The 69,525-nt window shown below is 41.2% G+C and overlaps 4 protein-coding genes and 1 long non-coding RNA gene across 13 annotated transcripts in view; 1 reads left to right on the top strand and 4 right to left on the bottom strand.

Moving 5' to 3' along the window:
- LOC121065261 (ovalbumin-related protein X-like) overlaps positions 1-5,255 on the bottom strand; it is a 5,433-nt gene extending 178 nt beyond the window's left edge. The window contains exons 1-7 of the mRNA XM_040547979.1: positions 5,079-5,255; positions 4,435-4,485; positions 3,325-3,453; positions 2,334-2,451; positions 1,326-1,468; positions 950-1,105; positions 1-252 (exon numbers count right to left, since the gene is read on the bottom strand). The exon at positions 1-252 is cut by the window's left edge and continues 178 nt beyond it. Coding sequence (XP_040403913.1) covers positions 1-252; positions 950-1,105; positions 1,326-1,468; positions 2,334-2,451; positions 3,325-3,453; positions 4,435-4,485; positions 5,079-5,246 — 1,017 coding nt within the window. The 5' untranslated portion in view covers positions 5,247-5,255. The remainder of the gene's footprint in view (positions 253-949; positions 1,106-1,325; positions 1,469-2,333; positions 2,452-3,324; positions 3,454-4,434; positions 4,486-5,078) is intronic.
- Positions 5,256-9,464: 4,209 nt separating this feature from the next.
- On the bottom strand, positions 9,465-20,577 carry LOC121065260 (serpin B4-like). Of its 6 annotated transcripts, XM_040547978.1 has the most exons (13): positions 19,209-19,387; positions 18,754-18,834; positions 18,139-18,220; positions 17,394-17,601; positions 16,915-17,046; positions 16,630-16,687; positions 15,488-15,672; positions 14,892-14,954; positions 13,423-13,540; positions 12,919-13,061; positions 11,956-12,123; positions 11,513-11,791; positions 9,465-9,715 (listed from the first exon to the last, which is right to left on the bottom strand). In XM_040547978.1, exons 7-13 carry the CDS (start codon positions 15,653-15,655, stop codon positions 9,677-9,679), a joined length of 978 nt encoding a protein of 325 aa, XP_040403912.1. In that variant the 5' UTR covers positions 15,656-15,672; positions 16,630-16,687; positions 16,915-17,046; positions 17,394-17,601; positions 18,139-18,220; positions 18,754-18,834; positions 19,209-19,387; the 3' UTR covers positions 9,465-9,676. The 6 variants fall into 6 exon arrangements, with proteins under 6 accessions (XP_040403912.1, XP_040403910.1, XP_040403906.1 ...); XM_040547976.1 differs by adding an exon at positions 14,187-14,315 and having other exon boundaries at positions 16,630-17,601; positions 19,209-19,386; XM_040547972.1 differs by lacking the exon at positions 9,465-9,715 and adding exons at positions 14,187-14,315; positions 20,443-20,577 and having other exon boundaries at positions 10,842-11,791; positions 16,630-17,601; positions 19,209-19,344.
- Positions 20,578-27,811: 7,234 nt separating this feature from the next.
- On the bottom strand, positions 27,812-39,974 carry LOC121065257 (serpin B12-like). 3 transcript variants are annotated; one of them, XM_040547967.1, is made up of 8 exons: positions 38,923-39,974; positions 34,032-34,217; positions 32,863-32,979; positions 32,366-32,497; positions 31,522-31,639; positions 30,963-31,105; positions 29,047-29,217; positions 27,812-28,921 (listed from the first exon to the last, which is right to left on the bottom strand). In XM_040547967.1, the coding sequence occupies exons 1-8, from the start codon at positions 39,235-39,237 to the stop codon at positions 28,520-28,522; spliced, it is 1,584 nt and encodes a 527-aa protein (XP_040403901.1). In that variant the 5' UTR covers positions 39,238-39,974; the 3' UTR covers positions 27,812-28,519. The 3 variants fall into 3 exon arrangements, with proteins under 3 accessions (XP_040403901.1, XP_040403902.1, XP_040403903.1); XM_040547968.1 differs by lacking the exon at positions 38,923-39,974 and adding an exon at positions 35,271-37,344; XM_040547969.1 differs by lacking the exons at positions 32,863-32,979; positions 34,032-34,217; positions 38,923-39,974 and adding an exon at positions 32,595-32,716.
- LOC121065259 lies at positions 32,493-48,468 on the top strand. Its single transcript, XR_005816962.1, has 4 exons — positions 32,493-32,665; positions 32,755-32,765; positions 40,690-40,692; positions 48,458-48,468. It is a non-coding gene; the product is annotated as an uncharacterized LOC121065259 (long non-coding RNA).
- On the bottom strand, positions 42,998-58,826 carry SERPINB5 (serpin family B member 5). Of its 2 annotated transcripts, none has more exons than XM_040547971.1 (7): positions 57,928-58,826; positions 52,224-52,398; positions 49,702-49,839; positions 48,575-48,692; positions 47,348-47,490; positions 45,713-45,880; positions 42,998-44,446 (listed from the first exon to the last, which is right to left on the bottom strand). In XM_040547971.1, exons 2-7 carry the CDS (start codon positions 52,395-52,397, stop codon positions 44,054-44,056), a joined length of 1,134 nt encoding a protein of 377 aa, XP_040403905.1. In that variant the 5' UTR covers position 52,398; positions 57,928-58,826; the 3' UTR covers positions 42,998-44,053. The 2 variants fall into 2 exon arrangements, with proteins under 2 accessions (XP_040403905.1, XP_040403904.1); XM_040547970.1 differs by lacking the exon at positions 57,928-58,826 and adding an exon at positions 52,691-53,003.
- Between the last annotated feature and the right edge of the window lie 10,699 nt (positions 58,827-69,525).

Here is a 69,525-nt window from a genome sequence, read left to right as displayed (position 1 = left end):
GCCCTCTTCATTGACTACCATGTACGCCCCATGCACAGCCTCAGACATCTTCAGGTTCTCTGCGGAAGAGATACCAGACAGATTGGCGGAAGGGCTGAACAGGTCGGTCATTCCCAAGGCCACTAAGACAGATGTGAGGTTATATTTTTCTTCAATCTTCATGCGAGGGAGGTACACTTTCACTACCCTCCTTTCCATCACACTGGGACTGGTCCACTGTGTCAGTTTTTCAAAGCTGATTTTGTTCTCAATCTGTAAAGAGAGGTAGCGCATGAAATACCTGGGATGACAATGCAATTTATTCCCAACATTCATTTTAATCTAGTGTATCAACACCCTTCTGGTTTATCACTTGCTTCTCTAATACTACCTGTGTCACCTTCCCTTTTTCAGTTCCTTACCCATCTGACACATCCCCTTCTGTACAACTAGACTTGTGTCTGAGGTGGCACAACATAGCAGTCAGCTTGTGAAAACGATTGCAAAAAATGCCATGAAAATTTATACACAGTCGATAGTACCAAACAAAAAAGAACACTTATTCTACAGTGTTCTGAGAGCATCTTATTTATAATGTTTGATGAGGATTTTTCAAATAAATCATAAGGGATTCCCAAACCTCACCAGTTCTAACAACATATACTCAACAGCTTATACAGGGGGATGGGTGAAATTACCTCTCAATAAAAAAATTCTCCCCATACATACATCACCTCCTGCAAGGTTACAAATGAACTACACTCCTTTACCTTTGTTTTGTTAGCTACGCTCTTTGTTCTCTCAGACTGAGTGTCAGGCCCTCCTAAGAGGCCAGTCTCTACCAGAGCACCTGCTAGCACCTGGGCAGCTGGTGTGCTCCCCTCATGGTGTAAGAGGACAGCACAAGCTCTGATGGAAGCCAGGTGCCACTGCACTGATAACTCCTGTGCTTCCCCTGCCAGGGCCATACCTGCTCCAGGCCAGAAACCTCATCAGGCAACAGCACCAACATGCTCAGCTCTCCGCTGGCGTACGGAAGCTCCAGGATCTTCATTTTCTCCGCAGCCACCGTGGCCACCTTAAACGTGCTGTTCTGAATCATCATTTGCACAGGCTTGCTGTCTTGCTGCAAAACAGAAGCATGAGATGATGTGAGCAGGGAGCAATTTTTGCTTTAATTGAGTATATGTGCAAGCCTTCAAAGGAAGTGGGCTCGATCCTCAGGCCGTGTCTCCATTTCCTCTCTTGATGGCCAATGGCCACAGCGCGTGGGGCCTGTGGCACCCAGCCTGCTGGCCGTGCGAGCGGACAGCTGTCCTTGCCACAAGCTGTGCCTGTGCCCCTACCTTTGTCATGCTGAAGGGCATTTCCTGAGTGTCTTCTTCCTTAAAGGCTCTCTTCCACGTGCCTTTGAAGTAAATGGCATTAATGAGGACCAGGGCAGTATTGAGATCAACGGAGCTTGATACCAGGAAGTCTTGGATGTGTCCTGTAAGAAGGAAGCAAGGCAGAGAGTGCTGAGACACACCTCCTCTGGTTTTCATGGGTGCCTGCATGGGGTTGGAGCGTGCTTCTTTGAGGGGTTTTGTTTTTGTAGCTGTAGTCTTGCATTTTAGAGGTTAACCAACATGCTGTTACTTGACTTGACTTTCTCCTCTTCAAATGACAGTGTGTGGAATTCAGATTCATGAGGATGATTTAATACAGAACAACTAACACTTGGTCAGACATTTCTGCAAGAAGACAGGAAGGTTTGAGGATTCATACGCATCCCAGGAATATCTCAAATAAGTGCTTGGAAAAAGATTTGCACAGATAAGAAGGAACAGGAGAGGGAAGTAGGGAGACAGAAAATCTTATCCCACTGTACTTCCTTCTCATGTGTCATTCTTGTTTTTCCTCTCATCTGAGCCCTGATAAATATATGCACGTGCCTTAATCATTCTTCTCCTGCCACCACCCTAATGGCTCCATTACTTTTCTTCATGGAAGCCCATTTTTTACCCAACCAGCATGTACTTGTAAAATGATGTCAATAGGTTGGGGAAGCTGGGGCTAATCTTGCAAGAGTTACACTCTGCAGACACAGAAATTGTGCAAGCCGAGGCACCTCTGCTTTTGCCAGATATATTTAAAATGCACTGCCACACAGGTGCAATATAGTCATATATTTTTCCATATTAATAGAAATATTAATTTTCCATATTAATCCATAGTAATGGATATTTTCACAGGAAATATCCATTAATAGGGATGGAAAGAAGAAATTTCTCCTCTACTGTTTAGTCTTTCCAGAAGTTGTTCAAGTACAGTTGTAATGAGAAATTATATTTCAAACTCTTCTCTGACCTTACCCTCTGTCTGTTTTTCCACCCAGGAATTAATGAGCTGTCTGGCTTGATCTGATGCTTTTTTGAAGTTCACTGTTTCCAGACCTACTCTGTACAGTTTCTTCACACATTTTAAGTATATCTGTAAAGACAGCAGTTGTAGCCACCAAACCAGTCAGTTTGTAAAAAGACTATGATGGTGAAATAAAACACAGATAAAAAGACTCAGTTTTTATAGTGATGCCATGGCATTGCTTGTTTTCTGGACAAAATAGTTAAAACTGGGCCAGAAAAAAATATTCTGATGCATGATATTTTCAGGTCTGACATTTTTATTACTTGACCAGTTAAGAGTATGTACTAGAAATGCAGAAATATTTTCTTGAAGAAAGCCTGATCCAAAATCAGCTTCAGGTCCATTGGAGAGTGCTTTGTTATCATTATGTCCACTCTTCCTTTTGAAGTATTTTTCCTTATTTTTAAGGATAATAAATTTATTTGATTTAGAATATTTGTATGCTTTATTTTGAAAATGTCAAATGAATGATTTAGACACTTCAAAAAGTTGTTTTTGAGGTGGGGTTTTCAAATGAAGAAACATGCTGAAATCAAATTATTTCTTGCAGGGAAAAAAATGAGAGGAAGGAAGAGGAAGGAAGGAAGGAAGGAAGGGAGGGAGGGAGGGAGGGAGGGAGGGAGGAAGGAAGGAAGGAAGGAAGGAAGGAAGGAAGGAAGGAAGGAGAGAAAGCTGTTACAATGAAAGGAATTTGTGGGGCAGGGAGAGGGAAATATTCCATTCCCAAATAGTTTTCTTTATTAACTCCATTCATTTTTGAAAAGGGTCATCTTTTTCCCTGGAATTGCTTTCCATGCAGGCTATTTTCAGGGGCAAAGGGAAAAGCTGGGGGAGTCCAGTGAGGAGTGCTGGATTAACACATCCCCTATTCCAGGCAGTATGCCTGGATTACAGGTTTATGCAAGTCTTAGAAAGAAATCACTCTGAAGTACAACTTACCGGTAGGATTGGACATGACTTTTCGGCATAGAGTCTGTTGGCAAGGTAGACCGAATAATTGGCTTTTGATGCAGTGATATCAGAGAGGAGTTCTTTGAATAGTATGTGGATGTTCATAGACTTGCCACACTGAGTTGTTGATGAGAAGGGAAAAAAAAAGAAAGTATAGTTGTTAGCTTACTTCACTAGGCAGACAGCTACTTATAATCACACATGAAAACACACAGTATTAGGACATTTGCAGACAAATGTATTAGAGTTTAAAAGCTCCATGGGAGGGATGTTCTTTTAAGTAATTAATGATGTATAATTCATAGCATCTAGTGATACTCAGTGTAGTTTATAGCAAGCAGAAAACCTCAGTGATTAATCTGAAACCACATGCCTGAGGATCAAAATGATAATTGAAGAAAAATTCAGGTGTCTGATTACATTTGGTGAGTTGTCCTGCATACAGTGTCTAGTTCCCTGCTTCTGCTTGCATTTTCATGGCAGCTTTGTGCTGAAGCTGCAGCTAGGAGAAGAGTGATAGGTGACAAGGGAATCAGGAAGTATCTTATAGTATAGTCTTGTAGTATAGTCATATAGTCTTCTAGTCCTTTCCAAGTCCGACCTTGTTCTTGGAGATCCAAAGTGGATGGGGACAGGCCTAGGAGAATGTCTTGTGTTATCTTTGCAGCTGCACCAAATGAACATGGAGAAAAGCACACAGGTGTTTCATGTGCTGTCCCCCAGCAGCACCTGAAGGTGTGCAAGCTCTTATTAATCCAGGAAGGTATCCTGGTGCCCAATGCATTCTTCCCTGTTCCATCGCTTTTTCTGGTGCAACATGTGCAACCTGCCTTCTTTTTATGATTTTTTTTCTTTCTTTTTGTTTGTTTAGTTTTTGGTTTTGTTTGCTTGCTGTTTTTGTTGTTGTTGTTGTTGTTTTGGGAGGGGGGGATTTTTTGAGCAAATTTGAGTTTTCCACTTGCATGTCTTGAACTGAGAGAACTAGCTAAAGTTTGGGAAGGGGATTGACCTATTTGAAGCACAGCCAGAACAGTTTTATTTTCTATTCTCAGGAGAAAAAATGTGAGAGAGAAATAAATGTACCTTAGATTTCTGTACCTTGGTCTGAACATTTCCTCCAAGTCCTGCAATGCTGTCAAAGTGAAGAACCTGCAATGGGAAGTAACAGTAGAAGAAATGAAGTATGCGAAGTCCACTGAGAGTTACTGATATTTGTGTTTATGCTATGGGCTTGGAATAACTGGGTCTGACTGAGTCTCATGTGAGCTTGAAATAGTTATTTTTTACTGGATGTGCTACTACGAAAATTTGTGAGTATGATCTTCAGCTTGGATCACTTATTTTCCAGTCTAGAAACCAGCTACAAACATACTGTACTCTATAACTGTGACTCTTGCTTTCATCTTATATATTACAAATTGTTCATTCTATCTGGAAGGGGGTTAGTTTGTGAGATAATATAAACTGAAGAGATCTGTCTTAACCATTCTTCAAGACTTCTCCTTAATGGAAGCCATTCTTGCCCTTCACAGTGAAAAGCAATGGTAAGTGAAATTAGTTCCTGATCCAAACATGGTTTGGCTGAATAGTTGAATGTCATTCTTCTATCCAAGTTTGAATCCAGTGGTAAATGTAACTGAGGCTGGCCCCTCAACTGGAGAAGTCTCAAAGACATTGATGGGTAATCTGTTGCTGTGTTGAACAGTATCAAAAGGAACTTGTATCTGTTTTATGTAACTTACCTTTTCCATCTGGTACTCAGTGTTGCCTCTGGCTCCCAGATAGACCATGGCCAAGGCTGCAATGATGCTCAGGGGGGAGTACAAGATGTTCTCGTTGACATGGTGAACTTTCAGCTCATTGAATACATCAAAACAAAATTCTGCATTTGCTGCACTGATGGACCCCATTGTGAAATCGGTGTTATCTGAAACAAACAGAAATATGACTGTGTGCTGCTGACAGGTGGCTTCAGAAAGAGACTGGCTCATCATTCAAATAGTATCTTGTTCTTGCCCATCTTGTTCATTTAATCTCTGCTGGTTTTTTGGTTGGTTGTTTTTTTTTTGTTTGTTTGTTTGTTTTTGAGAGAGAGAAAAAGCACATGTATGTATGGCATAAATACAGGGTTTGGCAGTAATGCTTGATGGACTATACAGCTGCATTAGTTCAATCAGGTGAATGTCCTGCACGTGCAAGTTAAGGTCACGCCTTACGAGTATTTATTGAAATCTACAGTCATTATCTTTCTTGAGTCTGAGACCAAGAAAGCTGTATACTGTTCTTCTCTAAAATAGTTAAAGTTGGAGGAATAGCATATCCATGGTTTAGGGCATGTGTTCCACTATGTGACCTGAGAGGTGTCTTGTGCTAATGACTGTGGAACCACAGGTTGTGTGAATCATCTTACTCTACCTCAACTGAGTTCTCCAGAGAGTGAGACTGAGAAAACAAATGCTTTAATTCCAAAAAAAACACAATTCTTAAAAAGATAAAAGAAGAACAGTTTTAATGTGACACCAGATTTTTGAACAAAAAATAGAGGTATCCCTACTTAAACTATGGTGTACAAACACTGATTTTGCACACCTAAAACTATTTGACAGTCAGACAATATAAGACATATTGATAAGACAATGTAAAATTACTGTATAGACTTTAGTGGATTTTTTTTCCATATCTGTCTTATACTTACCTTAAAGTTCTTAAACATAATATTCCTCTTTTTTTTTTTTCCATATAAAAGAATACAAATTAGAAGTTAAGTTTTACTTGGAGAAATACTTACCCCACAATCTTCAAAGAGGCACGTAATAATCCAGCTTGCCAGCTGAATCTACACAGATTCTCTGAGCTCTTGGTGATATATACAGTACCATTTGGGACACTCCCCCTGTTAGCCTTCAAAGAGTCATCCTTTGAGTTACTACCCTTCGTCATTGCTTTTTGATTCATTGCCCTTCAAACTATTGAGCAGACCAACATTAGACTGGTGCTATATTTGCAGCAAGCCAAACTTTGGTGAAGTATATTAGTGGAGTAAAACCTGATAAAATAAAGGAATGATTCAAGCTTTTTCTGTATCTTACAAGGCTGTATCAAGGCAAGTGGAGTTCAAGTCTACAAGCATGTTTTGTGTTATTCCTTTGAAGTTAAACATTAATTTGATTGAGACATAGAGGTAAGTAGAGCCAAATGAATAACGAAAGAGAAGAGAAGAGAAGAGAAGAGAAGAGAAGAGAAGAGAAGAGAAGAGAAGAGAAGAGAAGAGAAGAGAAGAGAAGAGAAGAGAAAAGAGGAAAAACAGCGTTGCAAAGTTGTTTAGCAAACCATAATACATTTTTAATAAACTTAGCTATAACATCAGAGTGAGTGATTCTCACAGTCAGGTGAATCTAAGAATCCTAAAAAATTATGAGAAAATAAGATGTAGTTATCACAGAATCATAGAATGGCTTGGGTTGGAAGGGACCCCTAAGGATCAGTTCCAACTCTCTGCCATGGGGGCAGGGACACCACAGTTCATCATTAATGAACACTCGCAGCTATAGCTGAGAATAGACTGTTCTTCACTCAGTTTTTCACTTGAAGTAAAACTGTATCAGATATAAGCCCAAGGCTATACAGCATACATGTGTAAGGAGAAAGCACATTTTGCTGAAAATTCATTCTGATGAAAAAAATCAGAGCAGCAGTGTTGAGATGAATTAGCGTGTGGGCATGGCAGAGGAAGAGATTTGAGGAACAGTCAAAAAGTGTTTGCTGCTTTATGAAGTTAGATCCCAGAGTATTCAGATATTCAGAAATGGATGTTAACCAGCCATTAGAATTTAAAGGATGATTGGAGGTGCTTTTAATTTTCATTCTCCACCGGTCACAGAAACAAGGCCCGTTGTACATGCACGGGCCATTCTCATAGATCTTCTATACCTACCTTTTAACTACGACAGGTAAATAAACTACTGAATCTATCTGAAGGAACATTCATGGTCTGTTAGACAATCATAATGCACAATATCAAATATAACTCAATTGTAAAAGGTTATTGCTCTTTATTGAAAAATAGACTTGATGAGCACTAAAGAAATGAATCCAGCCTCTGTAAAAGCCATGGGAGGGAATAATAGAAAACCCTAATTTTTACATATTAAGGCAGAGAACACACAGTGGTAGTTGCACCCACTGGTGAAGGGGAAAACAAGTTACTTTACCCTTTGTGGTGTGTTTTGTTTTGCTGGAGTTCAGGCATGTTTGTGCAGACCCTGATAACTGGGGTAGCTTTCAGTTTCTGAGCTCAGAATGAGCTTTTCATCTGAGGATGTTATAGCAATCATGGGATGGGAAAATCTACAGACAGTAAGCAGCTTTCCTCCCATCTTGTTCAATGGTCTGTATTGTATGGATTTAACTTTATCCTGTCAAACTTTTCCTGCCTGAGGACTCAGGTTTTGTGTGGAAAGAGCTGTAGTGTGTAGTGTGTCTTTTCTTATGCTCCCATATTCACATTAGAGTTCCAGCCACAGGTCAGGCAGTTATTCAAACACGCCTTCAAGGCTTCCTTGAAGAGCTTTTCTGGGTACCCACGCTCCTTTGTATGCTTGGTTTCAGTGTGTGTGTGTCCTCTGTGGGCATCTGTGGAGCACGCACCTGAAGGACACAACCAGCCCTGCACAGATGACCAGTGTTTTCACCTCTGACTGATGTCCAAGATTTTCTCCACAAACACTTTTTTGCACTGTCTCCTCTAGCATAGAGCATGAAGGTGTTTTTGACGTGTTCTCCCAGCCAGTATATTTGCCTTCTTTGCAAACTCTACCTCTGCAACAGAACAACCACTACAACAGTTTTGCACACAGGTAGGCTGAACATCTGATAACGTACCATTTCCCTGCTCAGTTTGTGAATGACACTAGGTTTCTTGATGTGAAAAACTATTTCATCAAGGCAGGCAAGGTAGCTTAAAACACCCAAAGTAAATGAGCAGTTGGATGAGATGAAGTTTGGTTTTGCAAGTGGTCAGAGATGGGACAGAATACCTTCTCCAGAGAGTAGTCTGCCACTACGCAGGCTTGGATTTGTTTTGCATTTTTTTCTACACTGAATGTTAGTGCAAAACTGGTTGCAGAAGCAGCCTGTGAGTAGCCAAAAATTTTGACCAGAATGGGCTATCCATGTGTAGTCATCAATGGACAAGCGCTTTTTTGTAACTTTATTAACTTTATTTATTAACTACAGGGGAAGTCAGAGGTGCCTCCTGAAATGGAAAAGCTATGAGTGTAAGCAAGACAAACAGGTTAAACTCCGTTCCAGATCTGTTTTTGTCCCAGGAAAGAGGTCAGCAAGGACTCTGATGCCCTTTCCTCTGTCAGGCAGTCCATCGTGGAGCTGCTCCTAAACCGGTTCATGGGGTTTGCCTTTCTTTCCCAATGTTGGCTTAATCAAGGAGATATTAAGCAGTAGAAAAAGCATCTCTTTGTAACATTTCTCCATTCAGATTTTCACATTTCATTTCCTGTGGTTGCTCAGCAGATACTGTGATGGGCTTGAGAGTAATGTTTGCTTACGCTTTGTACTTGTTCATGCCATAGCTTGTTCATCTATGTCACACTTAGCAGAGGCTATTCTGGCATCTCTCAGTGGCCTTTAATGAGCCAAGATGTGGCCAGAACAGCCCCATTTACAGGATTTCAGATGCTTTTTACTCTGTCATGGTATTTGTTGTGCTGGAGATGATCAGTTCTCTGTTGCACACACACAGTCTGAGGCAGCTGGTATTGGTGCTAGCACTTTGAGGTCAACCAGCCCCTTGTATTAAACCTCTCAGACAGTCAGTGTGTCTGGCCTGGGGTAAAATTAATGTGTAAGCTGCCCTTCAGAGCTCATAGTAGCTGGTATGTCAATGTGTATTGTGTTTGCACAGCAACCTGAGGCAAGAGGAGGCCAAGCACATCTACCAGTCCATTATGCCCCTTCATAGCTGGCTGGCTCTAGAAACAGCTCAGTTTGATGTAATAAAGCTAAGAGTAAAACAGTTTCACATTGTTTCAATGCTTTGTTATTCTTCTTCTTAAATTAAGAAGGCAACTAGAAAAAAAAAGACTATGTGAAGAAAAGATATAATTTTTCTTTATATTGTATTTTGTTCCTGGTTTTGAGATTATCTAGATATACCTGGAGCAGGTTTAAAAAATTCAAAGATCATAAGTGTTTACTTCTGCTGTAGTAAAGTGGGTGGCAATCATTGTTTCAGTCATACTTCTCTTTTGTGCACAGACAGAATTCCTTTTCTTGTTGTGAGACTCATGTTCTTCAAAATAATATTTTACAGCACTTGCCCTCATCATATATACCATAAATTTTGTTTTCTTTGAAGTTTTATCTGAAATAAAACAGATCTGGTTATACAAACTAGTATATATAGGCTAGCACTTTTTCACCTTTCTTTTTTTTTAGCATAAGTAATACATGTTTGAGTCAAACCAGATATATATTAAATACCTATGGTAGTTGCTGAAAAACACACATGGCTATTTTTCACATACTCTCTTCATCAGAAGAATCCACAGCTTGTATTTGGCATTCTCATCTTTTACCAGCTAATTAATATGAAAATTCTGCCTCTGCCAGTAACTTTACTGTATCAGATGGTATTTCATATTGAAATTGCAAGACACCTCATGAGCCTGATTTATTTAGCAATTTTTTAAATGCATGGTTCTGTAATTTACAGTTTTTCATGCATATCTCAGCATTTGGGAAAGCTTTTCAATCTGCAGTTCTGAAATAACACTAGTATGTTCCCAGTAGTTACCTTCTTCCCAAAAAAAGAGTAAGAGGAAAAGCAGGGTGAGTCATCAAAGGGTTGAAACATTTTTCCATAAAAAAAAAAAAAAAAAGGTATTTTTTATGGGTCTGTGGATTCTGGATATTATGTGACACCGAATTGGATGGGCTGCTTTTTTCTCCACAATCCCTCAGCTATGCCTTCCCACCACCACAACATCTGAGAGGTGGTTTAAGGGACTACGTCATCAGCAGGCTTACTTTAGCAAAAATTTTCCCTTTGATTTAGGTCCCAGTGAATTGCTCATCACCCAGTAATAATGACAGCATAAGGGAAGGAGCAGAAACACATGGAAGAAAGGAGACAATGGGAGCATCATCATCCCCTTAACTGCCTTACACTGGCTCATCCATGTCCTAAAACTGCACTCTTAATTCCTTCATAAAATCAAATGCAAGAGAGAAATAGCAGGTGAGGCTCAGGTTTTACCTTTCCTAATGTCGAGTTGTCCTGTGCCCATACTCAGAACAATGAATATTTAAAAATGGGAGGTAGACTACAGTGTTGCTTAGACACTTTAGAAATTATTGCCATTATTTTTACTTGCTTTAACAGAACATTTGCCTGTCCACTTAGTTCTGCAGACTACTACATTTCATAATTACTTTGCAGTGGTTTTATTATTAAAAATAGAACAAATACAGGGTATCCACCTAAATACCATCACCATATAAGTTTTATTTTTATTTTATTCTGATGAGGGATAAAACAGAACACGAAACTTGTGCTACTTCGCTACTCCCATACAAAATGGCATTTTTCTGGAGATCTACGCAAAGCTCATGTAGGTAAAGCCAAAAGAGATTGAGTACCTAATTACATACAGATATCCTTCTAATGCAGATCCCTATCCTCTTGTCTGCTTCATGCTTGAGAATCTATCACCTGTCTTTAGGGCACTAAAATCATGGCTTTATTGTAGGAATACTACATTAGGAAAGGGGAAAGCTCAACAATAGAAAAGATATGTCTATTGCTTTTTAAGGTAGAGGCTATTTTAGCTTGTCCTTCAGATTTATTAAGTCCCTCCTAAAAGTAAATCATACCTGGAGCTGATACTAAGAATTTAACAGTTAAAACTTTTTAGGTTTTGATCTCCAGTTTTTCCCTTACGAAATCTGTGAGAATGTGCTCTCTTTTGTCCTCTGTAATTGCCAATGGGAATGTCAGTGGGGAGAAAGATCTAATTTCCAAAATAACTTTCACTTAAGGGGAGGAATATCTGCCAAAGAAGAGAATGGTGTTGGTTGGGTTGTGTCTGATGAAGAAAAGAAATGGGTGGTCAGCTTTGAACTCATAAGAAATTGGGCGACTCAAAGGCATTGCAACAACCTGTGTGGCAGCAACCGCTTCAGTGCCGTCTTCATTCACTTCCACAGATGACTTATGAATGGCCTTGGACATAACCAGACCATCTTTCCTAGAGATTCCTGATAAATCCGCTTTTCCCCAGTCAAAAATGTTCATCACTCCCATCTCCTGGAGTGTTTTGTTGAGAACATAACTTTCGTCCATCTTGAACTGGGGCAGGTATACCTTCACTGTCAGCTGTTGCATCTTATCCAAGCTGGTCCATTCTGCTAGTTTTTCATATGTGAGGGTGTTTTCAAGCTGTAGGGGGTTATTGATAATAATAACACTGTAATGAATGAAAGGAAAAGATAAAAAGGTTCTGTTTTCCCCAGTGGTTTTCTGACCATACTGGAGCAAATGTTAAAGTATTGCTCTGTATTCATCCCTTTATGTATGTAACTAGAAAGTAATGAAAGTATTACCTGTTCTAGGCCAGTAAAGTCTTCATACACAACTTCAGGAAGAAGAATAAGCATGCTCAGTTCATTATTAAAGTAAGGGAGCTCTATCACTTTAATTTTTGGTTCCTCTATGATGGCCAGCTTAAAATAACCTTCCCGAAACATTATCTGCACTGTCTTTCTCTCATTCTGGAACACAAGAAACAGATGAAACAGAAAATACAGAAATGTTCACCCTGGTTGTGACTGGTTTCAGTACTGAAATTAGAGTTCAGTACAGAAAACATTGTTTACTCTGACCAGAGCTTAGTGTACTTGTAGAATTGACGTGTTCCTGTCTCTTAACTGTAGCTCCAAAGAAGTTATCCAATTTAAACAGTGTAAAAACTACTTTTCCATTTGTACTTGTGACAGTTTACTTTACTTACAACTCTCTCTTTACTTTCTTCTTCTTTTCTGGCATGTCAAATGAGAAACAAATCCATGAACGTTATTGAAAATGTCCCTTGGATTAAAATAATTAATTGTATCAAACATGAACTGAAATTCTTCACGAATAATTGAAATTCTTCATGAACTCTGAGATAATTTGACTCTAGACACTTCTTTTTTCCTGAAAACAAACATTTTTCTGTTTGCAAATAGTAAAAGAAGAATAGATTCCTCGAATTCAGTTCCAAAAGCAAGCTATTTTGAAATAGCTTTTAGTTGTGAAATCTCCAACAAAGTCAGAGCACGTACTCAGTGACTTTGGCACAGCTGGGATCTCATCTACGCAAGAACCACTTCTGATGTGAAATGATATAAAAATTGACATTCTTGATTATCAAACCGGAGAGAAGGTGTAGGACTCTAGTGTTTTAGCTGAAGAATAAGGTTTTGTCTTGAGATAACAAAGAGGAGGAAAGCTTCCATCTGTTGTTATAGAAGACAGGCGTCTGACTTCCATCCCCCCAGCTGCTTCATTTCCTGCCCATACTGTACCTTGTTCAGTCTGAAATATGTTTCCTTGGTATCTTCTTTCTTAAATTCTACTGCCCACTTTCCTTTAAAATATATGGCATTGACCAGCACAAGTACAGTGGAGGGATCAATAGACCCAGCAGCAAATAGGTCTTTGATTTTACCTTTAAAAATAATGAATTAGGAAGAATTTTTACTTTTGTTTTTTTTTGTTTGTTTGTTTCAGGCAATCAGTTGCATTTAACTATTAATAATTACTCCCATAAAACTGATAAGTAGTATAGTGGCTTCAAATAAATAACAAAAAGTTTATGTAGAGCTTCTGAAGCCAGGAACTCAAGACATTTTTGTGCTTCTTCCTATATTTATTTCCTATTAAGCAAAGAAACAAATAAATAAATTATGCAGTAAGCATTTAATATATAAAAATATGGCTACCTTGGGGAAAAAAGAGGGAAACTGAAATTTAGATCCGATATTCCTAATGGTTTGTGTGCAACCAAACAACTTGCACATATTCTTTACCTTTTGTCTCATTTTCCACCCAGAAGTTGATTTTCCCTCTGGTTTCTTCCTTAGTATATTTAAAATCAACTGCTTCCAGTTCTGCTCTATAGAACTTCTTTGTGGAATCCAAGTATTGCTGGAAAGCAGAAATAGTAGAATTTCATCACAACACGATAATTTTTATAAGATTGATAATTTCATGGCTTCAAGATAATTATGTGTTGTAGATCAACAAGAAATAAATGAGTAAAAAAGGCATATATAAAAAACTCTTTGAATTAACTCAAGATACAGTTTTTAGAGAGACATTATTTATAATAAACCATGCTTGCAAATGTATTTTTTCTTTATTTTCAATCTGTACTGAGCAGCAGAAATGTCTCATCACATTAAAAAATACCTAAAACCAAAGCCTGGTACCTTTCCTTAAGCTTATATGTCATTGTTATGTTGCCTGTCTTCTCCCACCTACCAAATTAAAAAATTGTCTTATTTTGGAAAAATTAACCATGATGTATAACATCACAATGAGATATGCTTTACTCTGCATAGGTATATACATGGTAAAACTTATATCTTGTATTAATTATAAAACTTTTCCAGGCTGCTGGGCACCTTCTTCTGGCTTTGAAATTTCTCCCCGTGCCTAGAAAGCAAAGTTTTGGAAAACACCCTAGTTCTGGTTTCTTGAGGAAATTACCTGAATGCAGTTGCACTGCCTGGACTGTCAGTGTTCCCCAGTAAATTTCTGGGCTGCTAAAATGGACAGTACAGCCACTCACCTGGAAGAACGGGTAAGTGATTTCTCCAAAGAGCCTGTTGGCAGTGGTGAGAAAGCAGCCTGGGCTGGGTTCACCGACTGCAGCTAACAGTGCCTGGAACTGGGAATGGACTCCTCCAGCTTCTTCACACTTCAAACAGGAAAACGTAAGTTTCTTAGTCAGTTTGCACTTTCTAGTGCAGAGCTGCACCTGCAGGTGAGTTGTAGCCTCTCTGTGTATGAGAAGCCTGATATTGGCATCGGAATAAATGAATCAGGACACCACCTCTAACCCTGTACCTTATGTACAGAGTGACAAAACGATTCCTCTTCAGGCCCATGCTAGTCCACTTCCAAACCACATTGTATTGTACAGTGATCGCTCTGTGCACACAGCAAAAATCTGCTAGCTTAGAGCCTGAGAGGAGCAAGCTCCAATGTGCCTCTGGCATGCCCTGTAGACAAACCTTTGCAGCTGGAAATTTAAGCACTCAGCATGTTTTATGTTTTGGTTAGAAACCTGTAATGAGTAGGCTTAGCTGTTGAAAAGTGTGATTTCACAAGGCCTCTTATATAAATAATAAAAGAACATTAATAAGCAGGTCTGAAAATCCAGACAGAGAGGCTGCTCAACCCTGCTGTGCTTTCTGATTAAGGGATGGGTTCGATGGAAAACAGCTGACAAACCAGCACCTGTAGTTTCATCTCAGAGCTGCCACTGTCTTACCTTCTCAGAAGGATATCTGGTTCTCTGCGTTGCATCAGTCAAAACTTCACCAAAATGAAATACCTGCGAAGTAAATGTTGGGTGAATGCAACTGCGGGACAGTACCTCAAAGTTGAGAGAGAGTTGCAGACCTATCCCAGACACATTAAGTGGGGAAAGTCCAGTTCATCCCTTATGATGAGATCCTTGCAAATGAACAATAATATTTTTAGAGGGTGAAATCATGAAATTTCACAATCTTTCTTCTTGAGAAAGAAGAACTTGGGTCTTCTTGGGCAGAGAAGGTAGAAGGTCATACCAAAGGGAACCACCACTTCTGAGCCTTGGACAGCTGAGTGATACATTCAAAACACTTTTGAGATGTTCTATGATTCTATGTTGTTTTTGTTTTATCACTAATATATTCATTGACTGAGCAATTGCTATAACAGAGTTTAGTTGGAAAAAATAAAAATACTATTAGGAATAGCACAAGATTTATATATATATATATATTAAGGCACCGTGTGTGCTTGCATATTGTGTCTTTGGAAGCTTAGGAAATGTATCAGACTGTACTATCAGCCAAGAGTGCCACGAGAGCAAAGCAAACCCACCTTCTCTATCTGTTTGAGTGTGTTGCCCCTGGCACCGAGGAGAACCATTCCAAAGGCAGCTGAGAGACTCAGTGGTGAGAAAAAGATGTTTTCATTTTTTTTCATTTTGCTCAGCTCTTTGAAAAAGTCAAGACAGAATTTGGCATTGGCTGCACAAAGTGAGCCCATTGTGATGTTGTCAATGCCTGCAACAAGGGAAACAAAGATTTAGTTTTCTAGTCCTTATGCCTGTTAATGTTAGATACTATGGTAGAGCATAGAAGGGTTTTCTGGAGTAGCTTGACTGAATTGCTCACGGAAGATTCCTGACTAGCCACGTCTGGGATTTCACAGTGAAATTGAGTTTGAAGCAATTAATCTGAAAATCAGCAACCTGAATGGCAGAAGAAACACATTTATAGAAACAGTATTCTAGGTTTAGCTGTTTCTTATCCCAGGCAATAGTTATAACTTTGTTAATCAGGCCTAACCTTGTCCTAACCACAGTGCCAGCTCACTTTATGGCCTGAGCTTACTTGCCTCAAGTCATGTAGGCATAGTACTTACTAATTACTCTCCTTAATGACACCTTATGCTCTGTATCTCTCTAAAAACTCTGTGCATATTAATTAACTGTGCCTCACATACCGTGTCTTTCCAAGGATGGTTGCTTAAAAAGCATTCTACAGAAAATTAAACTACAGAAAAGCTGACTTAGCAATATTTTCAACAAAGGCACATTGTGCATTATTGGAAAATTCCAGTCATATACTTTATTTCATCTGCCGCTTTCACATTTTTCCTTGATATATACTTCAGTTATGATCAAACTTATTACTAGGAGGTACTCTTGAATGTTCCGCAAAACTCTTCACATTCTTAGACCCAGCATAGAGTAAGTCCTATTTTTATGAGTCTTTTCCCTATGTTTTCATACAGTAATGTGATATAGAGATATCTGATCACTGAGAAATTCAACTCAGCATTTTATAGATTCCAGCTATTCTAGGTCCCTTTGTTTTGATTGTTATTGCGTCTGAATAACTTTCTCCACCCATGCAGAAGATACCTTTCCCCTCTTCCACAGGAAAAATTAAATTATTAGTATATATATTCAAAATACAGCCCAGTATAGAAAGATTATACTTTCATAAATTACCAACCTGGGTCATGCAGAAAAAGTGAGAAGTGGTTTGGTTTTAATCTTCTTTAGAAACACACCTGGTACAAGTTAAGCACAGCTTTATCACACAACTCATAAATTTTAATACAATCCAAAGCACTGCATAGCATCTTGAAAATATTCTTACTTCTTCAAGGTGATACATACAGTATATTTATGCTAGGCAGATGTGTACATCGCTAATGTATATATTAATCTTTAGACACATCCTCAACATATCATCTGTAATGTGAAGGTTAGAATTAAAGATCAGGGAGATAGTTACCTTCTCCTCAGGAGTGATGGTGTCAATTTGACTGTAAGGCTTGATGTCAGGGCTGCTAGAGCAATGGAATATAAAGCCATTGCCACTCCCAGTGGTAGCATAATTTTCATTCATGACGAATCACATTCCTGTCTGTTGCAAGCAGTTAGGATAATTAGGGGACCTTTAGTGGGATCTTGAACTTTTTCTTATCTCCAGGAATTCACAGAGAAGTCACAATTTTAAATGCATACTGTTACATAAATTAAAAATAAAATAAAATACCTATTTATTCAAAGAAAACTAATAGAAACAAAGGAATTTTCAGATGTTTTACCTGTAAAAATAAATTCTAAAGATGTTGATGCATGTTGCTATTAAAAATTATGCCACCAAATTTAAACACAGATGTTTTTGTAATAAAAATTAATTATTAAAGTTTCTGCAGGTGGCACAGTAGGAAGGGAAACAAAAATATAGAATATGAATTACTGAAGTACCTATTTGGCCAATTGTGGCATAAGGCAATGATTCCAGAAGAGAGGTAGGGCAATTCCCTTTGGCTGCTGCAGTTCCATGCTTCTGAAGACTTCTTTCTTGAAAATGCCTTCCAGGGAGTTTTACCTACCTGTTCTCTTTTTGAACCGGAAATTTTGTCCTTCATGGAGAAGAGGAATGTAGCCATTTGTTCCATAGTTTTTTGAATGCCTAACAAGTTGGAAAACAGTAGTTTGCTTTCATTTGCGTGACACCCTAGAAGAACGGGCATGGTGTGTGCACAGAACAACAATGCCACGTGGGCACATTACATATGCTGCAGCTGAGCACTTTGCAGTTGTTGCAGTGATGTGGCTCAGACCGTGTGTTCATATCACATGCAGACTAACCCAGGTACACCTGGGATGCTGTGCTTCCTGCAGAAACACCACAGCAGGAGTTCCCCATGTATCAACTGCCCTTCCTTAGTTTTTCCAGGTCTGTTCCTCTGCTGGGGATTCCTGATATTTCTACTGTAAATGGGGAAGGCTTTCACAGCATGAGAGGCAAAGCATAGAAAAGCTCTCTCTGTCTACACAGTCTTCTTTCAAACCTTTGCATGCTGCAGATGTGCTTACAAAAAAGCTGGAATAGTTTTGTCCAGAAATACAAATACACACAAAATATTGATGTGTCAGCTAAGTTTAACACAGGACTTCTCATTGCTCCTCATTTTCATCGGTGACTCTAAGGAATTCTGGTCCTTACCTTACGATGCTTCAGCAAGGCATAGGCAGCAAGGACAGAACAACGTAATTATAAGAAGTAGTACATTTCTGGCGTTATTTTCCTGAAAAAAAATGTCTTCCTTCACATTTATGTTGATATGGTGTGTGGGTGGGTAAGTATTTGCATGTGTGTGTGCAAGCACAGGTGCTTACAACAGTGTTTTGTAAGAAGTGCTTAGTTATCACTACTAACATATACTTAGGTATCAACCCAATCAGATAGTAGGCTTCCCTGTTTAGGAAGCTCTGAGGGCAGTTTCATATCAGTCGTACAATTTTCATTAGTTTATTTCCTTTACAGTTTGAATTGCTCCATTTATTGAAGGATCATTTTAAGCGGACCACTTTCTGTCAGTACTTGAATTATAATTAATGAAAGAGATGAACTGGAATTAGTTCCCAGAAAGGAATATTTTTTGCTGTTTTTGTAGCCTCCTGATACTTCCTGTTTCTTTTAGGTAAGTAAAATGCAGCTTAGAGAGTGGGTTAGTGTAGTATATTCCTGTGCTTTTTCTAAAATACAGTAAATCAAGTGATAGTGGGGAAAGAAAAAAAAAGGCAAAATAAAGCAGGTAGTAAACCCCATGGGACCAACCTGTTTGAAATGTCTTGCTCTTTTTCCATGAATGCTCCTCAAACCACAGCATACTTCTGCTCAGGGCATTGGTTTAAGCTCCTTGAAAGATATAACAGACGCTCTAAGGCCTTCTTGTTCTCTGCACTCTAGTTTTTGCTGCTTCTTTTACTCTTTCCTAAATGATAATGACTATCTCCATTGCCAGATTCAGCAAAGGCTGGTGGGCCCTCAGCAAAATCTTCTCTATAATGTGGCCTCTCTAAGGAGGTACCAAAGCTTGCCTTCACATGACCTCTGTCATGGAGGTGCCTGGGAGGTGCCCACTCTGTCCACAGGGTAAAGGGTCATGGCTTGGATAAACAGGGTCCCTATGCCTGTGCCAGACAACAACTTGCCCTGCAGTCAGCAGAGGACAGGTCATCAGCAGTCCCCCCACTTTCCCCTGCTTCCCACAGCTCTTGTCCCAGCTGTACCTTGTTCAGCCTGAAAGGCATTTTCCTGGTGTTTTTCTTCTCAACTTTTGAATCCCATTGCCTCTTGAAGTATATATCATTGACAAGGGCTAGCATCTTTGTATTAGAGCCAGGAGGGAACAGCACTTAAATTTTCCTTTTAAAATAACAAACAAAGGTTAATTAGGCTTTTTGTCTGATCGTTCACTGATGATGGCACAGTCCTCCCATTGCCACCTCCCTTGGAAGAACTGTCTCTTCACTGCAAGAAGTGTTCTGCAGCTTTTGTGGAGTCAAATCTCCCAGGAACTAGGGGCCTTCTTATGCCCCAAGCTGCATTTATGGTAGCCACAAGCAAAATGAATCACTCCACAGCATTTCTGAATATTGCTTGATTCAGGAAGAGGGAGACATAAGCAAAATGGATATCTCCAGAAAAGGGAGAGAATCAGACACCAGTTAGTGACTTTCCACTCACTCCTGATGCACCCTGCCCAGGCAGCCAAGCATGGGCCTTCTCCTTGCCACTTGTTTGCTTTTCCACCCAAGAGTTCATCTTCCCTCTGGAGGCTTCAGCAGCGTAAATGAAGTCCACAGCTTCCAGCTCTGCATGGTACAGGGCCCTGGTGAACTCCAGGTATTACTACAAACCAGGGAAGACAAGTTTTCTCCCAATCATAAAAACTTGTGCTGAGTAGTTGTCACTTACCTGAAGGAACCAAAAAGTCACTAGAGAACTGGTTGATGCCCCATGCCTGTCAGTGTTCAAGAGGTATTTGGATAATGCCCTCATGAATATCTTTTTTAACTTTTGGTTAACCCTGTCCTGGTCAGGCGGACTTGATGATATTTGAAGGTCCCTTCCAACTGTACTATTCTAGTCTAGTCTAGTCTATGCTTCAGATATTATCTCACATTTCCAGTGTAGTTCTTGGTTCTTGGACTGGCTGTGCCTAGCACCTGATGAAGATGAAGCACCTGCAATGTAAATGCAGTGTAAATCTATGTAATCAGATAAAAGAACACACAGAGAACATCAAGGCTGCACAGGAGCTTCATGGGTGCTGCAGCTCACACAAGTGTGTGTGGAAAGGAGAGCTTTGAGACCCACAGCTGCCACCTGCCTTTTTTGCTTCACTCTGTGGGAAGAATATGGTCTAGAGATATCTACCATAGAAATAAGGCTCCAGCCCCTTTTTCATTTCTACATGGAAGCCTCCACTAACAACTCCTGAAAGAAGGGCAAGGAACCTACCTTCTCCATCTCTTTTGCTGTGTTGCCTCCAGCACCCAGATGGACTATGCTCAGGGCAGCTGAGATGTTCAGTGGGGAGAAGAAGATATTCTCGTTTCTTTTTACTTTGATCAGGTCTTTGAAAAAGTCCAGGCAGAACTTGGCATTGGCTGCACTGAGCATGCTCACCGTGGCATGGCCACGGCCTGCAACAGCACAGCCATGGAATTCATCTCACAACCTTTGCATGGTCCAAACCCACCATGCTGGAAACAGGGAGCCTCTCCCAGGCACCTCAAGCACCCACATGCTTCCAGAAGCAGGTTTCAGACCACACTTAGCACTTCAGAGCAAAGTGCAAACCACCCCCTGGCCCCAACATCCACCTCTGGACAAATCTCCCTTCTAGGTGTACCCTGACCTATCCTGGTCTGCTCTATACCAACATACATGCCCTTAATTTATCTTCTAAAGGCTGAACACTCCGGTCATATGGCTATGTAGGCAACACCTTCTTTTTCTTTGAGGACTACTACATAGTTTAGTAGCATTACTCAGCCTTCAGACACTGTACTTCTTTGAAGTCGATTGTGTAAAACCTTTTTCCCTTTGATTATTGCATAAAACATGAAGAACGATGTATAAAAAGAAGCAACAGAGAAGCCAGCAAATTGCATTTTCAAGTCTCAGCCAAACAATAATGTGGAAAGGCCTTCCTCTGTCTCCTAAGGTTGAGGTGGCAATTTCATAAGCTGCCCGGCAATTCTAAGATTGCTGCCTTGCCATTTATCTCTTTTTGCCTTTTAAGGGAAAGAAATTACCAAATTCCTTTCTGCTGATGGACGAAGTTATTCACTCAAGCAGAGAATTTGGCTTCCTACAGCCTGGAATTTCTGCACGCACAAAACATGGAAGTTGTCCCTGTGAGAACAAGTCCCACAGCCTGCACCTGTGCATCACTATGACACGCTTTGTTCCTGTCCCAGGTCTCCTTCCAGTCCTGACCCTACCCCGAGGAGAGTGAGAGCTGAGAGAGCTACCTTCTCCTGGGAAGACCTGGCTCTGGCTGCTTCTTTGCTGATGGAGGGTGGTGTCCTGTCTCATACTAAGTGGAAAACACCACCACGTAGTCAGGCTCCCTGCGCAGTTTTTTCTGAGGAGCGAGAGTGCCTAGGAAAATAAAGGGCTGACAGGCAGGTACCAGGAGCCTGGCTTCTCCTGTACCACAACAGAGTGGAAGACATGATCCAGGATCTTCTGGTTTTCACCCTCTGAAACACGTAGAGAGAGAAGGAAAATGTTTTTCTCCTCCCAGGGAGGACGCACCCTATAGATGTGGCTGCATCTCCTTAGTGTGCACTGCTGAATCGTCTCAAAGATGTGCCAAGTATCTGCAGGAAGCATACAATAACAGGAAGAGAGAAACCGATATATATATATATATATCAGAAAATAAGAGTGACTCACAGCATTCAGAGGGGCACTTCTCCCTCTCACTGAAGGATTTGTGTGCTTCTGGTACCGTTGTCTCCAGGAAGCCCTGATCCTCCTGTGGCAGATGATGGAACTGTAAGTACAGCATGCTTTTCTTCTTTAACCCCAGCCTTCCCAGAGAGGTGCAACGTTCCCAATGGTGATCCAGCAGCTTCTCTGCCTGAAGACAGTGAGAGCACTGTGCTGAAGCAGCTCTTAAATTCAGACCAGCGCTCCAGGCCCCTCCAAGTATGCACATGGGTTTTCCCCATGACGCCAAAGAGAGATGGACACTGCAATCAGAGCACTTGCAGCTGGGGTGCTCAGCTCTGAAAATATGCTGCTCTACTCCAGCTGTGGATCTAGACTCCTACCCACTAGATTTTCACCCCAGTTTTCAGCAGAAGTGTGTGGGGAGCTTGAGGCACATGTGGTTTTGCCTTGGGCTTGAAATGCATACGGGGCTCATCAGGCTCTTATTGATCTCCATGGTCATTGTCGCTGCACTTTTCACAGAGTCACAGAATCATCTAGGTTGGAAGAGACCTCCAAGATCATCTAGTCCAACCTCTGACCTAACACTAACAAGTCCTCCACCAAACCGTATCACTAAACTCTAAATCTAAACGGCTTGGATGGCTTGCACAAAACAACAAGCCAAAAAGGCATCAAGGAGGAGTTGCTCCTGGCTGGAGGCACAGGAGATACACCAAAGGCCCCTGGGTATGTCTTCCAGGATCCCTCCTAATCATTGTCATTCATGGGCAAGGAAACGAGCACCACACTACCAAAACACTTCCTCTTAGCTTTCAGTCCCAGAGGCTGTTCTGCTTCAGGAGCAGCAAAAGTGGTTTTTATAATATTCCCTCCACCAGGTGTCTGGAGGCTGATTGTGGTCTGCGTGCTGTGTTTGTTTCAGGCCAACAGGCATCTGTGCTCAGCAGTGCTCCAGGCGTAGTAGTGTATTTCTCACAGGGGACCAGCAGCTGACTTAATTGAGCAAAATGCAGCTAATTTCCAGTATAGATATCACATGATCATCACATTGATGTATTCAGAAAACAGGAGCTGGGGGATATGGTACTAAGAGGGGACTTTCCCCCATCATGAAACTCTGGATTGAGGAAGCGTTTCCCCTCAGTGGTCAGCCTTCTGTCACTCACTAAGAGAATTTCTCCCTCTGTAGGATGAGGGTGGTAGCAATGGCAGCAGGAGACATTACAGACATAGAACAGTCTTTCTCCAAGCCAAACATTTTACAGTCTTGAAGGAGTGTGGCTGTTCATGCACATTTCAAACACTAGTGCTTTGGGGAAGAGCTTTCCTTGACAAGTTTTTCAGCAATACTAAAAAGCAAAACAAAACGAAACGAAAACACCACCCACAAAAAGCCCCTCAACTTTCCATCTGATACTATTTTTAGAAGGCAGAATGAGGTAAATAAACCTGTAGGACAAGTAAGTTCCTGGTGGTGGTGCTGCATTACCCTGCCCTGTGCTTTTAGTTCATGAATGACATACTGTGTTGTATGAAAAGCAAGGCACAAGACATGTGGCAAGAGTTGGAGAAGCACTGACATACTTTTGTATCCTGTGTACCTAGGGCATGTGCTCAGCACAGCTACTTTGCAAGGCATTGCTCAAGATAAGAAGACATTCATGAGAATATGCAAAAGAGGTCCTTCTGTAGGACCTTTCCCAACATGTTTAAAACAGATAGGACATGTTTGGAAAAGCTGGACTCTCTAAACTGTATCAGTCAAGTGAGAGAGTGATGTGAAACAATCTGGTAGCTGTGTAGATGACAGTGCTCTTACACAAAAGCCGTGACATGCTGTCTCAGAATTAAGAACACATCATTTCATGCTTGAGGATTTGGTTGGAAAAGCAGCACCACAGCATCCTCTGAAGAGTATAAAAGAAGCTCACAATAGAAGTATTGTGAGCATTATTAAGAAGTTAAGGCAAGATTCATGCTATCAGAAAGATATAGAGCAAAATAGTACTCTATTATTGTTGGGACATTGACCCATATGGATACCTTTTTTTTCTGTTATTTTTTCTGTATTACTAGATTACAACAATAGTCCTAGGAGCAGAGACTGGAAACCAGAACTCATATAGTAGATGTCCTAGTTGCTGAACTGTAAAGTTATCAGTCCTTGAATTTCCCACTTGTGTCATTAACTTTCATTCATTCAAGTTAGAGCAGAACTTCAAAAGCAGGGTGTGTATTTCTGTGTATTTTTTCCACTGAGTCTATGCTAAAACCTAGTGCCTGACAGTGCTTGGTGCATTCCTCTGGAAGATGCAGGCTTGAATTCCATCAAGGATATGGGATTCACTGAAGATAGGTCCTTCACCTCCTGAGCCACATGATTTCTCCACTGCAGAAGTTATGTACCACTTTCACTTAAAAACATGAAATCTGCTCTAATGGCATTTTCAGGGAGCCTTCTTTGAATAGGCATGCTTTGAATTCATTTACTAGATGTTCTCCAGAGACCTGTGCTTCAGTCCGTTTTGTTCCTGGATTTCAGTATGGGAAAAGCACCTCATTGCTCACATCAAGGCAGTTCAGAGCAAGCAAAGGAAAATGCCAGCTGCTAGAGAATTTACAAAAGGTGAAAACAAAATGCCTACAAATTTTGGATACTTACACATGCATAATAAAAGAGAAATTTTCATTTAGATGGGTTTTTGGAGATATATGCTTAAAGCCAGCCTATGTTTTGTTTAGGACAGCCACATTCTTATTTTGAGTGTTCAGCTTCTCCTTTCTGAAGTCATCCATAATTCTGCGTATTAAATACGTTCTTCACTAATTCTCCATTACATATACATGGAAAACTACAGTCAGGAAGTCTGATTTCTGAATCTGGTTTTCATAAAATACTATGAATACTATGATGTAGTACCTGCTAGAAGCAATTATAATACCATATAGAAAATGAGTGCACTTTATCAAGAAAATAGAATCAAGGATTTACTAAGAGGCAAAATTTTAATAAATATGGAAAATATAAGTCAAGATTATCTCAATGCCTTTCCTGTGTGACTGACTGCACAGCTGGAGCAGAATAGCACCTTGTGCAGAGCACACATCTGTAGGACGTTTAACACCTTCACTTCCACAAATAAACAATGCAAAATGCACATTACAAAGCAATGTGTTTGATTTGCAGAAACAATCATTTGCATACAGAAAACAGAAAACTAAATGCAGTCAAATTGCAAACACATCACTATGGGAGATTAATGTATATTCAAGCAAAATGGAGTAGCTTAACTTAAATACCTAGGAGAATTCTTAAACAATGCTTTGCTGTCTGCCCAGCAGTGAGATGCTTTGCCTTAAGAAAGATAAACCTACCCATGGCACTGGAGATCTTGTTTGACAAAAAGACATTCCTTTCCATTCCCTCACCCTTTGCCTTTAGAAGCTACAGGTGCCAGCCTAAGCAAGGATTTGTTTGGGGTAGTAGTAACATTGATCTAATGAGAAGAATTTGTGAAATGTGATCACAGGAGGTCAGGGTGCTGTGGGGGCCAGGACCTCCCCAGGTGGGCCAGGCAGGGCCTGGCAGCCAAGCCCCGTCCCAGCACCCCAGACAGGATTCGGGCAGCAGGGGCACCAGGGCAGGGGTTTCCCTTCTGTTTTGCTCAAACCACAGTTTTGCCCACCTCGGCCCACACCATGTGACTTTTGTGGCTATGTTTTTAAATGAATGTGTATTTGGCTGCAGACGCTGTGTGAAAGGACGGGCCCCCTGGTGGAGAGGTTTCGTGAAGATCTGGGGCTGAGGGGTGGCATGCTGCTCCGCAGCGTGGGGCTCAGGGCAGGGCAGCAAACAGGCCAGAGCCCAGCCATTCGCAAAGGGGACGCCTGCCCCTCTGGATCCTGGTCTGTGTCCCTCGCCCAGCGCAGAGCCCATTCCTGCAGCTGCAGACAGGCTTCAGGGCTAGGGTCTCCTGGCAGCAGCCAGCCCAGGCCAGGCACACAGCAGCATAGAGGGACTTTGTCATCCCAAACAGATGGTTTTAAACTGCCAAAAGGCTATAAAATTCTTCTTTCTTCATGGAATTAGTCTTCCTTTCCCAATTCATGAGATTGTGGCAGCAGTAAAATGTCTGCTACTGCAGGTAACAGAAACAGCCCAGCTGCAGGCCCTCAGCTGTGACAGGTTCACCCCACTGCTTGCCCCAGAAATGGGCCAGCTTAGTCGGTATTAAAAGGAATCTTATTGCAAAGTCGCTCCGTATTTCTTTCACTTTTATAACTAAGCTCCTGCGTTCTCAAACAGCAGCGAGCACAGACCCATTCCCTCTGCCCACATACAGGGTCGTTGGAAACTTCAGCTTCATTTCTTGAAAATCAAGGATGCTGAAAAAGGTTATGCTGGGGGCTTGAGGCTGTGCTCTTTTCTGAGAAAAGATTGGAATAAAGGGATTTTTTTTTCTCCCTGTGGCATTTGAAACTTCATCACGGGAATCCCTGCCCTTGCCTTTTCAGAAACATTGTTGATGTTTGAGGCTGTGGTGCTCAGAACTTCCTCAGGGTATGTAAATACTATGTGATGACAACTTTAGGTAATAAAAACAGCTTAGTAGGCAATCTGTGCCGTCAGCCTCCAGAACGGAAACGTGAATGCAGCCTGGAGAACCGCTGCTTACATTGTACCACACTTTCAGATTATACAGTAAGGACAGTTTGTTTATTTGACTCTATTATTGGCCTGTTCTTACTCAAACATCACTCACCTCTATTTCCTAGACTTTCTTGTCCAAAGAGCCCCAGGTAATTCATGGTAGTAAACTGTGGTAATCGTGAATGCAGAACTTTAGAGTGCTTTACACTCAATTATATGACTAATGGCTAATGTATACTTTCCCTTTTATGGGTCATAAAGCAAGTTGCAAATGGTAATTTGTTAAACCTCATATAGAAATTTTCTGAGGAAGATGTTACTCATCTTAAATGAGCAAATTAACAGTTACGTCTCCCTATCAGTCATCAGCAAATTCTGTTTTTCTGTAGTTGTCCCACAAACTAAAATTTTTTCCGGGTTAAGTTTAACTGTGATTTCTTGGATTTATATTGCTCTTTACAAAACTTCATTCCTCAGAGCAGGAGAGAAACCTATCTCTATAATTGAATCTCAGATCATTAAAATTCACCAGACAGCAGCACACAAGGAAGAAAACAAATTTCTTGACAGTTCCAGGCTACAGCTTTCCACATCAGTAACTTCAGGGAGGTGCTTTAGACTATTTGTATCCTGTTTTGGGGGACTGAAATCACTTGATATTTCCCCAAATAGAATGCAGTCTTTTTTACCATGTAAATAATTAACCCTCTTCAGAAATGTGTGTTTTCATACCTCATTCCTGTAGACACTATGCTCTTTGGTGTCATTTGAGAACATGGGGAACTTAGGAGATGTTGTCCAGAGGGGTTGTGGAGTCTCTGTGCTCGGAGATTTTCAAAAGACCTCTGGACATGGACCCCAGCAGCCTGCTCTAGGTGTCCCTGCATGAGCAGGAGGGTTGGACAAGATGACCTCCAGAGGACATTTGCGACTTCAACCATGTTGCAATTCTGTAAGGGTGTGTTCTGTTTTGTTTTTCAAAAAAGTGCAGAAAAAAGTCCTGTAAAAAGAGGAACCAAGTCTTGCCTTCCTGCATACACAATTACTGTTGTAATCATCTCCCTTCTAGAGATATCCATAAGGGTATAATCCTGTCTTTTCCCAGAGTATTTCTACTGTTATAAAAAAACAATGATCCTAATAGAAATGCACACAAAATAAATCCAGGGCTTGTGAAAGGTGTACATGTCACATACCATCATTCTAATTGGTAAGATGGCACTTTAGATGCAGGCTTATATCTAAATAAATAAATGAAGCCAAAGCTGCTTCTAGCATATCATTTTATATAGCACAGAATAGCACAAAGATAGATCCAGCATACATCACAGGAGAGAAAGTGGTACAGTTATCAGTAAATACGTATATTTGCTGTAAATAAGTATCTCTTACTTGTTTGTAACTGTTGTGGAAAGGTAGTTATCAAGGTGAGATCTCCACTGTGCAAAGGATTCACCACAGTGTAAATAACGAAAAAGTGTGTAGATAGGAAAAAGCATCTCCAAAACACCTCTCTGCTTGCCAGGACCCACCAGGCCAGGAATCAAAAAATATAGAGCAAAGCTACTCTGTTTTTAATGGCAGTTACTGATAATCATTACAAACAATTCTCAGGGAGCAGCATACCAATTCCACCTTTGCCAGGCAGGTGCTGTACTACACCACATGGCTGTGCTGAAGAACTCTAACATATACAGGAGCATATGCGGACTTATTGCGAACATATGCGAACAAATTGTTCTTGATATCCAGTGAGGTTAAGGGAAAATTTATTCTTACTCTGGATTCAGATCAATATTTGCCATTCATTAAGAGTAGCAGTAGAGCATCTAATTGACAGTTCTAAGATAAACTGGTTGCAGTAATTACTTTGAAATACAAGCTAGCTGTCATAAGATTAAGAACACATTGGGGAAAAAACAGTATTTCTGATTTTCATCCAGGTGTTTCTTGCAATGTTAGAAAATGGCCCTGATTTTAAGGTGAGCAGAGTTTACCAAAGAAAAGAATAGTATTGGTGGGATTGTGCCTAATAAAGAATAAGAAAGGGTGGTCAGCCATAAACACCTCTGTGAGGGGAAGAGACCTCCTCACAATGACCGCTCCTGTAGCAGCAGCTGCTACGGTGCCTTCCTCATTGACTTCCACATACGTCTTATGGACAACAGTTGACAGCACCAGAGATTTCACAGGTGACAACGCAGAAAGATCAGCTTTTTCAGTGAAGATGTCAGTCATTCCCATCGCTTTTAATACCTCATTGAGGTCAAAGGTGCCTTCGAGCTTGAAACGGGGGAGGTACACCTCCACTGTTGTCTCAAACATATGCTCTGAAGAAGACCACAGCATTAAATTTTCATAGGTCATTGTGCTTTCAATCTAGAAGATGAGGAAATTAAAAGAGTTTAGAGTAGGTAAGCAGCTTTGAAAAGTTTAGATTTTTGCCCAGCTTTAATCCAGACAACCAACTTTCAGGCCAGTTTAGCCACAGTCCCCAGCCTTACCTGTTCCAGCCCACCAGCAGATCCATCAGCCATGTCTCCTGGCAGCAGGATGATCATGCTCAGTAACTTCTGAGCGTAAGGCAGTTCAAGCACCTGAGTTCCCAGCTCTTCGATATAACCTAATTTAAACGTACCTTTCTGATACATCATCTGCACAGGCTTGCTCTCATTCTATTTAAAAGAAAATTAATTCTATTTAAAATAAAACTTTAAACTTAAGTCTGGGTTTGCAGCAGTAATTCTTGTTAGGCAAAACATTTTTTTTATTTTCTTGCATCTACAGTGGCACACAAAACATCAGCTTTGACATGAATATATAAAGGGGTAATTTTCCCAGGGGAAAAAAAAGAAACAGGGAAAAAAAAAATCCTGCAATTGATCAGCTAGTGAAGTGGCTTAATACTGTTACTGTGCAGCCAAACAAGCTGATGCTGACTGGATTTGCAAGTCTTAGTTTGGAATGGGATAAAGAAGAAATAGCACTACAAGAATCAGGCTGGCATTTATCAGGTAGCTTGTTTAGGCAGGATGTAACAGGTTAAGAGCAAAATCATAGTTGTTTTTTTTAGTGTGTGTGTGTGTGTATGTGTGTGTGATGGGGTTGTTCAAAAGGTGTATAAAGGCGCAGGTTTCATTTTACTGTTAGCTAACTTCTTACCTAGCTTCTAAAGCAGTGAAAGAAGCATATTAGTAGATGACATTTTCAGAAAAAAATCCTGTTAATATTGATTAGCATATGAAGAAAAATATGTAGAGTTTCTCTCTATCTCATAGTTTCTCTGACTGCAGCAGTGCTCCAGATGTTCTCAGCCATAGGCCATTTTCAATTTCTGTATTCAAAGCCACATCTTAAATATTTCAAAATATGTCACAAATATAAGTCACCAATATTACAGTTTCTTACTGTCCTCTTAACAATGCAATGCAACACTATAACTAGCAGTATATGCTTTCCTGGCCTTTTGTTTTGATAAATAAGAAACACATGAAAGAGACTTTTACCCATACAAAGCTCCTCAACCTAAGATCAGAACTAAATCTGTGTTCTTTGTGGGTTTGTTTGGTTTTGTCTTTTTTTGTTTGTTTTTGTTGGAGATGAGAACTAATAGAATATTAGTGAAACATATGGAAAGAATTTAAAACTGAATTAAATGAAAGGAAAAGGGCTGAATGTCTTTTCTGAAGACATCTGTTAGACAAATTGCACAATACTTGGAAGAATGTGCTTGTTAAGGAGTTTGCTTGGCAATCATATTGACAATACCTGAGTTAAACAGGGAATGCTTTGTTGATATACATAAGGGACTAAAAAATGGAAAAGGGGACTAAAAATTAAAATATATTGAAAATAAACTTTTAAACATTGCAAATACTATAAATAAAACAAAATACCCTATGAGAATTTCTCATATTTTTAAATTTAGTCTGCATATTTGTAGCTTCTTAATATCTGGCCTAGTTTGTTTGGTTTGTTTGTTTGTTTTAACCTATCAAATGCATAGCTCATGTTAAAATGTATTGAACCAGGATGGCCAATCCTTGTTAAAGCCAAGATGACCCCTTGGAGCCAGTATGAAATGGGATTTTAGAACTGGCCTCCATCCATGTAATGACTACTTGGTTCAAAAGCGCTGATCAGGGCTTACACTTGTGTTTTGCCAGTTGTTGAAGCAAAACCCTGAGTTGTTGCAATTTCTGAGGCTTGCATGTTTTTTTCAGTAAAGATTATGTTTTCCTGTGAAAAGCCCTCCTGCTATCTATGCCCAACAGGAGAGGCAGGTTAAGTTCTCAGCACACTCACGCCTTCCTCACAGCACAGCTGAACCCCCTGGATATTGTGCTTCTCGGTTATGCTTGCTACAATGCTCACAGTGTCTAGGGTAAATAATGTTGAGATTTACAGGAGGCAGATGTACCTGATTCAGTTTAAAATCTCTCTGAACTGTATTTTTTCCCTCAAACTTGTGTTCCCAGGATGCTTTGAAGTAGATTACATTCACCAGCACCAGAAGTGCATTCATATCAATCATTCCAGAAGCAAAGAGTTCCTTGATTTTACCTAAAGGAAATTTTGGAAAACACAAGTATTTGTTAGTTGTTGTTAAGACTCTGGATTGAGATTTAATTACTTGTCTGTGAAGTTAGCTATGGAGAACCTTAGAAATCCAACTCGTTGTTTGTTTAAAGGACTGGGACAACGTAGGGAAACAAATGGTAAATTCCTCAGCAACATTACCTGGCAGTGGCCTGTTTGGAGCAGGAAGGGGCATGGGACCACTGTCCTACCCAACTCTGGGCCATCAGTAACAATATATATGTGCCAGGTGGCACCCTTCCATTGGAAAGAAGACAGCACCATTAATCACTTATTTCTGTTTACATAAGTGTATCTTTCCCTTTGCACTAAGCTCAGCTGCGGAGTTTTGACTCTGCACAGACGTTGATAGCATAGCTTTTGGTTTTGCTTTGTTTTACCTTGTGTCTTATTTTCAACCCAAGCATTAATTTTTAGTATGGCTGCTTCAAGATCCCTTTGAAAGTCCACTGTTTGCAGCTCTGCTCCATACAGTTTCTTACTGCACATTAGATATTTCTGTAAAACAAAATAAAAGTTAGTCAAATCTGTTCAGCATTTTTTCCATTTCCAAACAAATGAATGATTCAGAACTATTTTAGAAATGGTGCCAGTCTTGTTGACTCCATACAACAAAATTTTGCTTTGGAAACATCAATTATCAAAAGTTAATTCAGAAAATCTTTGAAGAAGAGATAATTATTCTAATGCATAGGCAAAAAAATGCCAATAGATACAAAGAAAGCCACAAGAAGTCTTCCCATGCAAAACTGCATATCTGAGGTCCAGAAAAATAAATAAATAAATAAATAAAGTGCAAGATGTGTTGTTTGATGCTCAGTAACCAAATCATTCAGCAGAAAACAACAACAAAAAACAGCAAAGCAAAGATATAAAGGGCTAGATATCCCATAAGCAGCTTGCGGATAGCTTGAATAGGCCATTTTTGGCCATGGTCATACCTCTGGCTGAGGGTAGACATATGTCAAAGGTGAAAAGCCTCCTGCTCTATTTTTTTGCTCTACAGCCATTGATATCCACAGGCTGATTTTTTTATTTTATTTTTTAAACAGAAGCCTTGCAAGCTGACACTCTTGTCTCTTCCTTCCCCAACAGCCTTAAGAGGCACAGCTCCAAAAGAACGTCAGGTGCTCAAAAATACGCATGAGGGAGCAACAGTGAGGCTTATGGTTACAGGGAAGCTGGCGGTCAGGCCACAGCAGTCATGAGATGTAGGTAACTTACCTGCTTCAGTTCGAATTTTTCTTGTATAAAGAGATTGCTGGCCAGGCTTAACACGTAGCTTTTGCCAAGGTTTTGTAGTTGTAGAAGCAGTGCATGGAATGCTTCGTGGTTAAGATTCCCATCTGTGTTACACTAGGAATATTTCAAACACAGTAATTGTAAGGATTCCTCAATATAGCTTTGGTTGTTAATTTGCATCCTAGTTAGGTTATATTATAGGGCTAATTACCGTTATGTCGATTTTTAAATCCAGCTAAGCTATAGTCAACTAATCTAAACTTTGAAGCCTGATCCTCCTTTGTCTGGAGGCTTTGGTATTGACTTCATAGAAGGCCTGGCCCGCAAGAAGGTAACGCCATGTGTCAGGCGTTTCCGAGCGGATCAGACAGACTTTCTGCGTGTGATCTTGACTCCCTCCAGTGGAAGTCTGTGGTGCTTTATATCTAGTTACCATGAAGTGAAGAAAAGGCTCCTGTGCTACGCATCCCAGGACTTACCTGGGAGGAGAGGGAAGACCGTCCTTCCTGGCTTCGTTCTGGCTTGTTTTCCGGGGCTGCACTCTCAAGCTCAGATCCAAGGCCCGTTCTTCCCGCAGCACTGCTGAAGTGGAGCACCTAAAATTGAAGAGGCCAAATTAAGGCAATTGTAACTGGGATAAATGCATTTTCCTTGTTTGAAAGATTCGCTGTGCTGTCATGGATAAATGGTGTTTTATGAAAGATGTTTTCTCAGCTTCAGTCAGGCTGAAAAGACAGACTTGAAATTGTCCATTTATTCATGTTAAATTCACATCTCTGTTAGTGAACCAACAAATTTAGTCCCCAAAATGCTACTGTCCTCCACCTCAAAATGTTTATGTGTGGTTTGCATTTTTAATGCTACAGTTACCTAAAATTTCAAAACGAAAAATCGCCTCAGGCAGAGAGACAAAGATGCTTTGCTTTGCACACAAAACTGGCCTATTACAATCATTTATAATCTTTTCATCAGCTTAGGAAATGTATCAAAACCATAGTGCTCTTGATGGAAACTGGACCTTGTTTCTACTGTGCAAATATCTCACTGAAAAATTTCCAGATACTTCTCCATAATAATAATGTTGCAGTGTACAAAGTAAAGTTTGTTTTTTTTTTTTTTTTTTTTTTTTTTTTTTTATGAGGAATACTGGATCATTGATACATGATCATTGTACAAATACATTGATTTCCTATACATTTAAGCAGAAGTTTCTGGGAACCTCATAAGGAGGACACGTCTCCCTTGGCCGCAGGTGACCCAGCAGTCAGACTGTGCCTGCCTGCCTGCACACACACTTCCAGGGATCTCAGAGCAACCACAAGAGAAAGCACCTGTCCGAAATTTTGAAACCAAGGTTGACATTCTGGCAGCAGGCTGGGGAAAGACCAGAGTGCCCTGCTGTGGTGTACCAACTCCCTGCATTCAGCTCTTGCCCCACATCCCTGAATTTGCACAGGAGCATGCAGCAACTCATACAGGCAGATGGCAGGGATCGTGGCACTCCAAGCACGGCTCTGAAGACAGCACCTGAGCCTGTGTTCATGCTTGTTTCCTAAGCGCACGTTGTGCTTAAGAAAATGCCCAGCGTTTCCATTAAGGGAACAGCAAGCTATGTGGAAGCATCTCAGAGCGTTTCATTGGTACTTACTTTTTCTATCTGAGCGGCAGTGTTGTTTCTTGTCCCTAGATGGATCAGGGCAAGGGCGATAGAGATGCTTGTTGGAGAGAAAAGGATGTTTTGGCCTTCTGTTGTTTTGTTGAATTTATCATAGAGATCAAGGCAAAACTCAGTAATTGGTCTGGAAATGGAGCTCATTGTGAAGCCAGCAGCTGACTGGGAACAAAAAAAAAAAAAAAAAAGGAGAAATGTAATGCACTTGTTGCTTAGCTAGATCACACTGCAAAGCATCTGTCTGCCCTAGGACCATCCCATAGCTGATTGCCAAATAACAGAAGTTTGATACATTCTGAAACAACAGTCTTTGCACACATCTGCCAGTCTATGCTCACATGGACACAGCAGGGTCTGGGAAAGGGACCCACAGTTAGAAAGGACTGTTTTTCTCTCTTAACCCACGGTGCATCTTATTTCTTCTGTAAGAGAGAGGTTGTGGTATTGAAATCAGTCAGCTGTGGATTTTCCTTCTGCAGACTGGTTTGATGTATACAGTTCTATCAACTCTTTCCTCTTGTAACAACAAATGATTAGTGACAGATTAAGGTGACAGAAATTATCCAGGCATATAACCATGTCTTGTTACCTGAGCTGCAGTATGACAGATTCAAACAACAGATTTATAAAAATAAAATTGCTGTGAATTAAAAGTTTTCATATATGAAGAGGGGTCCTTAGCAGCTATGGAGACTATACTACATATGGAAACATGAACAGTTTGCAATACACTTTTTCTGTCCCCATGGATTTGCCAGGAACCACAGATTCAGAAGGATAAGTGACGGAACTTTCCAAACTCAGCAAGAGCTCAGCAGCCCCAAAAAACAGTCTGTGAGTTCCTGTTCAATTACATGACAAGATCTGTGCCACATTTTTCTCTTGTACTAGAAGTACAACTGTCTGATACCTTTCCCATACCTCATTTATATTAAATCCACTCTGTTAAGAACAATTTGGGACCAAGTTCCAGCTTGGTCCTTGCAAGCAGGAAGCTATCTGAAAAAACAAGGGTTTTAGAAAGCCCTTACTAGTCCTTTAGGGAAAGAACTGTAAAGCTGTTGTGTGGATACCAGTGGGAGCACACAAGCTTTTCTCAAAATATTATACAAAAATAAAAAAAAAAAAAAAGAACCACATCAGTTTTAGAGTCCAGCAAGTGATATTCTGGACAGCACACCAGAAAAATATGAAAAGCAAAGCATATACTCATGCTTGTTTGCAGACGCAGAGATAAGTAGTTGTGGCCTGTGTTCCAGAAAGATACGTTATTTAGGGGAAAATACCCAGCCAGAGTATGGAGAGAAAGCCCTCATGTCTCCCACAACGCAGGCCTGGCTGGCTTTAGCTTTCAGCCTGCTTTGGGACAAGCTGGGGCTGGGTCCACAGCAAGCTGCCAGAGCTCCTCTCAGCTGCAAAGGTGGGTGAGCGCACAGCCAGCTGATTGTGCCCACCGCCCGCAGAAAGCCATGGCACAGCAGGCGCTCCTTCTCAGTCCTGTGCCAAGGATGCAGACCGCACGCTGACTCTCCCTCAGTCATGAGCCAGACACAGACTTTGCATGAGAAGCCGGGGCTCAGGCACTAGGAGAAGTTACCGGGGTGTAACAAGTCGCTGTGGCTCACCAGAGTTGCAGCAATTGTCTGCGCAAACCATCTTAGCTCGCAGCAAGTGCCAGACAATGGGAATGAACTCAGCCCCTAAGAAAACAGGCTTAGCCTCAGACGGATTGCTGCGGTGGCTTGGAAGAGCTGAAAAGTCAAGTTGCTGAATATGTTGAAGGTGCCACGTGTAGCAAATGCAGATGTTTCTTTCTTTTACCTAGCTTGAAAAGCACAGCGATAATAAACACTTCTCCATGTTTCTGACTGGTGCTCTGTGGAAGGAACCTGTGATGTTGAAATAAAAAGTTCACGTTTCATACTGAGACATTTGGTTTACCCTGAAGTCCAGAAGTGTTTTGTATAGACACCTAATACAAATGGGCAAAACAGAGGAGAAACACTAAACAGATACTCTGAACAAGAAAATTAAGGATGAGTTATATCTCATTAAGTCTGAAAACAGCTGTTGTAGAACACTAGCTCTGCTGTTTGTTGCCTTGGATGAAATGCTGTTTTCATTTTCCTTTTAACAGCATAGTCATCTTACCACAAGAAAAAGGCATTGCAGCAATAATATCTCTTTTCTTCCACCTTCATTAACTATTACCTGTAACCTTCTGAAAACAAAACTCAGCATTTCTTTGGTGTTTAAGTCTGCATTGCTCCACCTTCAGAGCCAGTGAAAGATCTAAAATGGACCTGTGAAAATGTTTACTGTGAATGTAGGTCATGATGCATACTGTAGGTGTGTCCAGACCTCAGGAGGAGTCAAGAAGACAACAAGAGTTAATGAACTTCCTCAGCAGGAGGGAGGCACCTCCACCCCACCCCACAGGGAGAGCACTGACTGCCAAGCACAGAGGGAGAGCCTAAGAGCTGGAAACAGGTTTTAAAAGCAAGTATCTGGCACACAGAGGTGTCTGTCTGTTCGTTTAGAAAGAGCAGCAGACTATCATGAGAGTGATGTCCAGGGACAAACGTTACAGCCAACTGCACAGCTTTGAGCTGTGAACTAGTTGCCAACACAACAGTGGAGGGAGCTGGGGTGTGGGCTGGAGGAGGTGCTTTCTTACTAGAGAACTTTCCTAATGTAAATTTGGGGAGGGTGCACTTTTACATCATTAAGCCGTGCAAATAGTCTGTGTAATCATTCAGTCAGTGAGAGCTTTGGAGCTACCACGAGGACAGTGGAGTTTGGAGAACACCTAAGTGTTGGACAGCTGATGGAAATGTTACCCTGAAAAGCTCTTGGAGTAGGAAGGAGAGAAAATGTAAGATCAAAAGAAGCGTTCCAGGAAAATCATAGCTGCCATTCTGCAGAAAGTGTTTGCACAGAACAATAGCGATGGTGCAGAGACAGCAAGCAGGGCTGCTGCTTTACAGCTGATGAAGGGAGATGCTTTGCATGATGGCTCATTAGCGTTAACATAGTCCAGCAGATGGAAATTGCTGGCGCTGTTATACGTCACAAGAAGCTACCCAGGAAAAGAGCCTCTGTCTGAAGAAACAACCATACACCAGAAAGGTGTGTGTAAAGGTGATAAAACTTCTTCCATGGCTCTGAAACGGAGAACAGTCCTTTTCTACAGCTATTCACACTCTGTTCTCTCTTTAGAGTTTGTTTTAAGCTAAGGGTAGATGAAATCAAGAAAAAAAATCCTCAAAGAATAAAAATCTGTGCTCAAAACTGTCATAATTATAGGTGTATTAGATTATATTATGCAGTCAACAGGAGGAGGCAGTAAATAAGGTGTGGATGCTAGAAGAGTGGTAGCCAGTTTTTTTTAAGGTAATTCTGTATTTAATACAAGGTAAAGAAAGAGGGAACCTGTTTTCCCTGGTGCTGCATGATAATTCCCATTGCGTGCTTATTTACTCTGCCTCCCATGAAGGTGCTTTAATGCACATTTATTTCTCATAAGCAAAGGAAGAGAGAATTGGCAGAAATGACGTGTCTATCCTAGAAAAGGAGAACATGAGAGAGAATACAGACTCCTCACATGCAAAATCTATGATTGGTAGAAGTTACTTTCTAATTTTTCATGACCATTCATACAAAAATTTTTCCAAGTGTATCTCTGCTCATTTGGGGTTAAAGGGACAAACAACTCATAAGAAAAATGAAATTTCGTATGATACAGAAATTCTAATCATCCCCATGCAACACAAAACATTACCAAAGTAATATGCTTTAAATAATAAACCAACACATTTCAGCAAAAAATAGCTTTTTAAGGGAAATGTTACCAAGTCCATTTTCCAAACATCTTAGCCCATAACACTGCTGCTTTTGTACCTGAAAGGGCTTTTTTCTGGCTGCTCCTATTATTTTACGTCTGTACCTCCAGGATATATCTTTTTTACTTCTTTCTAGGCCAATTATTCCTGCATAAGCAGCCGTGGATGTACGTTGGCCTGTTATGGGCCGTACAGTGGCAAGCTGTTTGCTATGCCTGTGTGCAGTTGCATAGGCTTCTCAGCTTGCTTTTAAACACCACCGCCAAAGCCAGGAGCGAATATGTTGATAGTGGAGACTAACATCCCCACTACCAAAACACACAAATACTCCACCCTCCCTATTTTATATAGTCATTGTTTAAGGACATAAACAGTCCTGTCAGCAGGGACCAGGGTACAGAGGAAACACCCAAGCACCCAGCCAAAGACTTGCATGCCCTCTCTTGTCTAGTGAACATTTCAAGGCTTTTTCTCGTGCCATAGAAACGTGAGCAAAGAGGGAAAATTCATCTGTTCCTCTTAATTTGCAGGTGAGGTTGCTCAGGTCATCAGTGCCATCACTTTCTGGGAAGCCCATTCCTACCAGAGCGGGTAGGGGTGCTCCGAAACAGCCTGCTCCTCAGCCCTTCTGGAGACCTAGGCAGAAAAGCACCTGCTTCTGGTATAAACCACTTAGCTGATCAGTCCCATGGCAATTATAGCTCTCTGACCAGGCAGAGAGGCCCTGGAGAAATTTTATTTTCAAAAGTCTGTGAAATTTAGGCAGGCAGCTCTAGATTCATAGCTTTGGGAATGTGTTCGTGAATTCCCAGCTACCTCCCACTGAAGACCACCTCCCTTTGTGGTAGCTCTTAAGTCACCTGAATTTTAGCACTGTCTTTTTGCTGCCTCTAACCTGTAAAAGTATCTCCTTCTTTGTCCCATCTGTAAACATTATGCTTACTTTACCAACCTTTAGACTGCTTTGGATCTGCCAAAGAAAAAAAAAATCACAGGTTATTTTTGAAGCAAAAATAATTTTTTACCTTCTTGCCAAAGAGGTTAAATGAAGAGCACGACTGCTGAGATCTGGAGCACGTCCCTGTGAATATCGTATTATAAACTTCTCCCACTCTCTTGTGGGAAAGTTCAGCCTCTAACCAATTGTTGATAAATGCAGCATGTTGTAATTTAATGCAAATGTCATCATGCAGTTTCCTGCAGAAGACCAGGAAACCTATATCTAGCAATATGCTAACAGCACTTCTCTCAAAGCTGCCCAACGAGTTTGGCAGGAGATATCTATGGGCAACATCTCCTGACTGCAGAGCCAAGTCATCTTCAGCTGGCACACTGAGCATTAAAGCTAGAGATCCGTGGCTGTACTGCTGTATATAGTCCCCTGTGAATGTGGTGGGGTCTGGGCTGGACACTGGGATGTGCAGGGTTCGTGCCAGGATTCAGAGAACCGGTGTTTGGAGCTAAGCTCACTGGCAGACATAGAGCACATGAATGGGAAACACGTGAGCTTTGTGTTGCCTGCAGCCATTTCTCTCTCTCAGGTACAGAGCCAGCTTTATGTGTTTGGAAGGATTTTAATTAGAGAGGGGAAGAAGTATTTCCTTGAACTGTAAAAGGAATCCCCAGCCAGGGGGTATTCTTTTAAATCTTTGGAGCTAAGAATGAAAGGTGGCCAGGAGAGGCTGATCACATAGCTTATGTCCCCAGCATGCGGTGAGATGCAAGCAAAGAGATGGGAAGCATGGAGCTGCACAAGTATTTGATCTCTCCTCACCAGCACCACTGAGCTCTGCTGCAACACTGGGTTAGGGCAGCAGGATTCAGGGGTTAAAAGTCCTCTTGGGCTGTACGTGTCGTTGCAACACTGAAATTTTTCTGTCTTTCTCACTTTTTTTCCTATCAAGCATAAAACTGTATTTGGATTCATAAGATATTTGAGGGATCAGATGTTGTGAGGAGAGAAAGGAGAAAGAAGGAAGGTCTCCCAGCCCTGTCTTGCCCTTCCCACACTGTCCTTCCAGGTGCAGGGGTGAAGCTGGACCACTCTGCCTCCAGCCCAGCTCGCACCAGCTTTGCTCCGCCCTGTCTCTCTGCAAGGGCTCAGCCCAGCTGCCAAGGCTCCACAGCCCAACAGAAAAGAAGGATTCATAAATAATGTGAAATATGGTAATAAAATGGGCGTTCTTTTTCTTGTATTATTTTCCTCACTTTTTTTTTTTTGATTCCATTTGCTATGCACTTTGTTTGCTTTTCCATCCTTCATGTTTCTGTAGGGCTTTTTTTTTTTTTTTTTGATCTTCTTGCTCATTTCTTTATCTTTTTTATTTATTTATTTTGAATTTATTTATATTTCTTTCCATATATTGCCTTACCCCTTCTGTTCTCCACATCTCTTATCTTCTTCTGCCTTTATGAGTCCTAGCTATTTTCCAGTGACTATTTTTGAGTATCGTTCACTACTTTCCTTCTTCCAGACTCTGTGCTTTCTCCGTCCCTCTTTTAATAACACTGTTCCTCCACTTGTTGCTTTTATTTACTCTGTGTATTCCCTCAGAACTCCCTTGCCATCCGCTTAACCCCTTTGCCTCAGGACATGTCACCATAGCTGCAAATTCTGTCTTTTCTAAGCCCTTAGGAGTTCGAAACTGCATGGCTTTTCCAGTGAGGCTAATTGTTTGTATGCAGCATTTTTCAAGTTCCAAAACCCACTGCCCTTCTCCATAAACAGTTCCTGCTACCACAACACATTAAAACGTATTGGCTCTCTTCTACAAAACGCTGGGAGCAGGAAGTGAGTAATGACTGTACAGCCGAACAAGTGGTGAGGTGACTAGACACATAACACTGCAGTTTGCAACTGCCTGCAAAAGCCAGCTGTGGCTTGCTTTTTTCCATCAGGCCAGCCACCCATCATTGGATAGCAATGCTGTGTTGAAAGGTGAGGTGGAGTAACTTGGCAGTCTGAGCAAGCCCTCACTTATGTTCACTTTCTCCATTGTAGCCAACGCCTTCCAGCACGTAAGCATTTCTATACACAAGCTCCCACACACGTTTTCCCATGTCCTCCCATGCAATTTCTTGCCCATGGCCCAGAGGCCAGAATGGGCAGAACTGAACAATACTCCGTAATGGCATTTCTCACATCAGCAGGAGCCCTTCTGATACCTCTCCCTCACATGCGGCAAGATAAATAGGTTTTACATTGGGACTTCTAAATGTCCACAGGACGGGAAGTGTCTAGGAAACAGGACTGGCACACTTGAGTGCAGTTTCTAAATAGAACAAGGATTACTGCGTAGCTCTCCTTTTTGGCTATACAGGGTCAAGTACACTAAAAGCATGAGGCTTCAGGGGCTCATGAACACAGATCATCACAACTCTACCTGCAACTGCACTTTCTGGCCCACCATGGGCTATTTGGCCTTAGTTTGTGCCGTAGCTGATCTGGTCACCATCTATGCTTGGCTTCTTAAGACTACGCTGTGGTGCAAGCCTAACATCTTATCTGAACTCATTTACTAGGCATTGGCATATTATATAGTATTAACAAAGCATGATTAAACATTACTCTAGGCCCGTTTGGGCCTGCTAGTAGGAAATAAGAAATATGGCAAAATGTAGAGAGAAGAAGCAGAAGTGGAAAATGAACCAGAGCTTTTCACGACCAGTAAATGGGTTTGCCTTCTGTAGGCTAAGATAGCTTCTTATCTGAAATATCTGCTTGCCTTGCATAGGCTGGGATACCTTGGCATTAGTCAGGAGCTGAAGAAAGATAGGCCGCACCTTGAGGCAGCGCTCCTGCGTGCTTTCATGGGATAGCCCTTCCTGGCAAAGGCATCGACAAGGAGGTCCCTGAGAAGATGTGCTTACGTAAATGTGTGTGGATGCAGTAAGCGATCTGATCAGCTGTTAAACAGAGTACGAGCTGCATTGAATGAAGACTGGCTCCCGCACTGGAATATTTTCGGAATCTGGAAAGGCTGAGAGAGTGATATCTGGGCTTTTCTCCTTCAGGAAATCTCATCCAGGCAGAAAAAGAGGGATGGGGAGATCTGCCAGAGGTTTTCATCAGTCTCGCAATAGTAGCAGTAAGTGGGATACAGCCTGCTGGATACCTGGAACTACTAGACCACAAGTCACTGTCCGAATACAGACAAACTGTACAGATGGCAGGCAAGTAGTCCACCTTACCTACATACAGACTGCCTGTGAAACTGCTAGTCAGCTGCTGTCAACCCCATGCATGATGCCCTGACCTATGGGAGAATCAGTAGACACCACAGTGATGACAACTCTACATAACTCCAATCCCACCCTCTAAAACAGATCAGACTATGATGGAGCATATAAAACATTTTCCAGACACTCAGTTAGCACTGAAGCTATTGAGCTAGTAAAGATCTTTGCAAGCAATTCCCTCTTAGACAGAATGGACTGAAAACTAATTGTTATGTATTGCGTTCTTCCTCTGATTTCTATCCATGTTTTGGAACACTTGATAAACATCAGTGAAGACCCCCAGATGTCTGCATGGACTCACCTCCCATTGTTTTTGGTGGGAGTTAGTCCCCTCAATATCTTCAAAGATATGGGTCAATGACTCCAGTTAACCCTCTGATATTAAAATATGTTAGATCCCATTAAAGGCCCGCAGGAAGCAAACTGGTGAAAGCACTTAATCATTGTCACTAAAGGCTACTCATGGTTTGGTAAGGTCAAACAGCAAACAGAACTCTCTCCAAATTCATAATAGCCACTGTGCTGCTCTCTGGTGAGAGAATAGAGGAATATGTACTAGAGGTTGCATGTTCCCATTTAGAAATCTCTTTCTAGTTTCTTTCAAAATTGAAGAACCAAGAGGAATACTCAGTTAAAATGACCCCTTTTTGAGGATACGTAATTGAATTCACTATATATTTTGACCAGCTAGCAACATAATCTTTACTGTGAGCTATTATCATGTGGTCCAAAAGGGCAATTCAGACACAGATTTAGTTTTCTTTTTTTATTATCTAAGCAAGTCTGTTCATTTCAGTTCCTATCACCTATTGAAGGTCAAGAGTGAATGACAACAGACTGACACTGGAGGTACTGCAGACATTTGACACAGGTTTTGTAGTGCTTTATTCTGAACAGTGGTTAGGTAAATCAGTACTGAACATATGCAGCAGGAAGTCTTTAGATAGAAATGAAATCTAATTACCATGATTTCATATGGAATTTGTAGACTGGTAATTACCGTGTTAATCTCACTCAAGTCGATGTCCTTGTTTCTTGTACCTCTGAGGTTAAGTAATTGTGTGGAGACTCCTTTAATGCTGAATCCAGAACTAGAACTGACAAATAATCTGTGCCTGAAAAGTGTGGCACTTCTAGTATTAATCCATCCGATTTCTATGATAGAATTGCATAACTTTCTTTTTCTCAGGATATATGTAACAGGGCTCCTCTTAGCTGCAGTGAACTAGTCCCCTCTGCCATGTCTGAAGGAGAATGAATGAAAAAGTCCCACAAAGTAGAGTCCAAACTCCCCAGCCTATGAACTGATGTAGCTCATGCAGAAGAGTGTTCTAGGTGTATATTCTCATTGCCTCTTGCATCCATAGGTGCAGCTGCTGTTTCACAGATGTGATCTCTGGTGCTAGCTGCACTGCTTCACTGTACGTTAGCAGGGTCCAGCAGGGCACCCTGGACCACCAGACTGTAGCCAGGTACAAGAGGAGGGCTATCGCACCACGTGTCCATGTTTTCCCCTTTTCGGCAGTAGGAATCCACAGAGTGTGGGTCTCAAGGGAGAGTGGAATGAAGCTCTTCCTCCCAGAGCCCCTCCCAACTCTCTGTCTTTCAAAAATAGGCTCTCAGTTCACTTTGTTTTGAGAGAAAGATGTCATGGAGGAACAAAATATACTTGTGGCTGAGGCTGGGATACTTGGTAACATATCATGTGTTCTCCACAGTGGGAATCCTTCAGCTTAAGGGGATGAAGCAAAAAGAGAGAAACGAGTTGTGCTGCATATGTAGAGTACATAGTATTACCCTGCTGATATATGAACCTCTTAGATTTCCTTTCAAAGGTGATAGTCAGGACGCCAAGCTTTACAGGAACATGCATCACCATAAATGTAATTGTGCTTTTTCATAATTAAAATGCCCTCCTTAAGGGGAACAGAATCTGCCTGAAAGAATCACGTTGCGAGTTTTGTTGTGCCTGAACAAAAAGATAAACGGATGGTCAGCTTTGAATTCATCTTTGTGTTGCAGAATCCGATATCCTGGTACCTCTAGAGACTCACCACCTTGTTCATTTACTTCTAAGGAGACTTTGTGGATGATCTTTGACAAAACCACACCTTTGGTCTCGCACATCTCAGAGAAATCTGATGCACTCTCATTAAAGACATTTGTCATGCCCAGGCTTTCCAGAAGTGGCTTCAGGTCGTAATCACCTTCCACGCTAAATTTTGGAAGAAATACATTCACTTTGGTGTTGGCCATCATGCTGGGATTGGTCCACTGTAATAGTGTCTCGGGGGTGAGTGCCTTTTCCAGCTGAAGACATAAAGGAACAAAAGAAATTAATATGCAGTCTAAGGAAAATGAGAACAAAAAGACCATTCCTGAACTCACCACTCACACACACACACACACACACACACACACACAAAAAAGACCAAAAGGCAACTTTTGCTTTTGAATTCACAATGGTAGCATTCAGGATTATTTTATACTCGTAGTTATATTGTTGTAAATATGATTTAATTCATAGGATAGGCTTCCAGAACAACTCTATTGAATGTGCCCCTTACAAACTTTTGCTATGCAATCATCTCAACGACCACATGAAGGAATCCAAGACAATCCCTACCCAGGTTACACACAGCAGACTGGCAGATCCAAAAGTCTCAGTTTATGACCCTATAGAGTAATGAAATTGCTGGTATTTGGGACAGAAAATGACTCCAAATACAGAGCCTGCTCTTGATCTATGATGCTGCTGACTGAACAATTTTTAAAGCTGGGGAAAGAGGAGGCAGAATTTGGGGCCAAAACAAATTGCTATCAGGAAAGGACTCGCTTGGATTTTAAAACATGCATATTCTGTAATTTATTCCTATATATGAAAGTATCTTACAGCTCTAAGGACAGATTCCTCCTGCCTTGAAAATGTATGGACACTTGCAGCAAATTACAAACGAGACCTGCGCAATCATCTGTCTTGCTCCTTAAACTTTGAAGAGAGGTGAAAATATGTTCTATAATATTTACAGAGAAATGATAAATGAAATATTTTTTCTTTAGGAAATGACTTATTTTCTTTCAAATTTGTTGTGCAATTGTAATTCAAAGGCCTCTATTAAAGACACCTCTGCTCAAACTAAAATTTAGAAAAGTGTAAGGTCTTAGTAAAATAAATCACTGATACATGACAGCTGAAAAAAATGAGGACAGCGGAATAAATAAAGACAGCACTACTGAATACCTAGTAAATATGACTTTAAGCACTGTAAGAGCAAAAATCTTAAAATGCAAATTAAATCTTTAGGCCAGATTTTCAAGGAATCTGTATTTACTTAAAGTTCATCGTGTGCACCTTCTGTACTTTATACTGTCTTCTGTGCATACTCTACCTAAAACAAAGCCTTTGTCATGGCCTCATACTTGTCCAAAGCAGAAATTACGATATTACAAATATGATAAGGAAAAAAGCAGAATGAGAAGGTAAATTCTGAGGAAACTTAGTTTTGGTTTCCTTCTACATAGCTTTTTTTTTTCTTTTTTTACAAGCATTATATCAATACTGTTTTTTACTCTCACCTGTTCCAAGCCAGTTGTCTCATCTTCAATGTCTTTGGGCAGCAGAATGAGCATGCTTATATGTTTGTTAAGGCACGGAAGTTCAAGAATCGCAACATTTAATTCTTTTACATAGCCCAGGCAAAAAGTAGCTTCCAGATTCATCATTTGCACTGGTTTAGTTTCAGTCTGCAAAACACAGAGGAGACAATCTAGCACTCCTTTTAATTCATAGAGAAGACTGTGACAGAGGAAAGTTTGCAAGCTTGCATGGAAGAGGTACATTGAATCACCATCAAGAAATTTGTTGACTTTCATAAGTAATGATATCAGCTTTATGAAACCCTTCCAGTACAAGCTGCTGGCTCTTTAAAGGTGACAGCTTTCCAAAGCAAAGTGGAACAGAATTCTGCTTAACACAACAACAACATATTGGGGATGTGCCTTAAAAGAGAAATTTACCTAATATCAGTGGCCTTCCTGCCTGTTTCACTGAAAGCTACAAATTACGCTGCCTACAGGGTACCAAGCAGTGGGCACATCTTAACAGTGAAGGTCAAGCTGTTCAATACACGTAATTGATATTTTTGTTTAGGGGCTGAAACACAATAAGAAGAAATTTCAGGCTTACCTAAAGCCAAATGCCTTTGTTTTCCGTGAATGAAATAAACCAAAAGAAAACAAAAACAAAACTTTATTTCACAAGGAAGATTTACAAACTGTTCTGTTCATCTGAAAACTCTTTTTAAAATTCAAATTCAGTAGAAAAAATGTTAAAATCTTTTAGAAAAAAAAAAAAAGATGCTTTTACACTTTAAAAATTTATTGTTAATTTTGTCATCTGAAAAACTTTTTTGGTTAAAGCTGTTGTCTGATGTGGAAACATGAATGTTTTCAGTGAAACTGAAACTCTAACTCTTCTCATGCACATATATATATATTATCGGAACACTCTCTTTATCTCATAAAAGTTGTCCAGTTTTATATCCTGGTTTCAAGCTGCCTAATCACAATGTTCATCACTGATCACAGATTCCCGAACGCAAGAGCCCCATGTGCTGCACTCATTCAGCCCCAAGCAGGGCTGATATGCAGAGGGCTGTGGTCCTGAGCCTGACTGGAAAGAGGGAAGTTGATGAGGATCCATCCCTGTAGAGGTGGGCACAAAGCCACACACCTAAGGGGTGCACTCAAGAAGGCCCATGCTGTGTGTAGATGTTTCACTAACTCTGTGACCATGAGAAATGCAACATTTTGTGCTTTTCCCCTGATAGTCTGGGGTTGCATCATCTGGTACAGGCTACAGGCTCTTGGGAGCATCTACCTGTGAGAACGTGCATCTTTTTGTTGCAGGCAATGGCTGCTTCTGATCGCTTGTACTCAGCAGCTGTTGTCTAAATGCACTAACAGGATGGTCTGTTTTCACATTAAGCCTTTGAAAGATGGATGTGAAAGCATCAGCAAAATTTTAAACCAACATGACTAGAAAACTGGTTTAGCTACTCTTACAACATCCTATAGGTTTTGATAGAAAGTCTAAGAATGCCATGGTAATAATCAACATTTCTCATTTTCTCTTGCTGGGATTTCCTTAGCTCAAGGTTGGCAAACATTCATTTGAGTGGAAATGGTAGTCTTTATTTTTTCGGAACATACCTTGTTGACTTTAAAAGGACATTCTTTGATCTCTGCTTCTGGGAACTTCTTCATCCAGTTTGTGACAAAATAAGCTGCATTAACTAGGAGGATCTGAGTCTGGTCACTTACACTATCCTCATTCAAAATATTCTCCATCTTGCCTGTGAACATGTTTAAGCTGGTTGTTAATACAATACATTATCAACATATCAGTTGCTTCGCCTGAATATGAAAATAGTTTACTGAATTAAATTATTTATGTACTGCACCTCACAGATAAGAATTTTAATCTAAACAGAAATCCCAAAAAGAAGCACCGAGTCCTCCCACTGCAGCTGAATGCATAAAATGGAATTTGGGATCAAAACAGATCTTCCAAATTATATTTTTTTCTTGGCTTATATGGCATGGAATCAAAAATATGTCTACTGCTTTTGTTTAGTACTTTAAAGAAGGTACTGAATTTTCAGTGAAATTCAACAGATGTAAACAACAAAGCATCTGTCATTTGGAGAGCAAGACTTGAAGGGAAGTTCCAGATTAGATTCTACTCATTTCTGGAGTGACATGTGAGAATAAAATAACCTGAATAACAAAAAATACTGTTCTGATTACAGTTCATAACCAAATACTGCTATGGATTTCAAAAAAGAGTATGCACTTCTTCTCTTCCTCGCTCTGTTTTGGGTCTTTTCAAACACTGACATAAGAGACGCTGAATTTGGAGCACTGGGGATGCAAGTCTTCATTGATTCATGAATTGCACAGGCAGTGCAGCGTACTTCCCCATGGCCACCTGTGCCAGTTTGGGATGGACCAGAAGTGGCTCACACACCTATGTTTTCATTTTTGCACCACACGAGGGCAATAGGCAGCAACCACCCCTGGAGCTACCTGCAAACAGGCTGTGCACAGGCATTGGTGTCAGATGTTTGCAAAGGTCCACAGCCAGGAGCCGTTGTTGTCCCAAACTGTCCTGCTGAAGTAACATATGAGCAGCAGCTTTGCCCAAAGCTAATGCAACTTCCGTCTCACATTTTTGCCTTCAGAAATGCTGCAGCAGTAAAGTTAATGATTTCAAAACATGCTAACATGGCTAATCCTCATTAATCCAAATAATAGGTGTAGTCCCACTGCTTTCACTATATATTTATTTCTAAAAGCATTAGTCAAGAGATGTCACAAGGATAAGGATCTCTTTCTTCAAAGAGGTAAGCAGCATCCCTGAGGTTAAGCCATACTCACCATCAGTTAGCTCTGAGAGAGATTTGTTGATCTTCTGTCGGGTTTCCTCAGTTTTTTCTTTGAACTCCACTAGTTCCAGCTCAGATGGAAAAGGCCTCTTTGTAGAGTTGACAAAGTCCTGAAAGAGACGAGGTATCAAAGCCAACCTTGGTTAAATGCTGTTTATTCAACAGCTCTTTACACAGCCCGCGACATCAGCATCCCGAGCTTCACCACAGGGTAGCTGGAGAGTTTATTAGAAAGGACACCTAGTGAACAACAGCGGGTGACAACCAGGATGCACAGATGCATCCAGCAGATCGCTCCCAAGATTGTCTTCAGTCCAGTGGCATTACAGCAGCTGCTAAAGTAACTTTGATACTGCAGGAGAGAGCACGATGCCCAAGTTTGAAAGGACAGGCCGAGATAAAGGCCACAGGCTGCTCACATTGCGCCTGTCCTTGTCAGATGAGACATTTATTGCAGTGGATGGGAATTGACCTTTGCTGTAGCAGGGACTGAAGGACAGGCAATCTGATTATAGAATCATTTAAGCAGGTTGTGAGTTTCCTGAAACATCTCTTTTAGGCTGAAGTCACCCTTGCTTGGGGCCTACTCAACTCTGAGAAAACAAACACAACATTCTTCTCAGTTGTTTGCAAGGTTCTTAAGTTATAAGGTCAAATAACACCTTCACCACTTGTGTTGTTTCAGTAGCCAGTCTTCTGCCTCCTCGGATAGATTAAGAAAACTACAGTTTATGCAGTAATTACTTGGGTGTGTGAAGTAGACACACACTTGCACCATCACCTTCTTTTTAAACTCCTTTTCAGTCATACTTGCAATGCAAAGACCTTGATGTGGCATAGAAGTTATATTGCATTCAAAACCTACTGCGCCTACTGACCTAAAGCATATTAATGAAAGAATTGCAAGTGTGGTAATAGTTGCGTAGCTTGAAGTCAAGCAGCTCACTCACCCTCCTACAAACTTTTATGGTAGCAGAGAATATTATGTTGTTCATCATCTGAGTTTAGTAAAGTAACAGACAAAAGTGAGATAATTTATTTTGAATAAGATTGAAGCCTGACACCATAGTGCCTCAACACGTTGGCCAAGCAATTCAAGTTCTTTTCTGCAGTACTTACTGTGGTAGGACTGAGAGACTTGTCTACAAAGAGCCGTTTGACCATTTTCAGTGCAAAGAAAGAGCTGAGCTTGGAAACATCTGAAGTTACTGTTTGAAACCCAAAAGAAACATCTTTGACATCTTGTAAATGGAGCACCTGTTAATGAACATAATAAAATACTGAGCATCTTTCTTTTTGTCATCTAAACATTCCTAACAGCTTGGCAATGAGCAATGCCAGTTTGTGACCAGAGCTGTGGCTTTTTGTATTTAAGCGAACAACACAGGCTTCTCACTGTTATTTATTACTCAATAACCATTCACTTAGTTGACGTCCTCACAATATCTAAAAACTTGAACCTACCAAAGCTTTAACCAAACATGCTTCTCTCCTGCCACCAGTCCAAAGAAATCCATAGAGCTGTTCATGCTAGCAATGTGACTTAGTTGATCAAACAACTGCAGTGTGGAGTCATAATGTTTTCACCAAACCCACATTCCTGTCCAAAACTCTGGAGGTTATAGGCCAGACAAATAAGGGTCCCAGTTAGTCTCCTTTCTCGAAGTAGATGACCCCTTTAAAAAATGCTCACCAGATCACCAGGTTTTCCAATTGCTGTGACTACCACATGACATCACATGATATTTCAGCAAAAAAAAATGATCAGATATCTCTGTGTGTGTTGGCAGACAGAAAATGAGCTGGAGGTGGGGCTGCTGACCCACACTTGGCCACCCGCCAGCTCCTGGGGATCGCAGGGACAGCTCTAGGAAGCTGTGGGATGACCTAAAACTCTCTGCTTTCAGGTGCCTGCTTGTTGCAAGGTCCTCGATGGTGGCTGTGCCTTGGCCACCCCTCAGTGTCCTCTCCTCACCTGGCTCATGGGAGCAGAAGGAAGTAAGTTCCCAAGCACACAGCAACAGCCAAACTCCACAATCGTTTTCTCATAAATGACTTTCTAATTTTATTTCCCTCTCCTCCAACACTTTTGTTTCTTCATATGTTACGTGCAGAAAGCCTTTGAGTCTGGTAACTATGTTTGGGGAGACACCTCCGCTACTGCAACTTGTCTGCCTGGCAAAGCTTTTAGCACAAGTTTGTTCACTGATATTCCAGAGTAAGACTGCCAATCTCACTGCTTCTGTATCTAGTGCTTAAAACCCAAACATAAGCTCAGGGACAGGCAGAAGCTAGAATACACATGGAAAATAGAAGGTAATACATTAAAAATAAAATAAAATAAAATAAAATAAAAGCATAAAATTAAATAACATAACATAATATAAAATGCATGTTCTCATCTGTATCTGTAGTCAGCACTTTTTATATACCACTTGAGAAATGTGAAACATAAGTGTGCTTGTGTAACAGAATGGCGTTTGTGGACATGGATAGTAAGTTATTACAGGATGGTTCAAAGCAAATTGCAGACACAAGTGAAAATGAAATTAAGCAAAGGTTAATATTTTGAACTCTCCCATTAGAAAGACAGTGCTTGAATTTTGAAATGGTGAGAAAGATGTGGGCTGTCATTAAATTAAAAACTAGAAAAGAAAAAAAAAATCTAGAGTTCTTTTTTAATGTCTTAAAAAAAAAAAAAAAAAGGAAAAATCTGCAGTACCCAGAGATCTCTGCAGGTCTATTGCTGTGCAGCTGTGCAAATAGGACAAGGCTCATTGTAATCTGTGGGATGAGAGGGGGCACAGGAGGCTGCGCTCAGGCTAGGTGCCATCAGTGAATGAGAAAGCACAGGGAGGAATTCCTAAAGGAGGGAAAATGTATTCAAATATGTAGAACGTCCCTCAGAGCCAGGTGATAATCAGAGTATAAACGCACGCTGAATTTGCTTCTCATTCACCTCTGGCTAACTGCGCAGTCTGTGGGCACCCTCACTGGGATAGAAAGAAGCTATGTAAATCCCAGCTCTCGCAGAGGCAGCCGTGCAGTCTCCCCATGCCACAGGGCGACCTCGATCAAGTGATTGCCTCATCACCATGATGCTGCTTCATCATGTTGTAAACCCCTTGAGCACCACAAGCTGCTTGCAAGGCAAAACACGGCTTAAGTTGTGCCTTCTTCGACTGTGTTAGCTTCCTCTTAGCTGTGTGGCGGGACAAAGGGGAAATGTCACAGACAGGGCAGCTAGGAATGCTTGGCAATGGCAAAATTATTTCTGATTCTGTTAAGCTTAAGCGTTCCTGAATAATCACAAAACAATTGTCCAGAAAATGCAGTGATCTTGGCAGTGACCTGCAGCCACAATCAATAATGTGTTGAAAGGAGTCAGGGCTTTAACACAACTCTTGAGGACTCTGCCATGTCCCTTTCCACCTTGTACATGCCTGAGAAAGCCTTTCTCTTTACTCCAGTGATTTTCAACCTTTTTGGTTGTGTAGGCCCATGTGGTGTGGAACCATTCAGGAATTTCAAGCGGACAGTTTGCAGCCTGTTTCTGTACAACAGTAGCAAGAATCAAAAAGAAAGCAGTCTCCAACAGACGCATAATTTTGCAGCCACAGAGCGGGATGCCAATGTCTCACCTGTTTCATCTGGTCTGCAGTGTCACCTTTCGTAGCTTTATACGCCAGAGCCAGGGACGTTGAGGTACACAGGGGGGCAAAAATAATATTGGCTGTTTTGTCCTTCTCACATAGCTTTTTGAACATGTCAACTGCAAAGGCAGTGTTTGCTAGTTGCAGAGCATCCATCGTCATCCTGAAACAGAAAAGGACAATGATGACTCACAGAGTCAGCTCCTGCTGGCCAGGTCACTGGTTTCCTTGCTGAAGGAGGTTGGACACCAGTATGGGGATGGGGCAGCTCGAACCTACAGGGAGAATTAAAAACAGCCTGACCAAGCCCGCCCAGCTTCAGCAGCTCCTGAGGAGCAGGGAAAGTCTCATCCATGATGAACTGAGGTAATGCAAGTGCTTCAGTAAAAGCTGTCACCATCAAGTGACAGCTGGCAATGCCACGTGTTATGTGGAGCCAGTATTACCAGACGCACCTGGTTAGGGTGACCCACGCACATAGAGTCCAATTGGATCGCATATGAATTTAATCTGTTTTTAATTGATACTCTTAAAATGTGCCGACCTACAAGGTACTTTGCCTATGCTCTGGGCTCCCCTGGCACACAAGCAGGCCTTTAATAGTCTTTCTTAATAGTCATAATCTTTCCTGTCTCTTGCTTCATGGCTAATTGTTCATTAAGCTTTAGCTTTGGTACATGTCCTTCCTCCAAGGGATGATTCCCCATTCTCCCTAGCCTTGCTAGAAGTCTCCAGAAAGCTGTCTGGTCCTGTAGGATGAGATTGTCCCAGAAACTTAAGGGATTTGGCCTCCTACACAAATACTGCTGTGTGCCCACTCATCACTTAAAATGTTTTAACTGCAAATATTTTCCTAGCATTTCTTAGTAACTGCAATTGCCACAGGGCTGTTCGCTGATCTGTGCAGGCAGGAATGGAAAGGGTGGTGCCCAAGGGACAGTCATAGTAGTCCATGTTCTGGCAAAGCCACGAAGTATTCCCATCTTCCAGACTGCTTTCAGATATCTGACATCGTACTTTGGTGTAAGCCCATATATGTAGATTCAAGCTAACAAGTTAACCACAGAATTTCAGTCAATATCATTTCTGGCTTTAGACCGGCAAGTACACAGATGATGACTCCATTGGCTTAGTGAGTTTGACAGTATCCTGCCCCCAATATCATGTGTCCCTAAAGAAAGGTAATCTGATAAATTGGTGTTAAACAGCTTTGTCAAAGCTACTGAAAGGACAGGAAGGAAAAGGAAAAGACAAATGCTGGGTAATGCTTCAAAAGAGCAAAGATTTCACAAGGAATCCAAAAGATGTCTTCAGCATTTGCTCTCTCCAGGAAAAATGGTAAAACATTGGAATTAATATGGCACAGAAGGATGATTTAGAAAGTTGTGTTCTTATCTAAACACGTAGATATGCTCACATTTCAGAGTCTGACACTGAAGATCTAGGGATTCAGTTTTATCCAACTATGAACAGGAAAGTCAGTTATTTCTTTGTAGCATTACCTTGGTAGGAGGTTTACTGATCTTTTGAGAAACACCTTAAGGTCAGGGATTTCTCTCAAATGACTGACTACTTAATACTGCAGTTTCAAACATTTACTTACCTAGATCATATCATTTGCTTCCTAGGCAGGAAAGATCTCACCGAATGAAAGCAGTGAGGTATGAGAAGACAGAAATGGGAAAAGGGGACATATGGGCAGGAAACTGTCTCCATAAGATACCTTTTCTGACCAGTCACTCTCGTTCCTGTTTGGAGTGGCATTCTGAATGAGAAAAATCTCCTATTTAGGTGCACGTGTCATACTACCCAAACTTTGCTGAATATTTGACATTATTGTACAGAGAAGTTGTAGCAGTTTTGGTAGTTGACAGCAGTGACTTCTGAAATAATCTCTGGTATCTATAAATTTTTATGGAAATAACAGAACATGTTAGTATTTGCCTGCAACATAGTACAGAAAACTTTGATTAGAAAACTTCTTTTACAAAATGAATGTCTTTATTTTTATTTTAATTATTTTTTTATGCATATATTCTATCTATTTGGTAAAGTTTCTAGTTTATTTGCGGCTAAAAGTTCCTGTACAAAAGGTTATTGAAGTGCACCGCACAACCTAATTAAGTGACAAAAAGATACTGGCATAACACCAAGGCTTTTTAAATCCATGTTTGCAGAGTGCACTTACCCAGCACTGCACTCTCACAAAGTGCTCTGATTGTTGGTATTAGCAACAAACTATTTGCTAATCCCGTCCCACTGTGAAGAAAGTAATTCTTGACGAGGGAAAACACTAAATATATATCACTGAAGAAAGTTCTCCCCACACAAAGATGAGGAGGAGGACGCTCTGCAACACATAGAGGTTTTGCAGGGACCCTACTATGAGGCTTTTCATTCAGAAAGGGTCTGTTCATCTTTCAGGAGCCTGGCAGCATCTAGAGCTGCTTCTTAATGAGAGATTATCCATGTGAGATTCCATTTTACAGTGTCAGCAGCCATCAAGAGGGTATCAGAGTGAGGTTTGGGAAACGTGTCTCAGAGACTTTATGGGTGTAAAATAGAGAACTAAGTGCCATCCCAGCACTGAAAGCAGCCATCTCATTCCCATAGTCACAACTTCTCACACATAAAAGCAACTAATTACCAGAAAAGTCAAGCTTGCTAGAAACTATGGGCTCAGCACATACCCTAAAGGAGGAGAGAGCTTTGGGCAGAATAATGTCAAAAGACAGGCTAAAACAAATATGAAGGCCTGGGACTGGTGCTGAGGGAGTCACTTGGAAGAGGGGCAAAGGAATAAATAGAAAATCATCCTTTGAAATGCCTTTCTGCACTTGCTCATCACAGATATGCACCTTTGTGTCTCCGTATGTCTTAAACTCCCTTGGATAGTCTGTATCTTTCATTTTTCCCCATTAACTCCACCTTTTTAAGGACCCACAAAGGGCCATGAGTACACAATCCATACATACACATTCTCTGTCTCCTTCTCTCTCTCTCTTTCTCTTCACCCTCCCTCCTCAACCTCAGGTAAGAATTGAAGAACTGGGGCAAGTACTAACTTCCCAGGCACTTCTTACTGAGAAGACATTGGAAAATTACGCAAGGAACCAGGAATGTGTCATTCGACATCTACCACTCTCGTGAAGACAAACAATGCAGAGTTTCACAACGCAGAGTGATGCGTGCAATTTACCTGAGAAATATTTTGTTTGCTAGTGGGGTAGAATATCATTCTTTAGTGGTGACTGGACTGATACTATTCTATTTTGGCTCCCAGATCTTCCTTGCAGACTAAGAAAAAATACGCAATCGTAATCACTTTGAGCACTGCACGTTCCTTTCTCACTTCATGTTACAAATGCAATTCCGCCATTCTAACATTAACATTTTCAGTTATATTGGCAAATGAGCCTCCTGTGATATTAGAATGTGCATGTGCTACCTGTGTTTCACTCTCTTGTGTTGCAAGAGATTGAGAGTACAGAAATCAAAAGGAAATCTTGAAAAATTAAATGACACTCTTTCTTATATGAGAGAAAAGCTGTACAAGGACTTAGGACCGCATCTCTTCTGTCCTCATTGGTAACTCCAATACTGCTCAAGCTGGATCATTTTCTACAAAGTTTCTATGCTCCTTTTCAGTGAGGAAAGGCAGAGGTATCCCATGGTGAAGCTCTTGTTCACCCAGTAACTGCTGATAATCTCAAAGCTTCTGTTGTGCTGAGTGAAACTATTCCTGGTAGCAAAGTGGCAAGGCTCTCCATTTTACCATTCCTTTCTTTTAGCAGTACTACACATTCAGGGGATTTTGGTGGAAAAAAAATCTCAGTTTCACACTTATGCTTGAATAAGGGCTGGATAGCAAAGAATAATCTCTATCTCACCATCTTTTTTAAATGCACCTAGTCAGTCTTTTTTTTTTTTAATGCTCCATTTATTAATGATGCATGATATTTAGGAGCTCATGACACTCATATTCTTGGAAGAAATTTACTGTGTTAAATATTACAAAATCCTGAATCTCTTTAAAGACCTGTGCGTCCCAAGCCGTGTTAGTGTGGCCATTAAAGCAAGTTCCAGTCAGGTGAGAAGGGCTGAGGCTCCCATCGAGAGGAAAGCCCATTAGCTGCCCAATGAGCAGTCCCAGAAACCAGACACAGCTTCTGAGTCAGTAATCACAGGGAACCCTCACACAGGGAGGAGTCAAAAAAATTGGAGATGAAATTTTCAGAAGGCCTGCTGCATGGATTCTGCCCGAGTCCCTCCTTTCCCAGGAAAGCGGTATGTCAGCGTTTTGACAGAGGCCCGCGGCACTGTGGCACCTTCTAAGCACAGGTAGCCTGTGATCCACCCAGCTTTGCTTAAAACTGTGATGAGGCCACGGCGTTAGAGAAATACACTCAGATACAGAAGGGAGCTGAAAGGCTCTAGAACCAGCTTGGAAAAAAAAAATTGTCTAGAGAAAAAGGCTTTGTTTACTATTTGCTTACTAAGAGAAAAGCTAAATATAGCTTATCTTCAAAAAAAATAATCAGGAGAGTAGCAATGCCTGTGTGGGAACCTGACAAGTCACGTCAGCTATATGGTAGGCACAATCTGATAAAGCAGCACAAGTACTTATTTTATTCTTGTCTCGGTTAAAGAGTCCCTGCAGGAGAGCGCGCCCGTGGCAGACGGAGAGTGAGAAGTGGTGGATGTGCAGTGCAGGGCTGGTCTCGGGGCTGTGCACGGGAGGATAAATGATGTGAAACAACCCGAAGGTGAGGCACTCACCCTCGAAACCTGCTCTTTCAACATTTAATATGACCCCACTTCAGCTCTTGCTCAGAAAACACAAAACGTAAATGATCTAAAAGACTCCGGTGACTCTTTTCCTTCTACTTGTACACAAATGACAACTCTCCACTGGGCAGGCTACCCAGCTATGTAACAAGGATGTGATTTCCTCCGAACAGACGTTTCTTTGAGGAGCACAAAATGCCAGACTGATGCTTTACTTCAGTGGGATCAGAGCATCCATAGTGTTGTGGAAAAAGCACTGTCAGCAACACAGCCGGGAAAGACACGCCAAGAATTAAAGAGAGAAACAAGCCACCACAGTATGCTTTGTTGTGCCTCAACAGCCAGTGAATTCTTCAAATTGAATGGTCACACTGAAGATGAATTGGTAATTAGTAGACTTAAGCTCCTGTCCTTCACTTTAAACAAGTGAGGATTAGTCACTTGATTAATAAGTCAAAGCAAACAGAGCAGAGCATGCACACCCCTGCAGAAAACGAGAGGAATATTCCTTTGTAAATTTCCAAAACAGCCTAGGTTCTACTTAGAGACATGGAGCATTTTCACGGCATCTTATACGACCTGATTTTTCTGAAACAGGAACAGCCTTTTGCAATGGACAACAGGAGATGCACATACTCTAATAATTCCTAATGTCTCTGCAGTCTCACCTGCCAGAGACCCTACTCACCATTTGCAATGAATCTTTCCACGGAGAAGAAATGTAGCTTGACAAATACAGCAACGTTGGGATGAAACCAAAATGTTTTAATTCCACCTTCAATTTCACATGCTATCTTTTTGAATGAGCTTCCTTCTCCTGCTCCCTCTACGCGACTATGTTTCACGTTAGCAATTAGTTAGGCATCAATTTTGGCATCAGAGGAAGAAAAAGCGCTGTACTTACTTTTCAAGGGTATAATCCTGGTAATCAATGAAATGGGTACAGCACGAAGAACTAGCAACCTGTAGTGAAACGTTGCCGAGCAGAAGACTCTGTTAGCTTGCCTGCTCGCTGTCACCACTCCCACTTTCCCAACCGTAATTGCGCACACACACTACCTCTTACTCTCGCTTTCTTTCTTCTTTTTTTTTTTCCCCCTTAATCATTCTTCATTGGAGGAGCAATATGATTCACACCAGAGTTGTCTTTGCCTGCCCAGCTACTGAGCAAACAACATGCTCCGGCAGGAAACAGCAGCCTCGGCATGTTGCCTTCAGCAAGTGCCCTGCAAAAGGCACCAGACAAGAAGGAGTGAAGGCTCCGAAAGAGAAGGTAGAACGATGGAGCAACTGAAAGACCTTCTGAGTAAAACCAGTGCTCTGGGTTACACTGGGATTGTCGCTATCTGTACAAAATTTTAATTGTGAAAAAGGCACTGAGGGAAGGCAAAAAAAAAGTGTACTAGTGCATGGCTGGGCACCTTGTCTACGTGTGCACTAAGACAGTGCCTTAATGTTGTCTTTGTCTCTGCACAGGAGCAGACATCCCTGCTCAGTTTGCTGTCCCGCTGCTTGCTGTCCCCAGAGGTGGGAGGAAAAAGAAAGCCATGGCTCCTTTCCATCACTTCCAGGGCCCTGCATGCCTCTAGAGCACTAGTATGCTACAAAAAAAAAAAAAAATAGTTGAGCTTGCTTTCAAGTTTGCCATGCTGGCATGCCCAGCTGCCCAAATGAAAAGGCTAGGAAACCAAAGGATGTGTTTTTTCTGACATCGTGCCTCCTTGGTGTCAGTGGCAATGGGGAGCTGTTATCTCCTGGAACAACACATTCCTGTTTTGTTGTGGACATGAATCTCACCACGCCTTCCTGATCAGATCCCACTGATGTTTTCCAAAAGGCTCTTCAGCTCTTATTACCCAAAGGAAATCATATTTTCTTTTCTGCTGTGATGCAGATGTGGATCACCTTCACTCATTTACCAGACAGTGAATGCAATATTTGTATGCTTTGCCATAAGTGCCATAACAAATATAGGGTGTGGATATGTTTAAGTAATTAAAAGATACAGGCTAGCTGGATAAAATGTGTGATCTACGCAATTGTTGTTATGTATTTAATTATGCCTTATGCTATAACAGAAATTTTGATGAAAATCCACAATAGTGTTTGCTGCCAAACTCTTCTCAGATGTCTGTGGGTAATCTAAAGCCAAACACTGCTGTCTCTGCAGGAATACATCTTCCTTTAGACCCAGGTCTACCACACACCGCCCTTAATCACAGTGAAGTGATTCAGGAGCTTCTGGATAAGCATCGGTGGTGGGGGGGTGGCCCACAACCAGACAGCCTTGACAGGGACGGCACAACTCACCAGTTTCATTTCCCTGCCCATGGTCAGTGGGAAATACAGACACATGTAGGTGCATCAGTTTCTTGTAAAGGCTGGTCAGTTAAAGGGGAAAGAACCCTAAATTGCCCAGCTGGAGGTGCATAAATGTGACTTTCCCTCTGCTAGATAACTTCTCTTTGATAACTGAGGTCTGGCATTTTGTAGCTGGACAGAATCCTTCAGCCTGACCTAGATGCTGCTGAGAAATGAACGATTTCTGGTTGTGGTGCCATGAAAGTAATAAACATTGGTGAATTGTCATGCTTCCAATGAAGGAGTCCACACTGGTACTGGTAACTGAGTGGCTCAAAAGGCAGTCCTGCTTCCCCTGAGAATGGATATTTAGGATTCATTTGCTGTTGGAGGTAATGTTAAAATAATTTTAAATGTTAATGTTATTTTATGTTTATGTTATATGTATCTTCATATTAATATTTATGGGAGTGCCTGGCACACAACCTAGGTCTTACTTATGGACCAACCAGGAGGAAATGGAAAAGCAAAAGATGCTGACTTGAAAAGTAGGAGATGCTTAACTTCAGGTACCTGAGGTTTGCAAGGGACAAGCAGTGGAGCTTGACCCCCCAGCCCAAAGACAGTCTTTCTCAGTCTGACTGAATGACAGCTAACTGCATCAGATCACATATCTCCTGCATTTACTTGTCACTAAATTAGACCTGTTCAATTTGATCTCCCAGTATTTTCAACACACACCTATTGCGACCTATATTTGTATCACTGAGTTAAAAAATAATAGTAACAGGATTTTTCCTCCTCAAAAATAAATAAATAAATGAATGAACAGCTAAACAAACAAATTAAATAAATAAATGAAACCCACCTATTTTAAAGCCCCCCATGAGTTGGACACCTCCTGTCGTGACATTGTCTCAGAAAATGGACAGGGACTAAATAAAGCAGGAACAAGGTGTGTGTGATGTGGAACGCTTTCATTATTAAAGTCCAAAAGCCTCCTAACGCAGCCGAGTTACAGTCTATTGACAAAGCAACAGCTGAGCTTTAGTCCTCCTTTTCCAGGTCACCAACATTTTCAGGCCTTTAACAGCCAAAGGGAAAACACGAGCAAAGACCTTGCTGGCCAGTGGGATGCAGCATTCACGCACAGGTGTCTTCACCTGTGTCTGGACGAGCTGGCCAGGCTCTGCTGAGAAGGGACGCAGCTGGACGAGTGACGCTCCCATTGCTCAGCCTGCTTTTTGTCCCAGATCCTGCGTCTCTCCCCGCCACTCCCGCCGAGTGCCTCCCAGGAGCATTGTTCCTGCTTGCTGCTGGAAGGAGAAAACAAACACCCTCCTTCCCTCCACTCTTTGAACACACTCATTCAGGGCAGGGAACGCTCCTGCTGCTTAATACAGCGTTGTGAACCCATTCAGCTCTTTCTCAGAGTCTGCTGTAGTCTTTTTTCTTGCTTTTTGTTTTGGTTTGGTTTTTTGCTTGTGTGTTTTTTTGTTTGTTCGTTTGTTTTCCTAATGCATCAATGCTCAGGACATGTCTACTTGCAATTAATGCTTTCATGCTTTGGAGACCACACAGGAAACTGGCTACAAGTGGGACTGAATAAAGAATAGAACAAACTGAGCATTTTTATTACGCTGCCAGTCATGGAAGATATTACCCCATTTAACCTAGCTAGAGCTTTCACAGCCAGCCTTGGATCTTGCAAGGAAGCCAGTGCTAGAAGATCATTTGTACACCTTTATTTTGATTCAACAACCTGCCTTTTTAGCACAATTAGAAAAATTGAAGGGTAAAATCGCAGTGTCTGTAAATAGGTATCCACAACAGTGAGCTTTTCGTGTTCTTTAAGTTACACGGGTCTAGATTACTATTTAGCAATAGGAATAAGCCACAAGCAAAAATATTTTTATTTTCCTGAAGAAATGCTAGCGAAGATCAAACTGACACTTACAAACCACAAGATAATCTGCAACTAAAATAGCACTTAAAATAATAAAGTGTTACGCTATGGTTCCACTGAAAGAGACAAAAACTGAACAGTACCAAGCTGGCCCTCTTTTTTTTCTCTCTCTTCCCAAGGCATTTGTACTGATGTGCAGAAAGGAGGGTGTCACATGCCAACACACTGCTTCAACATGCACAGTGACAAATTCAGCTTTCTGCAGACAAGTCTGCTGACGTAGGAGTATTGCTCACCAGCGACTACTTCCAACAACGGACAGGAAATTAATTTCTCATACTTGCCTATTCCCACTTTTTTTTTTTAATTTAAACTGTTCTTGATTGGGGCATACACTTCATCAGGAAAAAAATATAAAAATAGAAATAAAAATAAAAATCAGGTGACCAAACAGCTGTCAGCTTTTGGAGAGAACAAAGCTCTTTTTGGAGAGAACAAAGCTCTTTTTGGAGAGAACATGGTGAACAGGAAATGAATGATCCTGTGTGCTGGAATCAGGTCATTTAGCATCTGACCATTTTCCCTAAAAACATTGCTCCCAACACTTAGCACTGGGCATAATGCTTGGTGCAACACAAATAAATCATCAGCAGAGAGAGGCGATGTTTTGGATTAATTACTTCTCAGTGAAGGACCTGTGATCCAGTCCTTCCAGGAAGAAAGCACCGTGAACCCACCCCTGTGTGCACTGGTGGTTCAGGGTGCCATCTCATGGGGACAGGGACTATATTCTTTTTCCTTCATCACTGGTGCTTGCAGTTATCACATCTGCTTCCTTTTGGCAGGCTGTAACTGAGACTCGAAACAATCTGCCTGACACTTGTCCTAAAAAAAAAATGCAAGCACACTCTGGTTTGTCATGTTTCCTCAGTTGTTGTTTTGGTTTTTTTTTTAGCAGTTAGCAATACTTTCAAATCTTCGTTTGCCCTGAAGTTTCAAGGCACATTACATTGGTATAAGGTAAATGAGCAGAAGTACCTTTCCCTTGAGCAGCAAGGAGACCAGCAGATTTCTCCCTCTGCCGCTAAACTAGTTTCAGGTCAGAGTGTTAGCAGCTGACACTACCAGGGATTACATGAGCTTCACTGCCTGCAGTGGTAGACCTGGACTGGGACACATGGCTTCCCTTCCAGCTCTGTGTTTGCATTACTCCCCTAAGTGCCTCTTCATCATGTACAGAGGAAGGAGGTGTGAGAATTAGGGATTTTTTTCCCCTCTTTGTTTTATCCAGTGTCATCAGTAGATGAGTCACCTTCTTCTGTAATCCAAGTAGTTATAATATGTCTGGGTGATTAATTTGGGTGAAGGCACACACCTTCCCAGAGCTGTTTAGTGCAGTTTCACAGCCTGAATTCATGCATATTAAAGGACAAAAAAAGCTTAGAATCGATATATGCTGACAATTTCACTGGCCATGGGCCTGCCTCCGTGGTCTGAGTTTTCTCCTGTTGTGTGTTTTCAGTGGAGGAGAGAGTGAAGGCCTTCGTTTGTCCCTGAATGCAGCTAAGATGAGGCATAAACATGTTAATTCTTGCTTCTCCAGTTGGTATTTGGCAGGTCTGTTAAAGGCAACAAAATCAGAGTGCATTCTTATTCATTGCTTGAAGTAACACACCCTGCCCTATGCTTTCTCTGTATCATCGGTCATTTATAGAAGTTATACCTGCAAACCCATCTTGACTTCCAGATGTAAAATTTACAAATAATCGGCCTGAACCTCAGCTAAAGTAAGCTGATTAGCACCCACGAAAGCAAGGGAGCTCTTCCCATACTCGGCAGTTGATTCAGCTCATATCACCACTAACCTAGGACCACTAGATTTGCATGATAAAACACACAGAAAATTATGTATTAGCCCTAAAAAGGAAAAGTAGGAAAAAAATGTGAATTATAAAAAATTACTCTATATTTTACAAAAGAAAGTGCTAGGAATTGATAATAGAATACTTCTTTTTCTCTTTCCTAGTTACATTTACCCAGGCAATATGTAACCAATTGAGAAAACGCTTTCTTCAGTCCTTCTGAGATCTAATGGTCCCATTAAGCTCGATGAGGAAACTTCAGAGCATAATACATGCATATTCCAGTGAGCTAATAAACTTCACAATAACATTAACATTTATATAACAGGAATAGGTGACCTACAAAGTTGTAATTAGTCTACACGAACTTGTGACAATGCAAATGCCTTTCCATCTGTCTATCTCAGGTCAAGATCCAAAGGCCACTGCAAAGGTGGCTACCAATTTCAGTGGGTTTTGGATAAAATACGGCAACAGACATGTTCATGAGACATGTATTAAAAGATGTGGACACAGTATTGCACAAGTAGAAGAACTATAGACAGCTTATAGTAGAATAATAGCCTGGCTCAAAGAGCTTCCTGCTTAAAATTAAAATTATTCTGCTAAGAGTGGCTTGGATGAAAAGAAAGATAAATGACTTCTCTATCCAGTTTCTGCTACTTTCCATACAAGAGCTAATTAAAAGGCTTTGGGATTAATAAGGAAGGATCTAGGAGGGAAATGCTAGCCTAGAAATCTAGTGCAGACTAGATTGCAGTAGTTGCACAGCCTGCTACTCCTAGTATAGTCACTGGCCTTTGGTGGTTGCAGGACTTCGTTGTGTTCTCCCTGGCCTGCATAAGGGAGAAATCCAACAGCAAGTTGGACATCTGTGGTGCTCACCCCCAACACCACCACTGCATCTTCTGCACAGTGGAAAGAGGGAACATCTTGGTTGGAAGACACCTTGAATGGCCCCAATTCCACCTTCCCTCACATGAATTAAAGAACAGTGAGGGTTCTGTGTTTAATTTCTACTGCAGTTCTGAAGCAGAGGGCACATTTAAACTCATATTGCTTAAAATAACATTTAGAAGAAAATGGCAGAACAAACCACAATTCAGAAAAAAAAACAAAACAAACAAAAAAAATTGAAGGAGTTGCGATATCGCCTAATGCCAGGTCAGTTCTCTTCCTTTCATCTCCTGCTCCTCTCAGACTGCACAGCATTCAGTTATGTTGTGAACACTGCTCTCTACAGTCACACAGGCAAAAAACACTTTGAATATAACAAAAATAGAAGTGTCAGCTGGAAGCGTCAGAGATAAGCAAGTCAGTTTTAAAACTTGCTCATGCAGTGTGACTCTTTGTTTTGCAACAGCCAAGTTCAGTTATTCTATTGTGTATTGGAACGACAAAAGTTATTCCCGTCAGCTGTCTTGAAGAATCTGGTAATCCTTTTAAACATACCTAGTTGAACAGAACTGCTTTTCTGCTTCTCACTATCTAACTCCACAATTTAAATTCATGGTACTCTGACAACAAACAAAAACTACAGGCTTTCTTTTGCACAGGAGAGCAGATTGCCAGAAAGAAAATCTGCGTCAACTCACAGATGTGTGTCTTTTTAAGAGCGTGAGACACAAGTCATGACAATCATCTAGCTTGAACCCTCACAGACTGTAGAATCTGATCTACTGATTTCATTAGACACACAATTTCGGTTTGGATTACAGCATACATTTTTAGAAAATCTGGCAGTGATTAAAAAAGACCCTCAGGTGATGAGAGCATCTAACGTATCCTTAGGAGTTGTTCCAAGGATTCTATAGGTCATCCAAATCTTAAACGAAGTCAGTGTGAAGCAATCCAAAGTGCATGGTCCAAACTCGAAGCTTTTTACATTTGAAGAAAGACTGGCTGAGGAACATTTTTTTATCTTTTTTTTTTTTTTACAATAAAATCTCTGAAGTGAGTAGGGCTGTAGGCCTTTTAGGCATTGCAGCTATAATGACATTTCAAAAAAAAAATGCTGCTACATCAAACTCAGCAATGCATAGTACAAAACACTCCCTGAACTCATATTTGGGTAGAGGACTTGTGAGTTGCAGTTGGCAAAATTGGATGGTATGAATCAAACAATACACCCCTGAAGCCATATTTACTCAGTCATGCATGAAGTCAACATTTAAGAGCTTTTATTCCATTTAATCTCAATGCATTAGCAAGACCTAATATATGAAATGCTATGCAGAGAAAACTTAGGTGAAATGTTTGTCCTTGGCCTGTACAGACTGTCAATATGAGTGTCCCTGCCTGGTAAGTTCATGATGAAGAAAGGCTCAGAAATCACCAGACTTATGTTGTTTGGGGCAGCTATTACCCTTGAAGATAACACAGGCAAAGCTAAGAAAAATATTGTTTCAGATTTCGTTTTTGTTCCTGACAATTTCTGCTGCTACTCACATAGCAGTAGAAAAATCCTCAGACTCACTCACTATGCTAAATTATGTTCAAAAATACATAAAAGTAGTGGACCATGTATTGCACAATTTAAGAAAAGCTACATTTTTATTTCTGTGTTTTTTCAAAAGGTCAAATTCAAAGTTTCAAAATCCATCCTCAGCAATAACAGCAATTATTTTCTCAGGCTATTTTCCTGATATACTGGATTCATCTCACTGTGAACTACAGGAGCATAAATCTGGAGTCATCCCATTTCTAGAGTAAGGTAACTTAGTCCAGAAGATAACACATTTCATACATACAAACACCTGAATAAATATCACAGTGAATTTTCGAGCATTTACATATTTTGAGTTTCCAACGTTGAAAGTGAATCCGTTCATACAGAAGTAGAAAGAAAATTAACAAAACTAAGAAATCCAAAGCTCAAAATGTATGAACTTATTTTTTTCTTTCCAGAGAGGCACAGCCAGACCCTTGTACTATGTACTTGTTCTTGTATTATGTCAGAAAACATATTGCCACCATCCACCACAGACCATGAATGTCTTCCAAGTGAAATGGATCAATAAGACCAATCTCCACATCGGGCTCCGTGTTCTCTTGAGACAGGATGTAAAAGTAGGAGAAGGAAGAGGAAATATTAATTTTTGAGTGTCAGTTTTGCCAAGGTAGATGATTCATCAAAGGTCAAATTCTCAGCAGCATTTAAAGACAGGTATGGGCTTTGGTGGCATGTGGCCACTAGGTAGCACCAGAGACACTCAGGCTGGGGAAGAGCAGGGCGTGGAGCAAATCCCTGCCTCAAAGCCACTTCTCCTCCCCCGTGCTTGTACCGTGCCTGGAGGCTCTTCTAGCAGGGCTGGGTTTGCCCAAGAAAGCCTCTGCCTCCCCCACCTGCTGATGGTACTCCACAGGGACAGGGTGGGAAGGGTCCAGTCACAGCTGGAAGGGTCTGGCTTTCAAAGCAGGGCCCCGATTTCCTTTGGTTGCTGCTGCAGCTGCAGAAGAAAGGGGTGCAAAGACCAAGGGCTTTGAGAAGAGGATGCCTAACCCGTACTGGAGACGCTTGCACTGACACCTCAGGCCACAGGGTGGGACACAGCAGGACTACAGCACACCCCTCCGACAGAGAGTCTGAGGACCGCTTACTCCTCAAAACCCATGTGCAGCAGGTCCTGGCCTGAGGCTCACCCTTGCATGCAGTGCCATAGAAGTAACATGGCTTTATTTTGGCTTCAGTCTTCCTGGTACTGAGTACAGCTTTAACCCTTTTCCTCCTGGGCTCTGTAACTACAACACCCTGCCTCTGCATCCGGAGTCCTGAGTGCATTCGGAACAAGGGCTCTAGGGACACAGCCCTCCTCCACAACACTGGCGTGCTGCCAGTGCAATTAAAAGCAGTTACAGAGGGAAGCCACCCATCAGCAGTGTTCCCCAAGGCACCATACTACGGGGAGACATGTTCCCGAGGACAGCTTGTGGCCTGGGTCTCTTACAGCAGCAGCACTCGTGCTTTTTGGCACACCGCGTTTCCCACTGCAGAGGGGGAGACTTGCAGGCCATGTGGCCAGACTGACTGAGCCGCATGTCCACTGGAGGTCCTGTCTTGGGCGGGTGAATGGGCACATACACTGAACAGGATCAAGGTAATGCAATGGGATTTGGACAATCTGAATTTTACCTCCTAGCTTTCTTACTGACAGCCTTTGTCACCTAGGTCAAATTGACTTTTCTGCAGCAGTTCATCAGGTAGAAAAATAAAGAAAAACAGAGGTTGTATTCTCCCACCTTTCTTCTTGTCTATCTGCACTGTTAGGATCTCTACAGCAATGATTTCCCTTCACTGCATGGCTCTTGTGTCATCTAATACCAAAGTCTCACTCTCACACTAATATTAGCTATATCTATAGCCAGTTGCCACAGTGGAGGAGTATCACTGTTATGAGGCCTGGCTGTGCTGTAGACATGACTCATTTTGTTGACATATCCATCTATTCTTGGCACAAAGTGTTCAGGTGGTTTGGCCCCCTTCTTTCCATGCCAAAAGATGATAACAAGAAATGTTCTCCACAACAGTTTGCTCAGCCTTCAGGATCGTGGAGATCATGTGTGCCTGTGCCACCTAGTGTCATAGCGATGTGATTTAACAGTACCTTGGACAATTAGCAGGTGTGACTGAGGCCAATAGGTACTTACATTCATCATTAATATATTTTATTTTCATTACACTTAGTCGTACACAGTAACATGATATGGATTCTGAGAACATGGTAACACAGGAACTTCAGCAATGGGAAGCATTCAATAACGTGGCCACGCTTGTCTTTCAAATCAGGGTACCCTTGTCATGACACTTCATTTGCTTCTCAGGAGCTAGCCTGGACATCATTACTCAGCGTTCAGACAGTATTTCCTCAGGAAAAACTAGCTGCAAAGTCACTTCATAGTAGAAATACTCTATGAGTAAGGCTTAAGTAAGAAGTATAAGATTGCACCTGTTACCTGTAAAGTCACACATGCCTTTCCTGATTTTTTATCTCGTTCACATTCACATAAACCAGTTTTTGTCTGGAGTTTCAGAAGCCTGCTCAGTGTGACTGGTGAGGCATTTGTTACTCACACACCTGTGAACTTACTGTTTTAGACCAAGGTTTAAAAGCTAAATGTAGCATTACAGATTTGAAAATCATAGGTACAGATAACACAGCCAGAAATATTACTAACAGGGATGTATCTGAGAGTACTCTGATATACTAATCAGAATAAGAGGGTAAATAGAGAGAATGGAAATGACATCTGCAAGAAATTAAAGTGTTGTAAATAGAAAGGAGGTTAACAGTAGACCGAAGGCTCCAGGATGACATAATCCATAGTGAAAAGGTAAAAAGAATGTTTTTCTCTCATGCTTTGAAAAACATCACTTCGAATAAGAACAAAATGGATATATGTGGTTTAACCCAGAGTTTTCTTGAGCACTTCACACCACAGTATGCTATGCCTGCATCCTGATTACAGCACAAGTAAGAGGTTCCTTTAGAAACACTCAGCTCTCCCATCACTTGCCCAATCAGTTGCCTTTTGTGACAGACTCATTGGTGGATGTTTAATAAACCGCACTTTCTCCAACATCTCTCTTAGGTCCGATGTTCTCTTTGCCATCTCATTTCTGACAGCCTGATTACATGCCTTAATCTTTGCTAATCACGTTTGTTTGTTTGGTTTGGTTTGGTTTGTTTCTTCATGTTTGCAATAAAAGCAAGAACAGCTGTTACTGACCGTACCTAAAAATCAACCTGAAACATCATGCAGTGCATGCATGTATTAAGACACTTAGCAAAACAAACTGCTGATCAAAGGGTTAGGGGAAGAGATTACCCCAACATCCCTAGGTATAGGGGTGACTGTGTTAGTGCCTTTTACCTTCTGCCCAGAACAGGCTGCCTGCTGATTGTATTGAAAAGGTTCAGTAAAGTAGTTTATTAAAAGTAATAAGAACAATAACAATGAAGTGACACTGAAATTACCATTCGGGTAGGCCAAACTTGCACTGGGGGTAGTTGGAAAAATGGGGTTTATGAATCTAAGGAAGAGTTTCTCAGATATTCCGTTTGTACCTAATGGAATTACAGTAACACGGGAGGATATATCACTAATTTAGCACAAGCATTCCACTGACTTAGCAGAAATTCATAAATCTGAGGTCCATACAGCAAGAGAACTCTGCAAAACTGGTTTATGATTTGCTGTACATTGAGTCACTTCCTCCTTCGTTCACTGCAGACATTGCACATTACCCAGGTTTTATTGCTAAACCTCAGGTGACTAACTTTTGCCTGCCTATGACGGGTGTCAGAACTCATTAAGGCTCGGTTCTGCGAATAAAAGCATTCAGCACTGATATGACGGAAAAAGGGGCGTATGGCTGATATGAGGGCAAGCGAGCCATGGGAAAGAGCAGGGCAAAGGTGTTAAGATTTTATTT

The sequence above is a fragment of the Cygnus olor genome, chromosome 2, assembly GCF_009769625.2.
Source record: "Cygnus olor isolate bCygOlo1 chromosome 2, bCygOlo1.pri.v2, whole genome shotgun sequence".
NCBI lineage: Eukaryota > Metazoa > Chordata > Aves > Anseriformes > Anatidae > Cygnus > Cygnus olor.
Note: the sequence above shows the minus strand (reverse complement) of the source record. Positions and strands in the feature narration are given on the sequence as shown.

Excerpts from the sequence above, each read along its gene's own strand:
- LOC121065257 (XM_040547967.1), bottom strand. The coding sequence starts at position 39,237 with ATGCTCAGTGTGCCAGCTGAAGATGACTTGGCTCTGCAGTCAGGAGAT. Across the intron at positions 32,980-34,031 it reads CTGCCGCTCAGATAGAAAAA|GTGCTCCACTTCAGCAGTGC; the intron begins GTAAGTACCAAT and ends CTTCAATTTTAG. Across the intron at positions 31,106-31,521 it reads GGTTGAAAATAAGACACAAG|GTAAAATCAAGGAACTCTTT; the intron begins GTAAAACAAAGC and ends AATTTCCTTTAG.
- SERPINB5 (XM_040547970.1), bottom strand. The coding sequence starts at position 52,734 with ATGCGATCCAATTGGACTCTATGTGCGTGGGTCACCCTAACCAG. Across the intron at positions 49,840-52,223 it reads CTGCAGACCAGATGAAACAG|GTGCTCCATTTACAAGATGT; the intron begins GTGAGACATTGG and ends GTTCATTAACAG. Across the intron at positions 48,693-49,701 it reads AGTCTCTCAGTCCTACCACA|GACTTTGTCAACTCTACAAA; the intron begins GTAAGTACTGCA and ends CGTCTCTTTCAG.
- LOC121065260 (XM_040547972.1), bottom strand. The coding sequence starts at position 15,655 with ATGGGCTCACTTTGTGCAGCCAATGCCAAATTCTGTCTTGACTTTTTC. Across the intron at positions 14,955-15,487 it reads CACTCAAACAGATAGAGAAG|GTATTTCATTTTGGTGAAGT; the intron begins GTGGGTTTGCTT and ends TTTACTTCGCAG. Across the intron at positions 14,316-14,891 it reads CCAGATATCCTTCTGAGAAG|TGTGAAGAAGCTGGAGGAGT; the intron begins GTAAGACAGTGG and ends TCCTGTTTGAAG.